Source organism: Melozone crissalis, unplaced genomic scaffold (assembly GCF_028551555.1).
Source record: "Melozone crissalis strain CALT ecotype California unplaced genomic scaffold, PUWL_Pcris_2 ptg000042l_1, whole genome shotgun sequence".
Taxonomy (NCBI): Eukaryota; Metazoa; Chordata; class Aves; order Passeriformes; family Passerellidae; genus Melozone; species Melozone crissalis.
The window spans coordinates 54,534,610-54,586,624 of NW_026535820.1; the positions used below are offsets into that span (position 1 = coordinate 54,534,610).

The 52,015-nt window shown below is 42.1% G+C and overlaps 1 protein-coding gene across 1 annotated transcript; it reads right to left on the minus strand.

The window, feature by feature from the left end:
* Positions 1-540: 540 nt before the first annotated feature.
* Positions 541-43,716, minus strand: DUSP22 (dual specificity phosphatase 22). Its single transcript, XM_054284709.1, has 8 exons — positions 43,440-43,716; positions 37,460-37,493; positions 29,824-29,906; positions 14,240-14,289; positions 8,925-8,999; positions 7,235-7,406; positions 1,283-4,379; positions 541-1,251 (listed from the first exon to the last, which is right to left on the minus strand). The coding sequence occupies exons 1-7, from the start codon at positions 43,458-43,460 to the stop codon at positions 4,194-4,196; spliced, it is 621 nt and encodes a 206-aa protein (XP_054140684.1). The 5' UTR covers positions 43,461-43,716; the 3' UTR covers positions 541-1,251; positions 1,283-4,193.
* Positions 43,717-52,015: the final 8,299 nt, after the last annotated feature.

Genomic DNA, 52,015 nt, shown 5'->3' on the forward strand with positions numbered 1-52,015 from the left:
CAGAGGTAGCGTCAAACCAGAAATTCAGTGAGTTATCTGTGTGAATTTGAAAAATGCATTTCCTCCCTTACACTCTAAGTTTTTTAATGTTTTCCCCTGAGAATCATCTGCCACTTACATCAACTTCCTCTGACAGACAGCTACTGAGAGCCTTGAACACTGGCAGCCTGAAAACTAGGTAAGTTTTACAGCTGGTTAAGCCCTAAATCAGTGTGCTATGGAAAAGAAGGTATTTTGAAATAATAAAAAACATAGGATTCACCACATACCCTGTTCAATTATGGGCCAGCAACAATCAGCAAGACATGCAAGACCCTCCTGGGAGACTATCAAGAGGTGCTTGTGCTGAAGATTCTTGAACTCACCTGGAAGTAGTCGGTGAAAAGAGGGGTAGTTTCAAGAAGTCTGTGTGCAGGAGAAAAAAGTAATCGAAACAGAAAAATGAGTTAGTCTTGTACTCCTAATGTACCTGCAAGGATACAAACAGAGAGTAGAAACCTTCTGGACACTACCATTGATTTCAAGAAATACAAAAGCAGATCAGGTGTTAACATTTAATTTTATTTATAAAAAATTTGTAGAACATATTAAATACAAACATTTGGAAAAAGCAATCAAGGCTTCGCTAAGATGCCCAGGAAGAGGAAGACAGAGAATCAAGAAGCTTACCAGATTCAGAATTTTTAAACTAGTGGAATAATTGCTATAATTTTTCACTGACATCTTTATAGGTGGTGGCCATTATAGCAACCAAAGTCATTATCCCTTTTAAAAAACAGATATGATTTGCCATATCTTCCCACTCAACCACAAAATGTAAGGAAGCAACTTTTTCCAGGTTAAAAAACTTAGTAATAAATACTATTAATGCATTTACCCATTACCTACATTCTAAAACACTAGACATTTGCTTATAATCACACATGGATATCAAGTTTAGCCCCAAAAAAATCGATTATACATTTCAAATCTGAATATCCAATAAGGTGTTATAAACTTTATACATTTTCCAGTGAACATCAAAATGAGGACAGTGTTTTGAAGTACAGAAATAAAATAACTGAATGCATCATCTACACTACAAAGGCCAACTACTAAGAGGTGAATTGGGTCTAGTCATGTTCCAGACAGCTGGAAAGTCCTACAAATTGCCACTGAAAGGCTGGTTGGAAGACAAATCATGTCACATTCTCAGCCTGCATTAGCTCCTCTCCCTCTCCAAAAGGCTAAAGGTGAGAACTGTAGCTCTCTCTTCTGCACTTGTGGTAATTAGAGAGCAAACCATCATTCTGCTCTCTATGTGGACAAACCAGATTCAAGTTTCCTTAGACTGCTGTTGCTCTTATACTGCTCTTACCTGCAGTATGCAGTACACAAAAACCACTGCACAAGATGTTGAAGGTGGAGACTGCAGAAAATATCCCTTTCCCTTTCAAAAAGAGAGAAGCACTTCCACTCACTGACAATATGGCATTCCCTCCATCTTCCCAGCTTACCCTGTATCTGCTTTGGAGCTGCAGCATAACACACACTGATGTTGGCTATGTGGCCTTAAAGCCAAACTCAGTTCCAAAAAAAATCCTGTTCAAGGGACTGACTCTTTGGAGATAACCAAACTATTAAAAAAAACAGTGCAGATAATCTATAACACATGAAAATTAACAGATATCTCCCATTCTGCCTTCTATGTGTCAGAACAATAAAAGAACTGCCAACTTACAGAACCCACAGCGTTACTGCTGAAAGGACAAGAGTGCCAGGAGTGTTATAGGATACACAACATTGGCAGCCAGCTACAGGAAGGACTGGCTGGATACCTGCAAGACCATAGGCAGAACATTTCTGACAAAGCTGCCCTTTGGGGATGGGCTGACGCTGCCCTCTGTATCCTACCATGAATAGAGGGTTGAACATGGACCCGCATCCTGAACGTGTGTCAGACCCTGTTACCGAGGAAAACATTTTCCAATTTTTATATCTAACCTCAGAGCACACAATGGACTGCCAATGTGGACACTGCTGGGCTGGAACTGTTAACCAGACTATTATTTGCAGATCAACATCTTCAGAACAGCTAAATACCCCTCTTACCAGGCAATCACAGAGCAACTGCTGGATATACCAAACAGTCAGTGGTTCATTTAGCTGCAAACTTGAAAACAAGGTCAGTTCCAGCACTTTTCCCAAATCCAGCAACATCCTGCTGCAACAAAGATATGATTATCCTGCTCTCATTGTGCTCAGTACACTTCAAGCACTTAGGGCAATGAGAACCCTGATGCAGGCTTGGCCTCAGATGAAATGGACAGGTCAGTTCCACCCCATTCCCTTTTTTCCTTTTAGGTAATTATTGATATGCACGACCTGTATTTCACAAGCCATAACATATTTTTTTCATGATACTTAACAAAGGATATTTAACAGCCAGAGTTTACTTGACCCAAAAGCCTTGCTCCCATCCAAAGAATTCACTGCCACCTGCAAGCAGGAAATCACATGTAGAGGAATCTTGTGAAGGAATGGGAGGCCAGAGTACCAAAGAAATTGAAAGAGACATAATTTGGATACTATTTAGTATGCTGATTGCTTCTCACTCAATGCTCAGCTTTTAGCATGATACACACCACACTTGAACAAATGAAGGGTTTGATTTTAGTTTTTTATCTTGGCTGTTTTGGTGGTACTTTTTATTTTCTAGAATCTAGAAAAAAGAATCTAGAATCTAGAAGAAAAGCAGGCCTTTCATCCTCCAAGTCAAAGACAAGAAATCCTGATCTTGGCATCAGGGCCACCCTGAATTACACCATCAGAAATCAATACATTGCCCAGCATCCCTAGTGACATGTTTGAAATGACACTCTTACAAGCTGCTTCAGTCAGGCAATGGCTCCATTCCAGAAAAACACAGCGTTACCAAGAGCGGAGTATGGCCGCTAGTTTCAACCTAGTTTAAAATATATTGTACAAATGCATTCCCATAAATCTGATCACAGCAAAATATATAGTGGTGCTTAAATGGCAGGAAAGTTGAATTCCAAGAACTCAATCTTTAAACCAGTGAGAAATATGGGCAATTTTAAAAGAAAACAATAAACTTCTCAAATACAGACATTTTGAAATATACGTGCACACGCACTCTCGCACACACACGCACCCACTTACTTCACTCAGTGATAGATTAAGATTACACAAGGCAATTTTCAAGGTTGCATTTACAACCACAATGACAAGAACAGCATTTTTGAGGTAGCTGAAGTCAAAGAGCAAACCACAGCACAAGCAAAGAAACAGGTGCTGGCACTCACACCGAGCCCACTCTTTGGAGACGCGCTATCGCGTGCGCAGGGGCGTGTGCTGAGGAGGCACGTGTTCCGTGGGGAATGAAGGTCAGTGGCTCTGGACACATGAGAAACTGTTCTCCAGAAAAGCTTATGCTGGGAGACCAGATGCACAGTCAAGGGAGCACGGCTTAAATCACTGCACATCAGCTGAGCTGTGGTAACAGCCTGGGTGCTCTTGGTCTGTGGCAGCTCTGCCGACAGCTCAGTCTCACGGGCACTGAAGCAAAGACAACTGTGGCGGTTGAAGGTGTTATTACTCAGAGCTGTCTGTCCCACTTCTCTCCTAGATGCCACTGCTGGGGGAAAGCTACTTGGGCCCCTGTCTCATCTGCTCCAGCTTTCAGCCTGCACTCAAGTTCACACCCACCTCCACACTATTACTTGCCAATGGACTGTGAGCAGGAACAGCAGAGACCCAGACTCGAGTTCCCTTCTTCAGGTGCAGTAACACCTTGGCCACACTAAGAGTGCAGAGATGCCGAACTGCCACAGCTTGAATCACCAGACTTCATCTCTCCAAGCCCTTTGCTAGCCTACAACAGGAGGAGTTGAGCTAACCTCACAGCAAATGCCAGGCAATGTGGGCAGAAGGGGACATAGGTGTGGCTGGCAGACAGACTGCCTCAGCCACAGTCACTGGATCCTGTGTCTGGGCACAAACAGAGCTTGATCCTGCCCGAATTACCAAACTGTGTGAAACACACTCATACACACACACACATAATGTCATCAAGAAGCTTTCTATAAATCAACAGTTTGCATGGCTTACTGCTGAAAGTCTTGAAGGTGGGATGGAAAACATGGCAAGATGTTTTGCAAAAGTAGAAAGAAAAAAAAATCGGCCTCTTGCAACTAGGTCTCTGTTGTGTAGTTGCTGTATGAGAGTGATGGCACAGATGAGAAGTTGTTATTCCACTGCCTTCCTCCAGTAGTCTGATGCAACTCTGCCTGCTCTTTGTATTTGCTCAGAAGATTTTTGGCTTCTTGCAGATCCTGAGAAGAGTTTTCCCCATATTCTTCTTTCAGCCACTGCCTGAACTGGAGAAATTGAAAAGACATATACAAAATTATGAAACAGTAACATGAAATGGATGGAGAAGTAATTCTTCTTCCTGTCCTACAGAATTTAAGTAACCTTTAGGATCATATATAGTTTAAAGAAAAGCACTGCAAATATTGCATGACCTTCAACAGCAGCACGGAATGCACAGCACAGGAACACATATTTGAAATCACTGAGACCCCTTACATGTCCTGAAATGACACATCTGTGTAACAGCTTGGCTGACTGGACTAATACAGAGTAAGGAAAACCTGCTGGGAAAGGACATCCTGGACTTGAAATCTCCCAGTTCCTGCTGCATACACAAACAATAAGAGGAATTAGCATGGAAACCAATATGATCAGCCAACTTGCCCAAGTCACAACAGGCTGCAAGAAGGTTCAAGATCAAAAAGTGAACCACTCTTACAGGTTTTTTATTATGAGCCCACAAACACCAGTAGTAAAAAGTGTAGTGTGTATATCCTGATAGGTGTCTTCTAGAAAGAAATAGTCTATGAGTTTTACAAGCTATAGAATAGGACCCATATGCTACTGATATGAATGACTGAATTTGGTACATGGTAACATATGTACCAGGCCCAGCTGATGGTCAGTTCATCTGTATCCTGCTTTGAGAGTAACCAGATATAACTGATGAGGAAAGAATCAAGCAACAGCAGGGCAATAATGCTGGGACCTTTTCCCTGGCCATTTCCTCAGCTTCCAGCAATTTTCAGCTCAGGTGCTCTCAGAGGTTGAGGCAGTATCTTTGTGTCTGATAAAACAAATTCATTCTTTTGTCATGATATCTCATTTTAAACCTCCATTTTTTTTACCACAAGATACCTGTATTCCAACAAGCTCCATAAGTGCATATTGTACAAATGCCCCACTCTTTTTTCTTGATTTGGACCTGCCAACAGATAACTCTGTCTCATAGGAAAGAGAGGAAATTTCACATGTTCGCTTTTCCTATCCATTCAGCTCTGACACTTCTTTGCCTGCTGGAGAATTTGAGTCCAGCTGAGGACAATTCCAGCTGAGGAACTGTCCAATTCCTGACAATTTTGTTGAGCTCACCTGCAGAAGCAGCTAGTAAACACAGACTCCAACTGTTGTGTCCCAGTGAGGATAATAATATTTTCCAAACCTTAACCTTCATAGCTTTGTTGTGTTTGGGGCTCATGAAATAGCTTGATCCATAAAGGTAATTTACTAGGATACTGGGAGACAAGACCTCAACATAGATACTTCCTCCCATTCCTTAAAGAGGTCCTCAGGCAAATCTGAAGCCTCAGGCTACCATTTGGAAGTTTGGAACCGGTGCAAACTATGTCATGACCTTAGTGACTAAACCTCATTCTTTAGGACCTTTAAGATCTAGAGGACAACATTCCAGAGAGGACACAGGATACCACCACCCTTTAGTGGAACAGCAAAACACCAAATGCTGCTGAAATCTGAAAAAAGTTCACGCCCTTGGCAGATGGCATCATTCCACCGAAATCAGGTGTGTAAACAGACACCTGCTGAGGATGTGGTTGCTCTTAAGAGACTAAGAAACTACAGCCCAGCCAGTGAATACAGGTGGATACTTCTTTTTGCAACCTACTGCCTCCCCCTCAGTGAATAAAGACAGAATGCACAGTCCATGGTGGATGAAAAAAGAGAGACGTTACTGTCTTTATCAGGCTATTTGCATACAGCCTTAATTGTCATTGCTGTTAGACCAAACCAATTAGAGTAGAAATGACTGTAAGGGAGGAAGGAGACAAGTCTGGAAAGTCCCTCTCTGACTTTTGTCTCTTAAAAATCAGTTATTCTACCATTTACACCAGTTCCAAATGATCCAGGAAACATTCAGTTACATATTAAAAAAACACAAATATTTACAGTTGCTAGCTGCATCACGCAAAACAAATGGTAATTTCTAAACTCTGAGCTTTCTGCAGCAGAATGACAGGGATGGAATAAAAAAACCAACATCCTTTGTCTTGTGTATTTTTCTTTCTGACTTTGGTTCACCTCTGTTGTTATTTTTAATAAGCACAACAGGCACAAAAGCCCACACAACAACAACAACATGCTGAGCAATGGAAAATGGAAGGGACGGCCACAGCAGGTTGGTAACGTAAGTGGAAGACACCAATCACCCACAAGGAGCAGGTCTTTTGTGTAGGATGGGGTTTTTTTGGAGTAAGAAACTAATTTTTGTTTTTTGAAACCTTTTTAGCTATCCTACCCTTTCACTGATTCTCCTAGTTCTACAAAACCTTCAAAAGGCTCGTAAGAAAAAAAAGGTTCAGATCTGAGGCTGCCCTAAACATCAGAAAATTTATCAAGTCTTAGCCACAGAAGGTGGGAGGGGGGTCACAACACACAAATGATAATGAGGACTTAGTTAGACTCTTGGACATGAAAGATTTGTGATGATGATTTCTTTCCTGCTATTCCAAATGAATGTGTTCGGAGGAAACTCACTACTTTTATATAACTGGTAGTTATAGGTTGGCCTTTTACCTATGTTCTGAGAACTCACCCTTTACCTTTTACCCCTCTAAAGGTGTTAATCTTCAACTGTGTCTTAGCTCACATGAAACAATCACCAGACAGCACAGTTGGGCAGGAGGTGTTTAGACGCTGTGCTTGATCCCTTCTCCCACCCAGCATTCCCTGATACCTTCAGATCTATCTGTATCTCCTTAGTAGAACTGGCTGGGCTAATAAGCCATTCCCTCAAAGCAAAAACAGGGAGTCAGATAAGCCACACAGACCACAAAATAGTGAGAAGTAGCTCATGATCTGACTTGGAGTTGTGTTTCCCAGTTCTTTGTTGTAGTTCATTTACCTGATCAACATCATGCTTTTCGAATTCCTGCAGCTGTCTCTGGAAGCCCATGTTTGGATTGGCACAGGACCTCGCCGCGCGGACAACTGACAGCGCATCTTCCCAGCCAAAGTCTGTGATGGTCATGATGTAGGCAACCACCAGTGTGACACTCCTGGAGACACCTGCAAGGCTGCATGGAAAAGGGGGTACAATACACTGAAGCAGTGCTGTACTTCACTGTCACAGCTAAAAGCAACACTTCTCAACATCACAGACTGCTGTGTTGCTTGCCATGAGGAAGAAATAATATCATATTTTAGTTAAATGGTCTTGGTGCTACTTTTATAAATGCAGTAGAAAAAATCTACACAATGAAGAAAGTGGGTTTTGAGTGGTAATTCATATGAGGCTGAAAAGGAAAAAATAAGCATGAAGTAGTCACAAAAGCAGGGGACAGTGCACACATTCTAAGTTAAATTCGGGTTTTAAAAAGGCAGAAGTAAGTCACCCACTTTCTTCTGTTTATAAAGATGAGAGCAGTAAAATAAGACTGTTTCCTCTCCACCATGAATAAAGGCTGCAATTTCATGGGGCCAAAATGAACTTTAACTGAACCAATAAGAGATACATATGTCTGGTTGCTTGAGTTCCTCTTTCTGCTATTGACTGCATTGTGCAGCTTAAACTCTCAGGACTCCAGTTTCCCCAGATGAAAAGCTGGGATAGAGTAAGAATCATTCATTATGCCTAGCTGGACAACACTGGACAAACTCAGAACCATTTCTATTAACAGTATAAAGAATATGTTAGAGTTATATTTACCACAGTAAAAATATAGAGTTACCAGACTCTTTCACCATTTTATGTTTCTGCATACTTCACAAATTTAAATATATGGTTTTTTCAAAATCTATTAGTATTCAGACCACTTATTACTGTTTTCCATACATCAAGATTGACCAAATGGCTCCTGCATAGCCCTGTCATGAGTCAATAGGAAAGTGAGGATTTATACTCAGGGCCTGTGTACAAGTCCAGTGTTCAAATCATGAGATGACTCTGATTCCAGATATAGACTCAGATATGCCCTTTGGACATACAGCACAAACACCACAACCAATAGCAGAGAGCAAGAAAAAACCCAGGGTGGGATTTCCTTTTCTATTCTTTACAGTCCCAGGAGCATCTCTCCAATCAGGGTCTTGCTATTAACAAATGCAACATCTGAATGCTTCAGCAGTTTAAAGAAAAGAAAGAGGGAAAAAATCAATTTCTGTTCAGACAGGTTTTTTTAACAATTCTGAAGTCACCAAAACAGCTGTTAGAGAAACTAATCAAATTATTAGGATTATGGAAATCACATTTAGAAATACAGTGACTAAAATGATGGGAAATAAATAGCATGTCTTCAGCCAACACATTCCTAGTCAAATAAATCCTACAAAAATGTTTGATAAGAGAAGGTCAAGAAGAATTTCTTGGGCTACGTTCATCTCCAAGCGGCTGCCTACCCCAGAGACTCCAAAGTCCTAGTAAAAGGCTTTAATAGCATTTGCAAATCTTCTGGGGCTTTTTGAATAAAGGGGTCAATTCAGTCCAAGAGGATGTTGCTGCAGAGGGGAGATGACCACTAATTTATTAAAATTATGAACATCCAAATCAAGGTAGAGAAACCCTTAAAAAGTTTTTTAGTGAGCAGTATACATACCAGTGAACTAAGCAGCCTTCACCTGTGAGCCGGCACTCATGGATAAATTTGATGCTCTCTCTGAAATGCCTTGCTCTGAAAACAAAAGCAGAAGGAGGATAAAGAAAGTGCTGCCTTTAGTAAAATCACTACTTAGAAAGAAAGAAATATATCCGAAAGCTCACCTCACACCATTTCTAGAATTTAGAACTGAATATAGGTCTTACAAAGTAAAAGTTATTGTCTGCCAAGGAAACATAGAACTCACTGGCATAAGTTATTTGCCACTCTATCCAAGTAAGAAACTGGTATTTTAGGCACTACAGTGTGATAAACTCTATTCTGGTGATTGTCAAGTCCGTATTTCGGTTTGTGTTTGATTCTTCTTAAAAGCAGTGACTTGACCTCACATGTCCTCAGATGTCAGGTGGAACTCAGCACAACTGCACGAGCAGCTCTCCAGACATAATGTCTCACAAAGAGACACGACCTGTTACCCAAACTCATGCTTAACTCTACCTGCTCCTTCAAGCCATGTGCTAGGGCATGTCTAAGCATTAAGACTTTCTGCTCGGCTATGTGAAATCACTTCCTTTTGTCTCTGCTATGAAAAAATTCTCAATTCAAACTCTGTCTTCTCTATTTCTTTCCAGTCTTCTCCTTTCAGACAGCAGTATCCCTTCTGCCCGTATTCAAGGTGTCAGCCTACAGCCCGCCTGTTTTAAAGCAGTAGAGGAGAAAACCTAGAGAAGATTCCATCTGCAAACTTTAGGGTTTATAATCTCACTATCCTTTACACAAGCCCCTTCCATTTTAAGTGGGGCACAGTGAAGGACAGCAAGCAGGCAGCTGTCATCATGCGGGTGAAGATGCAGCACTGCCTCTTTGCATCCCAGTTCCAAGTTGCTCACCCTGCCTTTCCACCTGCAAAGCCTTTGGCGCTGCCTGCAGTTTACCCCAGGTGCAAGCAGCACCTCTTAGCAGAGCTGGATTTCACAGTGGCCTTTGAGTGCTCTTGCAATTCAAGCTCACAAGCAGTAGCAGTGGAGGCAACACAGGCAGAGGAAGGAGGCTCTTAGGGGGCAGCCACTGCCAGGCCTGCTGGCAAGGTCAAACCTGAAAGCACACTGCGCTCAACACCCATGAAACACAACGTCCTGTATTCAAGATGTTTCCCCTTTCTGGGTGAATATTACACCACAAGGGTAAAAGAAAAAAAACCTCAGCCCAGCACCAGCAGCCACACAAAAATCAGGAATACCCACATAAAAGGAAGCTTCCCTTCCTGCCTAACAGTGCAGCTGCTGATACTGTAAACACTCCTGTCCTGAAGGACAACACTGATGCAACAGTGTCACTGCCTGCAGAACTTGCAAAGCATGGATATCTAACTGGAATAAACAAAAAGAAGATCCCAAGCATGGGACTCCCTCTCCAATGCAATTCCTGCATCACTGGATACAACATGGAAACCATAGCTAGAGAAGACCTGAGCAGCTTATTTGGAAAATCTCAAAGCACAATGCACTCCCAAGCCTTAGGACAGCAGATCAACTCAGGCTTTTATGCTTCTCAAGGAACTGATGAAGCATGTGGGTAAATGAAGACAAAGCTTTACAAATGCATGTGTGCTCAGACTGCCACGCCAAGCCACTGTTGCTGGCTGAGTTCTAACAAATCATGGCGCTCAGGTCTGCCAGGGGAGCACAAGAAGTTTCACATAAACAAACTTAAGAGGACAAATGAGATCTCTGGCTATGTGTGCAAGAGGCTTTGCTATTGCACAATGAAGAGCTTAGCTGAGATTGAAAGCACTCACTCAGATGGAGCTTGGTTAGGTCTGTATTATTAGACTTGATCTTCTCATCTTTTCTTTTTCTCTCTAGAAAATCTGGCCAGGAGGGCAGCTTCATACACCAGTGAATTTGTTTCAATGGTGTCACACAAGTTTTGGTAAGACACTTTCAAGACTCTGGTTTGAAAAATATCTGTGACTGAGCATGTAACACCTTTGCATTGTGAACTCCATTCACCCATTTTCTTCACCCTTCCTCACTGCTGATGCTCAGTCTGATGATGTGCTTTCAAGTGCGTTTACAAGCACTCATGAAAATGAGAAGAGAAATACTCACATCTAGAATTAGTGCTGCTCTATAGCACGCTGGCCCCTCCTCACCTTGAGCCAGAGAAAAGGAGATTATGTACTCCTCCACAGCACTACGGCATCAGGGTCTCTTCCGGAGCAGCAGACACAGTTGCCCAAACTAATTTTCAAGGTTATGGTAACACCATATTGAGATGAAAACTAACATTGAGGACCAGTTAGCTGTGTGACAAGTGCCAGACACAAAGAAGAATGGCAAGTCTTACACTAACCACAGAGCAGTTGACTATCATCTCTAACAGGAAAGCACTTGACAAATGTGTTGATTTGCAGCCCATTTGTTGGACTTCAGGACAATTTATTACATGATATCTGGCTCTTGCATCTCCCAGCTGAAAGCTGGGTCCTGAACTGCATCATCTTCACAGTGGGAAAACACCAGAGGAAGAAGCACCAGTACAACACCCCTACCAGGATGCTGTAGAAGTTATCTGCACTTACGCATTAGCACGCAGCATAATTCAAAACTAGACCAGAGCAGAGTTATGATACCAGAGTTATATTTTTATTTGTTGCTAGTTAGACTTCTGCAAAGATTTACAAAGGTTAAGAAGACATCCAAATCAGATAGGATGAAGCATCTCGATGTTTCTTTCCTTTGATGATGTAAAAGAAAAAAAATCTACCAAAATTTTCTCCTCTTAATAGGTCATCTGGCTTCTGCATTATCACCACTAACCACCTGACTGTTGGAGGTTAATTCCTTAGAAACAGGCAGCCAAAGACAATTAACTGGAACAAGGCAGGAAGGGAAGATTTTATTTCTATAGAAATAACTTTTTAGTGATGACTTCTATAGAGGATGACATTTCTGGAGCAGTTACTGGCCCCAAGTAAAATTCTCACAGACCAGGGAAAACGTTGATTTAACATCTACGAAGTACCTTGAGTCTGAAAAGCAATTGCTTTCTCCCTATGCTTGCTAGAGGCAGAAGAGGGGAGTAAAATAATGTTTTTGAGACACTTTAGTGAACACCCACATGCTAACAGGGGAATCCCTGCTGTATTTCCCTGGCAAGTCATCCCTCTGAGGAAAAGAACTCCACTAAACAAGTTTTCTAGGACTAAATGTGCATTATACACACAAGAAACCAGAGGTTTCCTTCAGAAAAACTGAGCTGAAGTGCATTAAGAGCTCACAGTCCCAAAATTCAGTGAGTAAAAGTCTTCCAGTTGGTCCTTGCTGTTGGGAAACAGACAAGAGAGCAGAGTGCACCACATCAGCTGTGCCTGACAGGGCTCATTGCTAAGAGAACACAAGGACCTGCAATACAGGATGCTGCTTGGTTGGTTGTTTTTTTCTCCCTAGAAAGAAACAAAATCCCTCTTTAAGAAGAAGAGGGTTGACATGCAAAGATGTTGCAGAGGGACCAATTCCCTTCCTGTTCCCTAGCTATCCCTCCCTCCACAGTGGGCACAGGCAGTATGGTTAACCACTCCTAGATAAAACTGCATCCAGTCCTCACAGGCTGAACAAAAACAACTTCCTCTTTCTTTCAGAAGACTGCATGTGCAAAGCAAGCGATGGGGCTATTTCTGAGCATCATGATTTGATTTTACTTGAAGGCCTGGACTGTATAAAAGAAGAAAAATCAGTTACTCATCAAGTTTTATTTTAAGTGATTGAATGTATCAGTATTAGAAGTAATGACGTTTGCTTGCAACCACCTGATACCAAAGCAAGTATTTTAGATGCCTGCAGTGTAACAGAAACAATACTCATGCAAATATTCTATCTTCTTACTGAAGCCTTAAGAGCCTTGGTACTGTGCCAGACAGCTCGAGCACAGGAGCTGGTTTTACAGTGTAAGTCCTTGATATTTAACAGTGAGGGAACTGTACATTGATTAATGTTCATCATAAATGCCACCATTTCTCTTTCCATTCCCAATTCATCTCTATTAACAAAGGAAGTAGATTTAGAAAATGTTGTCAAAAATGCTACACATTTCAAAATGCCAATGAACAATTAATGACATGTGAATATTCTCCTCTAACCTCATATTAGCTTTCCTTTCCAAAATGATACTTCTTTAAATGTATTTTTTTTAATTCTAAATATTAAGGCCATGGAAGTTGTCCATGACAAGGGCATTAGCTCTCTGCCTTCTCATTACAGACCTGAAATTTAGGGGATTAGGTTGTTTTTTATTGCGGGTGGGGTGTGGTGCTTTTTTTTTTCCCTTCCCCTAAAATCATTACAGAAATGCAGAATGAAAAGGCAAATCATCACACATCAAGTGCCACACTGGAATCTTTCTAGAGTATGAGAAACACATGTTCTAAAAATATCCCCCAAAAGCATGAGCCAGAAAATTGCTGTGATACAAGAGAAAAGCAGTGCTGCACTTCCTTCCGTACCTAGCAGGCCTCTTTCTACTACTTGTTTCTCTACCAAAAATTGGTAGCAGGATGTGGCTGAAACCCCCCTCACCTCTCCCCAACATAAACAGTGAGCTCTAGAAGAGCTGATCACCATCCAAGTTCTTTTGTTTTGATTTCTCTTTGGACTCAAGACTTGCCATGCTCAATTAAAACCAGGGGTAAATCAATTAGCATTACATGAACTTTAGCAGAGATGAGAAAGAGCAATGACACCCTAGCTGCAGTATCTATGTCCTCAAGGTGAGAGTCACTGCAGGGCAGAAAACTCCCTGCCACGCCAGCTTATACTAAGAGCAGCAGGGACTTCTCAGGCAGGTTCAAGAAGTCCCCAGCAGATTATCACAGGGGTAGTTTGCATACAGGGATTTTGTTCTGAAGGCCCACTGTGAGGAATTCATTTCAACCCTTGAGGCACCAGGCTTCAAACTTCTTTCAAATATTTTGTTTTGTTAATGGCTGCAGTTGGCACTAAAAAAAAAAAAAGAGGAGCCAAACACAAAGATTTACAAAAACAGTGGCTAGAATAAACTGTGACTGAATTAGGCCCAGACTCACTAAGGAATTCCTGAAGTTTAAGGCCACAAATCAAGAGTGTTTACATACTGAGACTCCTACAAACACACACAAAAAGCAGGGTGAAATGAAGTGTTACTGTGTTTTCTTAACAGATTAGACCCCACATTTGTGTAATACTCATCAGAGATCAGAATCAGAGCTTTCAGCAAATTTTAAAGTAGGCATCATGGGATTTCTGAGGTTTTGTGATTTACTTTCAAAAAATACTTACAAATTCTGTGAGGGTGAGTCAGCAGCAGGAATACACAGATACTTCATTCCCTGTGTAAAGAAGCAAAAAGGTCTTAGAAGAAAAGATTCAAGTTAAACACAGTCATCCATCACAGCAAAAGTACTGCTCTAGACTGGTGGAATATTAATGATTTTGAGGAAGCAACACCATCATTCAGACAGAGATCATCTCTATACAGTCAGATTTAAAAAGACTTGCTTTCACATTGCTATGGCACCGGCATATAGCTTAGTCATGCTTCTCCCAAGGCTCAATAGTGAGCTTCTAAAAAAAGGAGCATCTTTACTAAAAAGATCTAAACTTCTTTCTAAAAACACAATTGTTCTTACATTTCTAGGAAAATGAAGCTGCATCTTCTCCTGCCCTTCCCTTTCTCTGAACAGCCTCAAATTGTGATATGCAGTTTCTTTTAAACTCACACAATCATTTTTCTTTACCCAGCTGATAAACCAAACAAAATTTATTTCAAAAAAGAAACATGTTTGTGGTGTAGATGTTGTTTTTTCATTTTTGGAAACCTTCAAGAAGGACAACCATAAAACTCATACTTTTCATCCACAAAATTAGCCTCTCTTTCTTAGTCAGCTATCATAATAAGTTACCAGATCAAGTAGGGAAGTTAGATAACCATTTCTGATGCATTAAAAATGTTCCTGGATATATTTAAAACCACACATCTACAATCCTACACTACTGCTTTGCATTGTCAACGTTAATTTCAACTGTCATTTTATTTGCAGAAATTTTTTTGCTCCTATGACTGTTATGAAATGGAATAATTCTCAAAGCACATTTAGGTGACTTCTCAAATAGGACTTCCAGAATACAATCGGCAGCTCAGACACAAAAAAAACTACATTATTCATGGGAACTCTATTGAATTATCTCAGATGCTGAGTTATGAATTCTTCACATGCACTTGTAAAAACAACAACTCAAGCAAAAGGGCCATTACAAAATACACCTAAATTTATCCTTTTTTAATGATGCATACTCCTGTATTACTCCGGTAATAATCCCACATGTTCAACACCACACATAGAAAGTTGGATATTTATGTACAAGAAATCCTTTGCCAACAAGGTGGAACACAATCTGCACCTACCAGGCATTTTATTTGCCAGCTGGGGAAAGAAGAGCAATTTTCATTGCTTAAGTGTGTGGCTACCTGAGGCAGCATCATCTACAACCCCTTTGCTTCACTGGCTCAGAAACCTCTCCATATTTCCCCTATATATACTTTGTTCCTTCACTTGCCATTGCACAAAGAACCCTTTTACAAGAGATCCAGACCCCAGCACCATGACACGCCTCTGCAAGGTGCACAAACTTCACCAGTATGTCAGAGAGATTGTGGGAAACAATCAGAAACAGTCAGAAACATTGTGGGAAACCTGGAGAGCACCACAGCCAAAAGCTGATCCAAAACAACTTGTACAGACACATTCATTTAGAAAGAAAGTGTAGCAGCAATACTTATATTGATAGGCTGCTGAGCCAAGGATAATTAATTATATTGACAGATTAATTACGATAATAAGCATTTGTATGACACATCTGAGAGCTTTATGTTGGACACTAGTATTACTTTAAGTGAGTCACTCCAGTAAAATGAGGGCTTGAGACCCGAAAGTAAATTTACACACTATTCTTTCCCCATCACCTCCAGCAACTCCATACCATTGAAAATTTGAAAATTGAGGGCAAGAGATGGGTTAGCTCTGGAGTGTAGTACATGCCAGAAGGTTTTCTCCTCCAGCACGCACTGACGCAAGTTGTTCCGCAGATTTCAGAGGCCATGGCACATGCTGAGTGCTTTTCACAGGCTGAGTGCAGAGGGGCTTTCAGATTGTGCTCACTCTAAAAGCAGAAGTAGCACCCAACACAAATTTAAGACCCGCAATGTTCCTTTTTTTGTCATGGCTGATTAGTTCCAACTACTGCAAGCAAGCATGAAACCAGCCGATGAGAGACCACACATGGTCCCAATGGCTCATCCAAAGCCCGATCCTGGGCATCTTCTGCACTTACAACCTCCATTGAAGCACACTTTTCATTATTGGGCTTGCAAATGCTCAGCATCAGCCTGTTAGCTTTATTAATACATCTTCTCAGAAAGGAGATGGTTTAATTTACTGGAATTTGGTATTTTGACTGATGTATATCACCTGTGTTTTTGGAAGGCTGTGGTGATGGACTCCTCCCTGTGAGGAAATAATCACACACTCAACTCAAAAATAGTTAGAGGTGGGATTTCAAAAGTACTGTGCAGTGACCTAACCCATCTCCCACAAAAATCAACATTGAAACTCTCAGCAACTTCGAGCCAAACACTGTTTGGCCAGAGTTGGTAACTCCTGAGGATCCCACCCTACCATCTAGTTTTGCTTCTCTTGGTTGAAATAATAATTATAATAATAGGATCAAATACTATTCATCATAATTGGATACTTGAAATACAACATCACCACAAGATTGTATGAGGCAGGTATTCATACATGAGACTCGGGATTTTTTGTGTAGATATTCTTATGTTGATTGCTGGAATTAAGATTTTCCTCACACATACTGTACAGACTTTCTTTTTTTTAAACATATCAGCAATAGGAAGACACAATTGCTGAACCCTGCTGTTTGTGACTCTTTTTGGGATAAAAACTACCCAGGGTCATAATATTTGTGTATCTGTGCCCCAAGACACTAACGTCTTTCCTGTGCACATAACCTGCAGGTACTGTCAAAGAAGGTCCCCAAAGGGACCTTTCAAGCAGAACAGTTTATGCCAAGCAAACAAACAGCTAACTACAACATTTAATACAGGGTACTAGCATGCAAGAAAGACAGAAACACCATTATTTTCTCACCTAGCAGTTTGTTTGCCGTTCTCAAACTGCAAAGCATAAAATGTTAGATGGCAACAATCATTGGAAGAGTGACTACAACAGAGTAGCTAAATCAAAGACTGTTAAAACCAACTTCTTGTGAAAATTTCAACAGGCTCCAAATTAGTCTCTAGTCAGCAGTTTCATTAAATAAACCTCAATCCAGTTGCAGAAGCAATATCCTAGTTGAACCAAAATGACATACTAATAAAGACGGAAAGACAAATACAAATTTTACACCAACCATATGGAAGTCTTTATTTACCTCTTTTTAAATTAAGAACACTTTGTTCCCTAAGAATTACAATTCTGTAAAATTATTCAGTGAAGGAAGGACAGAACAACTCAAAACAGGCATTGTGCCAACTTCACCTACATACACTAAATTAGGAGCTACAGAGCAGCTCATTTAAAAACATGGTTTTTATTCAAAACAAAGGAAAAAGCTTGCAAAGCCTAAAAACTGATGAAAAGAGAAACATCATTTAAAATCCTACACAAAGTAATACATCCCCTTTATTTATTGCATATTCTTGCATATATATTGTTATTCAAAAATTTCTTCAGCTGACAACTATGTCAGTCATGTTTTATTTCTCCAAACACGCTTTTCCTCAGAGTACCCAATTAAAATCTATTGCTCCAGCCTTTATAATTACACAGAATCTCTGTATATTATTAGGTAATATAACATCCCAAACATATGGAATGGGTACAGACCCAAGCTCCTAGGGCAATGAGATGCTGAACACAGCATTTTTCGGTTCATCTCAATTCACTACTACTTTCCACTTCTTACTTTGAAATCACTGCAGACTTTCCTTTCTTCATCAATCACCTTTACCACCAAACACCGCTACCTTCCAACACACACACACACCCCCCAGACTTTTTGCTTATTACTTACATGGCGATCCTAACTGATGCCCCCATCAAATAAAAGCAGTGCTTCCATTTCTTTTGGTTATTTAATCAGTTATTATTGTCCCAAAAAAACCCAGTAAAATAAAATATAATTTACTTTTCTGTTTTCTGTTTCAGCAGAGTAACCACCAAAACTAGATTTCTCTTGCAGGCCCTGAAACTGAGTGCTGCAGTTAAACCGATACAGTGAGAGCTAACAAAACTATGGCAAGTATTCAGATTTCAAGATTGTCAAAGCTGAAACAAGGGAGAGTAAAGTAAAATTTCTAAAATTCACTGTTGTTTGAGAAACAACAACACTTTCATCACTGATTCTGGAATTAATAAGCCAGTTCTGCTGCAGTGAAGATCAAGGGATTAAACCAGATTTCAGGTGCATACATATATATGCAGAAGCTTTACACTGCAGTCAATAACATATTAATGGAGTTCTGTCAATATTCAAACTTCTAATTATTTTAGAGGTTGATTTACTAAGGTTGGAAACTGAACAGTTCTGTCACATTTGGAAAAGTCAGTAAGACTAAAGAACAAGACTCTCCCAATATCATTAGCTTTTTAAAAGGATAATTACATCTTTGCTATTTAAACCAGTATTTCATTCAGTGCTCAGGAACACAACAGTCTAGTATAGGGAAAACTCTATTCTACTTAAACAGAATCTCATTTTTAAAACTCCAACTTCATTTTAACAAAACTTGTAAAAACTGGCATTTGGGGTTTTCTGGAAGAACTTGTAGAATTTTGCAGTAGCAGAATGACATATCTCTAAGTGCCAAGTGCCAGCTAATGGATCAATGACTGAAAACAGGACCTTTGCAGAGCACACACAAATTCAATTGTACAATATCAAGAATGATTTCGGCTCTGAACAGGATAAAGTGCAAAAAGTACTGCAAGACAAATGCAGCACCGATGGAGAAGGCTGCTCCTTTGCAAAGCTCGAGGATATTCTGAAGTCATTGAGAATAAAAATCAGTTTGATTACATCTTAACTATACTAATATATGTTTTATATGTGAAAGGAAACTGTCCAGTGATTCTTATATAAAATGAACACTCACAAAACAGCTTGCACCAGGATAAGAAGGACTAAAAATGCTACTCATTATTTCATGTTCAGTGGGTTTTCCAGTAATGTTTTTACAGACGTTTTTCAGAATATCATCCTTGCCGCTACTGTACATACATTTCTGAGCTTCTAGTTAGCATTGGAAGCCTGAATCTAGACTGTCAGATATTAAAAGTTGAGGAGAGGGGGAAAGAATCTCAAATTACAAAATTTCTGCTCTCCAAGGGCAAAGAGCAGGGGGAAGGGTCCGTAAAAAAAAAGTTTAAAAAGAGCAGAATTGTATTTTTGGCATTAAACTCCTCTATTTAAATTTATGTAAAGATACCATCAACGATTTCCAAGAATTTTTTTTTTAAACATAAAACCCTAAACTTATATTTGTGAACCAAGATGCAAATAGAAAACCTCCAGCACCTGGCAAGTTCTTTCAGGTTAGTCAAAAACCATGTGTTAATTTGAGTCGTCACATCAACAGATGAGGACAGGAGGACTTATTTTTGTTTAGGGGCATTTCAGCAAAAAAGCTAAAGTGGGAAACAGCCAGCACAAAGCTTCCTCAAGCCAAACCAATGAGAGTTTATAAAGGGTTTAGTCCAGTAATGTACCAAACTGAACCTGCTAAACTGAAAACCGTTCAACCGTTTGTTTGTCCTTTCAGTTGCTTTCTGTAGCAATCACCATTAGTGCTGATTTTATTAATGACTCATAGAAAATGCATTTGTGTTTCAGCCTGGGACAACCATTAATTGACTTGAGCAAACAACACACTCAGGTTTGGCTTTGAAATATATTATAAACAAAATTGCGATTACATGAACAATGTGAACAGCAGCAAATGGGACGCCTCTGCAATAGAATTCATAAGTTTCATTCTTGCTATCAGGAATAATACAATGTCAGAGTTTTTTACAATGCTGGTTCATAGTTTTCTAAGGAAGTAGGCTCAGTGACACTTCTGAAAAGCTCCTTAAGGCTGGAATGTGCCAATCACAAGTAGAAAGTGTCCTGTTAAAACTCTCCTTCCCCATCTCTCCTCTCTAAAATTAAGAGTCAAATGTTGAAAACTTAAGGATTTTTTTAATTGCACAGAGCTGTGGTTATTATTTCTAATTCTAACCCTGAATTCTCGTTCTGACCTGTCTCATGAAAGAATGCAGAGTGGGAGAAAACACTAATGACTTTGTATTAAATTGTGATTTACCTCCTTCAGGACACACCAAGAGTATTTACAGGACTTCAGCTGAGAGGAAGGACTTTTGTTAGTCTGCCTAGACTATATGATTTATTCAAGCTCCCAGGCATGTCAGGGCATATCTGAGCACTACCAATCACACTTATCCCTGAACCCTCAAGGGGGTCCCTGTGTGCTAAAATAAAACAATATATCACAACTACTTCTTTCTTTAAGGGAATGCTAGAACATGATCACTACACCTCCGGAATAAGCTCACTTTACTTTTTACAAGGGCATACAGTGACAGAACAAAGGGCAATGGGCTCAATCTGAGAGACAGGAGGTTTAGATTAGATACTAGAATAAATTCTTTACTGTGATGGTGATGAGACACTAGAGCAGGTTACCCAGAGAAGCTGTGGATTCACCATCCCTGGAAATGTTTAAGGCCAGATTGGATGGTCTAGTGGAAAGTGTTCCTGCCCATCCGTGGCAGGGGAGTTGGAACTAGATGATATTTAAAGTCCCTTTCAACCCAAACCATTCTATGATTCTGTGATTAGAAGTGTGAGTTAACACATTCCACATCGTGTCCTCTGCAGAGGCAGGTCAGAGCACTTGTCCTGTTCTGGACAACACTATAACCAGGCAATCAGAAACACCAGACATCTACAGGTCTCAACATCCCTCATGCAAAGAGCTCACCACTGAAAGCTCCAAGCAGTCTTCATCCTCTCCTCCCTGCCACCTGTCTTGACAGGAACATGCTTCCCTCGACACATCATGTGTGATGCGCAAGTCAAACTATTAACTAATTTAGCTCATCACCAGAGCAGCCTCTGCCAGGGGGACCCCATCATGAAGGCCTGGTCTGACACGCTTTAAAAGCTGCTTTGTGCAAGTCTGCTGGTGGCTTCTTAGTGGGCTACTGGGGTAATATTTGAAAAATTAGTCAGAGCTGCCAACTTCACAAGCAGAATCAATGCCCCAGACAGGGCATTACTTCAAACCAGAATCCCCTGGTGCTGCTACACCTGAAAGAAAAATGGTAGCTGTTTTGCTCAGCATGGTCTTCTGAAACATCTCATGAGGGGAAACCTTTACCATGAAAAGACAGTGAAACATCACAGAGGAAAGCTAAGGGGTTTTGTTAGAAGAAGTGCTTGTACACTTTCTCTGGAAGTTAACACAAGGGCTGAAAACCAACAGCTTCTAACACTGGTGATATATGAGTGCTACAGATGGAAATGCAACAGTCCAACTTGACAAAATTATTAATTTGTAGAGCTGGTCTTTATACAACAGCCATAACCTTGCTATATGATATTAGCACCTCTGATTTTGAAGGCTGTCTTGCCACTCCCTCTTTAACAGTTCCTGTAAGTGTTTGGGTTGGATCTCAATGACAACAGAGCCTATACATGTTGCCCAGTGATACCCAGCAGGGCCTTCAATTGTCATGTCATCAAGATGCAATTTTCATATATGAAAGGCCTTTTACAGTTCAAGACTTCTGCATGCTATCCAATATTGCAATACAGTTTTAACAGATTGGCTGTTTTCACGTCCTGAGCAGTATCTCTCCAGAATAAACATATGTTGATGTTTTGTGTTTTGTTTAAAAAAAATAAAATTACAGCTGATTGGTTTCCCAGTATTTCCCTTTTTAGTTACTTCATGTTAAGCAGTGATATGTCTTTGAGTCCAGACAAATGCTTTCTGGACTAGAATCTGTGTGAGGACAGGCCTCAGAGACTGAAGGATGAACAGATCAAGGGCAGCCCTGCCTAGAAAGACTTGGGGATGCTGGTGGATGAGAAGCTCAACACAGCCCAGCACATGGACCTGCTGGACAGAGTCCACAGGAGGGATACTGAGATGTTTAAAGGGATGGAGCACCCCTCCTAGAAGAAAAGGCTAAGAGAATTGAGATTGTTCAGCCTGGTAAAGATAAAGCTTCGGGGTATCCTAATTATGGCCTTCTAGTCCATGAAGGGAGCCTATAAGAAAAATGGAGAGGGACTTCTTACAAGAGCATGTAGTGATAGGACAAGGGAAAATTACTTCAAACTGAAAGACAATAGGTTTAGATTAGATTATAGGAAGAAATTCTTTACTGTGAGGGTAAGACACTGGAACAGGTTGATCAGGGAAGCTGTGGGTTCCCCATCCCTGGAAGTGTTCATGGCCAGGCTGGATGGGGCTCTGAGCAATCTGGTGTAGTGGAAGGTGTCCCTGTCCAAAGCAGGCGGTTGGAATGAGATGGTCTCTAAATTCCCTTTTAATCCAAGCCGTTCTCTGAATCTATGACTACAAAACAAATCACTAAAGCAGCTTTCAGCACTTCCAAAGTTATCAGCTGGGGAAACTAGGGGCATAACACAGGATTCTTTTTCCTTTTTTTCAAGGGTAATTCCTTTTATACATACACATAAAAATATTAACTCAATCTAGAAAGTGCAGCTATGAGAGAAAGAAGTTTCCCCAAACTTTTAATAGAATGAAAGAATTAGAAAACTTAAGGGAGATAAGGCCAAATTTATCATATTACGTGCTTACTGTAGATATTATAGGCTTCTACAGTCAGAACCTAAATAGTTGCAAAAATGCAATCCACAAACTGTGCTAAACAGATTACCTGCACTGTGCCAGAGCTGCCAGTTCAGTTCTTCTAAAACAGCTGACTTTGCTTTCTTAAAAAAACACACATGTATAGTCTAAAGATCATGGGTAAACATGCAAGATTATCAAGCTCAGCTAAAACTGCATTAAGACTTACAACATTCAGCCAGGCTTGAAAAATATGAAGCAAGATTCCATATCTTAATGCAAGCTGGTATGAATCCATTATCTATACCAGGTCTTCAGGCTATGACCATTGATCTTATAAACATTTCTCAGTTTTTCATAGGTGCTCATTTAGCTCCTCATTATCTTCCAAAGGTCTGAATTTAGCAGCCAGTTGTACACTTTATTTTTAATTCATAATCTTGATTCAGCACTTCCTCTTGTGATTTCCCCAGTTGCAAGCTTCTCATCCTTAATACCTTATGAAACAGGTATATCATAGCATTCAGCAGTGATTAAACTGGTGCAGAGAAGTTATACATCTTCTCCACATCATCCTTATTTTTCCACAACTTCTATTCCTCACACTTACTGGTTCTGTTCCAGTTACAGCATCTTTTCATTGCCTGTATTCTATTAATGCATTTAACTGTTTACTCACGGAGTATGGAAGATTTTTCTAAAAGATCATCACAGAGCTTTTTAACTGTTGTGCCCTTTCAGTTCCCTTTCAGACTAAGTTTTTGAAACCCTATTTCTATTAGAATAAAAATTTTAGAATTTGAAAGGAAAAAAGTATTTAAAATTCTTTATAAGACAACCTGTCTGAGAAGTTCTTTATTTCCAAAGACACATTTCATTTAAGTTGTGCAGGCTGCATAAACTGATAGACTGGACAAAAGAGATTTAAAAATCATAGATTGTGCCAAGTTGGAAGAGACCAATCAGGATCATTCAGTTCACCTCCCTGCACAAGACACCCCAAGAATTACACCATGGTCCCTGAGAGTGTTGTCCAAACAATTCTTGAACTCTGACAGGTTTGCTACTGCGCCCACTTCCCTGGGGATCCTGTTCCAGTGCCCAACTACCCTGGATGAAAAACTTTTTTCCTGAAAACCAACCTAAACCTACCCTGACCCAGCTTCATGCTGTTTCCTTAAGTCCTGGTCATGAGAGTGAAGAGATCAGTACTTATCCCTCCACTTCCCCTCCTGAGGATGCTGAAGACCACAATGAGGTCTCCCCTGAGTCTCCTCTTCTCCAGGCTGAACAAAACAAGTGACCTCAGCTGTTCCTGATAAGGCTTTCCCTCAAGGCCCTTCACCATCCTCATGGCCCTTCTTTGGACACTCTCCAATAGCTCAATGTCTTTTCTATATTGTGCTGCTCAAAACCCCACATAGTAGTTCAGCCAGCAACCAGCTTTTCTCTGCCTTCCCCATCCCTCCACCCACCCACCCACCCTATCAACACTTATTTAGGTAGTCAAATTCAGGAAAAAAGAGGGGAAAACCACTGCTGTGGAGACAGCACGTACCAGATTAAGACAATATTGTTAATGGCATCAGAATACAAAGGAAAAACAGATAATTGTCCACTTAGGGTGCTCTGGATAACTGCAGAATGAGGGGGAAAAGATCAACTACTGAAAATAAAAACCAAACAAATATTCTGAAGCCACAGAAAACAAAGAAAGAAAACTGACCTGCATACAGAGGCAGCACACATGCAAAAAGCTAATCTTAATGCAGTTCCTCATTAACTGAGGGAACAACTGAGAGCTTCTGTGGCAGGGGACAGTACAGGCATGCCCACATGAACTCTTGTGGATTTAAAATATACATTACTGTGATCATTATGATGTCTACCAGATAAGTGCAGCATTAAAGCTTCCTGTGACACAGCAGGAGTCAATCTGACAATGATAATGTTATAAATAAATTAATGCCAAAGGACTCCACAATCACAGGTGACTGGTAATGGGATTCATACATTTACTAGATCAAACCCCTGGTGCAGGTCAAGAGCAGCAGCAAGATTACTGGCAACTGACAAATGTGTGGTGGACTGTGAGAAAGAAGCTGCTGGTTTCAGTCCATTTCCTGACTGATGGACAGGTGTCTGCAATGCTCACAACAGTCACCACAACTGGCACCTCAAAATGTCTCAGGCAGACGGAGCACTGTGAAATGCTCCGGCTCTAAAATGCAAAGCGTAAAGACTGCTACAACCCAGCCTCACCTGAATCCACTTCCACACAAAAATGGAGCATATGAGAGAACCCACCTTTACCTCTGGAAATATATTCCAGCAATAACCCGCACACTCAGTCTTGCTTCCTTCCAGTCTGAATCTGAGACACATTATTTGCCAGCCACAATGACATACAGTCCTGATACGGACTTTCCACACAGAAATGGGACCCACAGAATGCCTATCCATCCCTGCCTCTCTTTGGGGATGACACTTCCCTGGGACAGGGTCTGAGCCTCTGTTTGACAGGAACAACTCAGTACTCCTCCTTCTCCCAGGCCTCACACTGTCCTCCTTCCTGCTTTGCACACAGCAGCCACTGCCCAATGCAGCATAGGAAGCATTCTTCCTTCTACCAGCATTTAAACTCGTGGTTGTGGGGAGGAATGATAAGAGAATGAGTAAGAATGCTTGTAAATTCAGCTTCTTGGACATGACTGTCCACCACAGCCTACATTTTCCAGAATGAGATGCAGCTGTTTTCAAGCTGCTGCACAATCCACATGAACAGTCTATTTAGTTTGGGCCCATATTCATCGCCATACAAACCCCAGAAGAGAGTTAAACAGCTGGAAAATCCAGAGACAAACACCTCAGTGGACTGCAACCATATTCTTCTGTTAAGATTAACAAGATTTACCTTTACATACCTTAATTTGAGCAACTGGAACAAAAATTTTTGTCATTTGCAAATGTGCTGAGGGTGCACTCGATCCCTCTATGTCATTGATGAAGATATTAAACAGCAGTGGTTTCAATACAGACCCCTGAGGGGCACCACTCATGACTGGTTTCCATCTGGACATTGAGCTATTGACCCTCTGGATGTGACCATAAAAGCAATTCCTCATCCACCAGACAGTCCAGCCATCACATTCACCTCTCCAATTTTGAGAAGGATGTTGCAGGGTACTATATCAAATGCCTTACAGAAGTCTAGACACGAGACAACCTGTTGGATGGATCCTACAGGCCACTGCCAGACATGCTATTATCTAAAGCAGACTTGGAGACATATTTCCCCATCTACCTTTCAGTGTCTCATATTCTGAATAGAAATTTTAAAACCTAAACTAATGGATAAATAGAATAGAAAAAGCAGGTGGCAAGAAAACTAATTATTCTCCTCTGTTCATGGCTCTTATGTGGATTTATAAAACATCTGTGAGTGTCCCATGGGCAGTCATCCAAAGTGCTCTGAGGGGAGCACACATGGTGCTGCTGGACACTGCTCTCACTCACTACATCTGAAATAACAAACCTGGTTCTATATGGCATGCACACCTTTCTCTTGGACATGCTACCTGCTACCCATAGGGTTTTCCATGAGATAGATATTTGTATCACAGGAGATATAAACATGCATCTTTAAACTACAAAATTCTCACCAAATTGCCTAAGATCCTGTGTAATAATGGCACACTTTGTTGGAAAAGTAGCCTTAGAATGCTCTCTGAATATATTTCAAAGTCAGTTTTATTAGAGGAAAAACTTCTTTGAAACATTTTATGCGAAAGAACTAAAGAATATGGATTATGGCAAGATAGTTCAGGCCAGATTTTGGCAAATTTTTTCCATTGTAAATCACTTGAAGTCTTACAAACAATTCTGTATCTTCACTTAATGCAAGCTAGCCATGACTAAAGGTGTAAGAAGTCTTAGAATTCAACTACTTTTATACCTACTTTTTCCTGTTATTCCAGTTTGAAAGTACTCATGACTTCCTAAACTTTGATTATGAGCCACCATGAATCAGACATCCATAAGGGTTTGTAAACGGTGATTGAGATAATGTCCAAAAGCAAATTTCTATAAGAAAACTTTTTTTAAGTATATCTCAGTAGGCACATGTAACCTAACTAATATAATACGTTGTTGTGAAACTCTTCAATCATTTTCTAATAGCTTACGAACTTAGAAGGAACTGAAGCAACGTATACCCAAAACCTAAGTCACACAGGAAAGCAACTTTTTAAAAGGTACTGTGAGCATTTCAAACAACCAGGTAAAAAGAGTCTGTAACATCACAGAGAGGGACAATGCCTCGAGTTACTGCAGCAGAAAACAGTTTTACAATCCATAGCAAGTTTGTGTTCATCGCATAGACTGATGTTGGTTTCCATTTCTTGAGTATTGCATTTTTGACTATGAATGACAGAGAGATTAGGCATTCTCATTATCTACCCACAAGACCCACTGTGTATAGAATCAGTACTTCTGATAAACCACTTTAAGCGCTCCACTCAGATGTATTATTGCATCAAAACAGTGATGAAACTTCAAAATCTGACAAGCAAGATGTGGTTAACTTGTGACTTCTGACAGCTAAAGTATGCATCCATATTCTTTGTTCCATACAGGGGCAGAAAAGACAAAATTCTCTTTGATAGCATGCTACTAGTATAGTACTGGCTTTTCAATGTCTAAAAACACTTACCTTCCTTAGCATGCACAGAAAGCTTTGTCTAATGAATTATTTGTAGAATTTCCTACAGGTTCCTACATCTCCTACAGGACTAGGGAATTCTCGAGATAAAATATTCTTAGCTAAAGACAAAGGCAACTACTGCAGAAGCAAAGGCAGCTTTTTACAGGTGATCAGCATTCACATAAATGCATACACATGAAACAGGGAATCTCAAGGAAAAGGTATTTCCTTATCACTGCAACTGCATGTTTAGAAGTCTGAATAACATGAGATGATTTCTGAACAAAAAGTAATCACCTTCCACAAGTGAAATTTGGGGAGAAAGCTGGTGAGGGATACAAATAGGGAAAACATTTCTCTTTGATTTCAGTGGACATGAGAACAATCCCCAAGCACAATGTGGACACAAAAGCTGTAAACAAACCCACCTAAAACCTGGCACAGATGTAAATAACAAAGGAAGTAACCAAACCTAGCAAATGTTTTCTAGGCTCTTGTTCCTAAACAGAAGCATTCAGTCACAAACAATCACCGCAGTAAGACCATGACTGATAAAGTAATCAAAATTAGCTCAGCTCCCAAAGAAATGGAATTTGAAATCCTTAAACTATTTTAGGAACTGGGGAGGAGTTTTAAAGGAACTATACTGTATGCAGAGAAAATCGAAGGCACAGTTGGAAGCAGGGGTGATTAAAGCAAGTCCATCCTCAACCAGTTATATTGTTCATGTGTTTTTTCATGTGCCACTGTTACTTTTGAGACACTGCTGTGAACCAGATTGGGAACAGAGCTAGGTAAACATAATCCTTCATGACTTTTGTGGTGGTAACTAGAGGAAGAAATGGTGCCCTGGTTATATTTAAACCACAAAAGCTCCCAGTTCTATTTACCATGCAGCCCCACAAACAGATGCATCACCACAAGCAAGGAGGGGGTGTGTGGGCTGCCAAAACTACCACCACCACCACCAGAAGCACTGGCCTGAGGCTGCAGCTCATCTGTACCATGCAGCTGATCTGTCTTCCTAGTTTTCTAATCATGATAAAACAAAACAAAATTCCATTCATTTTAAAGACCAGCACCCTAGAGGCAACATGGCATCTCCTTTACTCAGCACAAAAGTTTATCTCTTCAACTGAAAGCACTCTTGAAATTCAGTCTGTTTCAGACTTAACAAGCATCAGGCACAACACCAGTCAAATGGACAGTGTAACAAAGCCAACAGCTAGAGCACATTTTATTTTATGAAGCACATTTATAAATCTGCTTCAGCACATTTATAAATTCAAGGTCAACCCAGAGTTCACCATTACCTTGATACTGAGGTTGACTGTGACTGCTGGGGACACCTCTCATTTGGCTTACGTATTGACTTGCCTGGGAGAAGTGGAAATTCTGTAGTTTAAGAACTGAAATCACTGGAGACATTTTGCATGAAGAAAAAGAAAAGTAGAGATTCCCAGCAGCATATGAGGGCTAACACCAACTATTGCCTTACCCATGATTTTGCCACATTTCACGAGAAGTGGAATGCAGGGAAGGAATGAACAAATTTTAGAGGATAATAGTTCCTGACATAAATCAACCAGATTTTAAGATGTAGCAAAGCCCAGGCAGACTCTCCTCCAAGGTAAGCTGGTATAAAGAAGAAATCATAGCATTCCAACAAAAGAGACCTGTATCCTGTTCCCAGCTCCTTCCCTGCTCAAGATAACACAGTAAGTGCAGGTCTTCAAATGAGTTTCCCTTCAGTAAAATGGGAATAATACTTTATGTAAAGTTTTGGAGACTACAGATGCCCTGCTATTTTAGATCTATTATGTGAGGATCACTGGTTCCTCCTACACTCCAAGCCTAAATAAGGCAATTTCACATAGAAAAGGACTGCAAACCCATCTGCCATAAAGACTCAAGGAAAGGGCCCAAGTACACAGAAGGGTTAGTACTGGGGAAGGAATGTTGTTTATGTGATGCTTAAACTCCACACAGAAGGAAACTTACCTTTACTATTAAATTAATAACATAATCCCATTATTGTGTTATACAGATTGACAGCGTAGTTCTCTTCCCTTGTCAGTTACATTTCTTGTTGTTATAACAGCAGCAGCAACAAAACCTGTGGCTGGATCTCAAAAGTACAGCTTTCAAGAAAATCAGTCTCAAAACATCAATTGCACAGAAAAAAAAATTAATCCAAAGATGACCATGACAGTCAACTGCAAAGGAATGATTTACTGTGGAGTCCCCCACAACTCTTACCTCAAGCATAGGGCGGGCACTGTCATGGATTGAAAGAATGTGCGTAATGTTATTCTTACTCAATTGCTCTACATCTCGGGCATCTGTGATAGAGGGGAAAAAAGGAAGATAATTTTTTTAATCTCTTGAAATAGCATTTCCATTGTGCATGTTGAAAAGTTACTTATTGTTGATACATTTCCTTTTGAAGCAGCATAAAGTCAGGCAAAACCTCAAATGCAGCTGTTCTAGAACATAATCATCAGAGTGGGTAACGGGAAGACACACTTCTAACTCCAAAACAAATTATATACTATATAAAGACCAAGCTTAAGTGACTCAGGAATGTGTTCTCAAGTCAGAAGTTTCATGTATTTTGCATCTGAAATATGAGTCTGTGCATGCCTGTGTGCAGGTGATGGCCATCTGAACGTGCACTCAGAGCTGTACAAGAAATATCTGACCTCCTCTCTACCCACAAATCCCCCTTCAGGGAATACATTTTCACTTGGGAAACAGACCCTGTGATATCCAGGTCTGAGAAGGGAAGCCAACCATACCACTTGAATTGAGGTCTCTGCAGACAAGCCATGACCATAACAAGATTCTTACTTTCTGTGAACCAGCAGAAAAAAATGTGCATTCAGCCAATACAAATGATAATTTTAAGTCTAAAGAGAGACAGGTGATAAATAAATCAAATGTATAAAAAAGCAAAATGCTACAGCAAGGAAATGCAGTTGTGAAAAGGTGGTTCCTAGACCTGTAACCAAGGGGTTTCAGACATTCAAAACTGGAAAGAAAACTGAGGTGACTGAAAATTTGACGCTAGATACGGCAACACCATGGGCTTGATTCTATGAGAAAAAAGGGTAAAATAGACTATCTGTCATCAGTGAGCAACTTTCCCTATATCAAACTATCAGCAAGTCAAAAAACAACCTGAAAGAACCACCAATACAGGTAAAAGTTAGCTTGTGCCCATCTACTTTTGACCTTTTTGCTAGAGAATGGCACAGCACACCATGGTAAGTACAGCAGTGGTTTTGTGATGGGAACACCTGCCTTCGAAACCTGCCCATACAATCTTTTCACATTAGCCTGGCTGCACACAAAAAGAGAGCACTGACCACAAAGGTTTCGAACCGGCTCTCTCTAGGTACAAAAATAATAGCATCACCTGTACGTTCTTTATGTACAGGCAAGAGTTCAATTAGCATCTCCTGGGTCGTCTTATCCACCTACTATAAAGTTTCAATGCCTTCTCTACATCAAAAAGAAGAGCTGGACATTTAATTATACTGCCCCATAGACAAGATCCAAGTGAGCATAGTAACAAGCAATGAAATTTAAACCTAATCCAATTATGAAAGCTTCTCTACAGCTAATAAAATGAAGAAAAGAGTTAAAACTGCAAGGATTTTATTCACTACTGCTCAAGCCTGCATGATCAACACAGATGCCTAATCCTTCAGGAGAGAATTAACACAAATTCTATCTGAAACAGAATTAAAGCCTAGCTTCACAGAACAAATAAAATTTCTTAAAAATCTCAGAGTAAACATTTCAAAGAAGAAATGCTAATGCTCACCAGGCGACATCCTCTAACCCACCTGACCTTCAGATTTTTTTAACAGTTTGTAGGACAGTCTCAATTCCTTAGGGAATGCCTAAGCAGGCAAGGATTTGGAAACCCAGAAACCAGTGTAAGTGCCCCTAAAACTCAGTTTTCTGCCTTACAAAGACTAAGGGCAGACTTCAGAGCCTGCTGGCTGGAATTCATGGTGTTAAGGTACACCTAGCACAATGAGATCCCAATCTCTAATTATCAGTATGACCTATGTGGTAAGAAATGTCTTGCCACACAAGGCAAACTGCTTTAAAAGAAGATATGATCCAAATTAAATGCTGACTGCTTTGAATCAGTTTGAAAGGCCTAATGGACATAGTACAACTCAAAAATACTGAAATACCTCTGTTCTTCAGTTAACAGAGACTCGGGCTAAAGGAATCTCAGCAAATCAAAACTACACCCTGAGATTTCAGATATTCCTAGAAACAAGCTGGAAACAGCCATCCCAGACATACATCACCAGGTAGCCAACAAGTCCTTAATATATTTGGGAAATAAGCATTGAATTCACTAAAGTAGAGGAGAAAAAGCTTCCCAGCTACTTCTGGATCTAAACTTCAAACAGTTTACAAAGGGGAAATTCCCCCGGTTCCCCAGCACCTGCCTTAAGTCTCTACAGATACTACAGATAAGGCTATTTAAACAGCAGTACAAATAAAATATCCTGTCACTCACAGTCTCATACCATAAATAACAAAAAAAAAAAATTTAGAAGTTATGTAAAGAACCACCAAAAACCAAAAGAACCACCACCACCACAGCAATTCTAACTTCTTTGCTGTAGCACAATGCTGTACAAGCACATGCAAACTCACATTTTGAAATCACAGTGTGAAACACCCCATTTTCAAATGTTATGATTAATCCTACCTACCAGAGCCCCCTCCTGTGCATCCTCTAAAGGGTGCCTCAAATGCAGTATTATTCCTTAACAACAGCTTACCTAACATTCTGTGTCATACAGCAAACTGCTTCTCAGCTAATGCAGATGTGGACTTTTGAGCTAAGCCTTTGGGAAATTCTCTCTTCACACAAAATGACACAATTCACACTGGGGAACTCTTCCTCTCTCCCTCCCACATTTAGCCTTTTTCCCTCAGTTTCATACTGTGACTCCAAGCTTGACCTCTATTCATGCAGAGAGCTACAAACACTTATATACAAAACCAATCCCAAAGTCAGCAAAATGGGACTGGGGCCTCAGAATTTGTCTCCCTGCAGCTCTGGGAAGCCTTACTGTGTGCTGGGAAGAAAATCACCTAGTGCAGTGTGCTTCCATCCCAGTCAGCAAAAGAGACACAGCTCCAACCACTGCAGTTAAGGCACATAAATGACTGAACAACTCCAGTACTACAGTGGTGAAGTCTCAAATGTACCTACAACCATCCTCCCTTTCTTCAGTATTTTAGTGCCTCCACAGAAGTGCAAGGTGAGGGATAAGGACTTCCTCTTAGACAAGGCAAGTCAGCCCAGCATGTACAGCAGTATTAAGTCTCAATCTGCAGATGTGTAGAGACAATTTCATCATCATCACATCTTTTTGTTTTTATTATATAAAGCAAAATTTTGTCTACACTTTCTCTTCTGCTTTGGAGAGAGCTAGATAGAGAGACAGCCACCTAAAGAAGAACATCCTCTGCAGTGGTTCAGAGCACTAAGAGCTATTACTGAGAATGGTTTCCCATCAGGAGAGCTTTGTTCCTGAATCCAGTTATGTGCAGTTACAGACACACACACAAACTGTGTACATGAACAAAACCTCAACCTCTCCTGTCTCCACTTCACACTTTGTTCTAAAATATCTTTTGTCCCATCCTCTTAGAAGGACCTTTTTGGGGAACAAGAAAGGTGGGGAAATAGGTGAGTACTCTGTTTCATGGAGTACCAATAGTCTTCCTTCAAAAGGTGAAGCTGAAAAAGTAAATGGTACCTCCATCCTCTCCTGTTTTCAGTATCCAGTATAAAGCCTTAGGAAATGGAACTTAAAAAAATAGTAAGCAGATGAGAACAGGAATTAACTGACTTTAGAAACACAGCAGAACTACTTGGTGGGCATTGCCTTTTTATACACTTAGTAATGGGAAGGGCAGAAACTTCCCCAAGACTCTCCAGACCATCTACAGCAACACTGGACTCTTTGGGGAAATTAAACCTCATATTGTGGCATTCCCCTTCAAATTAAAAACCCCCCAAATATTCCATGGAAAAAACCTTGAATGATTACAAACAAGGAAGGACACAAGCTCTTTAATATTCAAGGTAGAAACACTCTTGATTCTCTGGTTTCTGCTACTGCCACACCTCTTGGTTTGGAAGCAAACTGAACATCCACTAAGAATCTCTGATCAGAAGAAACAGATTTTGTTTTCCATTTGTGCAGATAACCAGGCTGTCCTGTCAATCCCTTAAGGAACAAAGCAACCATTTTTGTTGTGAGCACAGGTGACTTTCAAGGGCCATCGGGTTTCCAGTGCAGAAGACAAGTGGACATGCAGTCCCACAATAAATTCTTTGTCTTTTGAGAGGATCACATTTCATCTGTAAGGTACAAATGAAACAAAACAAATCTTCTCCAAAACCAGAGGCAGAAAGAGGAGTTAATTTCCTCTTTCTTTTCCCTCATTTTTCTCTCTTAGCCTGCTACTCTGGCATTTGCAAAGAAATAACTACTCCTTCACTTTCAAAGGAAAATCTCAAGTGCCGTTTCCTTCTGGGCTTTCAGACCAGACTCAGTCTTGTATTTTATATGGACATCTATGGTTCTTCTTGAATTTTTCTGCCCTCTAGCTGTGCAATATCAAATATAAGCTCTCAGGAGCATACCACACTTTTCATGTGCTCCTGATGAGCTGAATCATGCTTATAGAGCCTGTGAGATAAAAAGCACTTGAACACACGCCAAGATCTGTGCTTATTCAGGAAAGGTTTTCAGAGACATACTCAAGCTCTGTCAGCTTAGGAGGATTTCAGGAGATACTTCAGTGCTTTTCATAATCAGCACTACACGTAACTTTCTACACTAAAGATCCTTAAGGTAATTATTAAAGCCCTTCTCAAGTCTATGTGTTTAGAGGTTTGTGAAACACCAAACAAAGCAGAAGCAGCAAGCTCAGCTCCCATTTCTGCCACAGGTTCATTTCACAAGCTGTTTCTGGGCCTCAGTTTATCTCCCAGTCAAATGCAGAATTTGCACTGCTCTGTCATAGACTGTATTTAAATTTACTAGGCCTAAAAGCAGAAATATAGCTGAATGGTGAATAATAATTCCCCAATCAGAGCAATTCCTGAATGCCTTCTCCAGACAACAGCCCTCCAGAATTAGTGTTTAACATCTCAAACATCCTACTTTCACTCAGCAGAGAGGCACCCATCTAGAAGAACTGTGCCTTTTCCCAGCCTGCCAGGGTTCCCTGCAGCAGCAAGACAGGAGTGTGAGTAGGATGGTACTTTGATTGAGCTCTGGAAACCGTGCACGCCCAGGCTCCCTGAGGAGCCACTGGGGAAAGACTATCCTCCAGAGGGCAGATCAGAGCGATTTACAGACATTCCCCTGACTCAACTTCAGGAGAAGCTGCCTACTCCCCACCCCAGCTCAGGGACTCAGACAGTGCCTCGAATTCTCAGCCCTGTGTCTGGGCGAGATGCACAACACCAGGGATTCAGTGTTTCCTCCTCTTACTGACAAGATGCAACTTTGTTCAATTTCAAGCTATCAATCTTAGGCTCAAAAACGGGAGACTGATGAAAAATGCATTACAGGAAATAACTTTGTAAATCTCTGCCTTTATGAGTAGCTAGTCATTTCAGCTGCCCAAATCAGGATACTCTGACCAGTCCCAACTGCACATGCTGCTGAGTATTTCTCAGTCAGTGATCCCCTTCGTGGCAGCCTCAATGCTCACTAGTCACTTTTTAAAAAGTCTCACAAATCAGAACATGCCCCAGGAACATCAGGATCAAACTCCTCCAGAAAAATACACTGGTAATTAACCAATAACCTGTTCCTAAATGGGATGATTTCACCGCACAGAGAGCTTGCTGCAATTACTCCTATGCAGTGAGGCAAGGGGAAGTTGAGGGACAAGGAATGCAGAAAAGGGTAAGAATTGTAAAAGGACGCTCTCATATTAGTGAAGTACTGCAAGACCTGTCTTTCCCTCTCCAAGTATGGTAGCTTATCTGAGGGGAGAATGTAATGATTTAATGCAATCTGAGCAAAGGTCATAGCAGTAAATAAACTGACATTTTTGTTTGTGTTTTTAATTAATTTTAAAAACAGGCTCCATAAAACAAGCACTAGGGTTAAAGTCAACTCATCTTTCCTCTCTTTTCTGGAGGTAAGCAGAGGCATTACACCTTCTGCTTCTTTTTCAGCGAGGTTCCCAAAGACACTTCCCAGCCACAGCACCTCCACCTGCACACCTCTGCTCTCCACGTGGGTATGACCTGCCCTGCAATTCCAGGGCCACTCCCAAGGCACACGGGGAGAGACAGGGCCACAGGCCTGGCGTGGGCAGAGATGCTGACTCACTCTGCAACCCTGGCCAAGTCCCCTGCCCTGAAAACAGAGCTGCACCAGCAAACAGATGCTCCTGCTGAGTTTCACTCCCCTGCGCAAGGGCTTCCCAGCGGGATGGCCATGGTGAGCGGGACTGATTGGGAGCCACGTTACCAGGGCCCTGCCCACCCTACCTGAAACCTGAAGGACTCCACAGTCCAACATCTTCCCAATTCCACCCCTTGCCTGAATTACTTCAGGAAGAGAAAAGAAAACAAAAAGAGGAAGCAACATGGCTGCGACCAAGTTAGTTAATTTTGTCATCAGACCATGCAGTGGTCCATCCAAAGGGCTTTCAAAACTATCCTCTTGGCCTTATTTTCATTTTTTTTCCTATAATTTTCTTTTTTCTCCTTTCATTATCAGCATGAAATCACCTCTATCTTCTCATTTTCCATGGCATGATTAACTCCCTCACACAGTAGCAATTGTACTTGTGTTCATGGTGTGGCAAAAGGCAGCTTTTAACCTCATGTGTACCTCCGGGCTGCCTTCTAAACTTATCAGCTCCATGTCCCTAGGGGCAGCAAGCACTGGATCCACAGTATGGGTCAGCAGATCCAGAAGCAGGTAAATCAGGCAAAACCCACTGAACTCACAGGTTTTCAGATGGGGAGGCATGGAAGGAAGAGTGGGTACGAGGCAGAGAGAAGGTGGAGCACCATCTAAATCCAGTGTAGATGGTGCCAGCCTTAACAGTCTGGGTGTGGTATCAGACAGCCCAGGAAGGACAGGATATCTATTGCAAGAGCCCCTGTGAGCCCTGCTTTGCTGTTTTACCCAAGCATAAGAAATATGGGGTCTACATCTACCAAAAACACTGAACATGCACAACTGGTTTACTTCTGAGTAGGGAGAGTCAGCCAGAACTGCTACTAAGAGAGTGTTTTGAGAACAGGTTATTTATTTGGATGTCTGCATAAAGTTTCCTGTGATTTCTAAATGTGTCTGTTTTTCTGTACACAAAAAATAAACCTCATGCATGAAGGAAAAAAAAATCCATAGAAACTTACATCTGCAACAGAGACAGTGTGAGTATCAGTGGTCAGGCTGCAAGCAGCAGACATATCAGTCTCACAAGCGGTGACAACAGCACTCTTTAGCAGTTGTTATAAATAACCAAAATAATGAAAGCAATGAGCAGGAGGTATAGTAAGCCTTTACTTATAAGGAGGACTTGCAATAAGCCTTACAAAGAGTCTGCCTGGCTTACAGGCTTGCTTGCCAAGCACAGGAATCGTTGCTCCAAGGAGATGGTATTAATTTTACTTTTCTCAAAGTACTTGCAGCACAGCACACAGAGGAGAGAGCAAACGCGCTCTTCTTTAAGGGCCACCAGGTGAATCCAGACATGAAGCAACATGGGGTTAAAAAGCTACAGAGATGTCAGAGAATTCTGAGTGCCTGCAAAACACTTTAGGACCCCTGCTAAGTAATCCTAGAGATAATAATAAAACTAATCTTACCTTTAAAGTTGCCAATGAACAAGCCAGGCAGAATCTGTGAGAAAGAAATATAGTATCAAATATAGATATCTTGTGGTAAGACAATTTGACAAAGTTCAATTTGCATACAGGATGGAACATACTACTTTGGCAGACTATTGTGAAATGCAATCTAAAACATGCTGACAACTTTTGCAACCTTCTCAGACCAGATAGCTCTAGGCATACTGTGCTTTGACAGCATTCCTTGGCAGAAGGGGGTTGTTAATCATGGGGATTCTTTCACTTAATGGAGGCTCTCCAAGGACAGCAAATGTAGTTTACAAATTACGAAGCAGCCTCACAGCACAGCTCTCCCCTGCCCCCCGCAGCAGGGTAACAGCTACCCTCATGGAACTAATGATGAAACTTCACACAGCAAAGGTGATTTGCCTAAAGTTGCTAAGGAAGCTGGACAAAGCCCTGCAAAATGACATCCTTCGAGGCTTTTGAAGTGCAAAGCCATGCAAGTCAGGGCTGCAGCACTGTGGAGCTCTTAGAGGAAATCACTGCAAACAGTGACTTGTGTGCTCACATAGCAAGGGAACTGCCACAAGTCTGTGAAATGCATGTTTCTCTCACAGATCTACCCCTTCACCCCACACCCTCAGATGCCTGCACAGGTGTCAGTTACAGGACATTCTTTAACTGCACTTCAGTCTCCTTCCACAACATGTACCAGGTACTTGGGGAGTATCAAGGTCTGCCCAAGGACCAGCACGTGCTTGAGAGCACGGGCACGCACAGACACAGAGGCAGGTGACACTGTAGTGCTACCCCTGCTACCCTCTCATAACCCTCCCAGACTTGGGAACAGCAGTACACACATCAAAAACCGCCAGGAACACCGAACTGCTGGCCAAGATTTTTGTTCTCTGCCACCTGAAGTCTCCACACCCACATCCTTTGAGGAGATCAGAACTGTGGTGGTGAAACCATACAATCCATTTTTCTTCAGCCCACCTACAGCATACCACCAATACAGATATATCAGCACTGACTTCCTATAGCCTTAGCAACACCCCAACACCCCAGTGTCACCACAACAGCAGCAACAGCCTCTCAGGCACAGCTATTTAAAAGGAAAACTCCACCCATTTAGGAAAGTCATGAAGGACTTTTCATCAGGGATCATTGCCACAGACTTGGTTTCACTGCAACCCTCCTGCTGAAAGGTGACCCAGCTCACCATGCACAGGTTAGCAGGGCCAGCAGAAGAGGCTGTAAAACAGCTTCTGACCTGCCTTAACTTCACAGCTTTCATCTGGTCAAAGCATCACGTTCGCTGTTATTTATCGAGCCTTGCGGGAAACAGAAAGCTGCAGCACTTCTTGCACTCCTTGCAGCTTTGGTTTGCGCAAACATTCCTCCCTTTAGGCTTTGCTGGATGATCACTCTGCCTGCTCTGTCTCTGTGTCACACCAGCTCTAAACACAGGGCTCAATTCCCCCTCTGATACAAAAAGACAGCTTCTCCAGGACCCCTGCTGTACTTGATAGCTTGTAGATCCTCGCTTGAAAATTAAGGGCTGATTGACAGCATTGGTTCATCAAGAAAACAGTTCCTTAGTAGGGGCACCTGTACATTTTGCAAAGAAGCTGAGATAGCTTTCTCCCTTTTCCTTCCCTCTTCATTTGTACAAATTCAACATTCTTACAAAGACAGTAAAAATGCCCAGGCCAGTTTCCAATGCCAGGGTATGGTGTAGGGTAAAGAAGCTTTCCAACATCCTGCTGTCCCCTTCCATGTGCGCAAGATTCATGGTTTCAAGGGACTATTCGGTATTTCAAGCACTCTTGATGACATTGCTAGAAGTGCAGCTCTAATGCTGCATCCCAGGCTAGGAAAAAGAAGCCTGTACCTGTTCCAGATAGGGCAGTACTCAAGAGTCACTGCCAAAGAGACTAAATTCTGCAAACAAAATCATGTTCCAAAGCAAGAGGGACTCAAGTTATGAATGAATTTCACTAACAAGATCACCCCAGTGAGCTCCCTCAATTTCAGTATAAAAAATAAAAAAAAATAAAATTCAAGGCTTTCTGCTATTTTAAAATAGCTGTCTGGTATTCCCTATCTGCAGCACAGATCTTCCATCACACCATTACTACTGTAGACTATAGCATTTTAGACTCTAGAACATTATTTCTGCATCAAATGTGCATTCTCAAGAGAGAATAAAGCCTAATTTCAATTCATAGTCATTAAGCTTTGACATTAGAAATTAAAGATAGTGAGAAACACTGGGAGGTTGCAGAAATGAGGTTTCTCATTGGCAAAGGAGGAAAAATCGAGAAGTCTGCATTTGTACATCAGGAAGCAATGCTGTATGATAGGCAGGTAATTAGGACACCGTGCAACCAAGGACAGATGTTATCCCTGTTGTACTAGTCATTCTAGAAGCAAGAAACATTACTATGGGTGAAAGCTACCTGAAAAGAAGTGAATCTTTATGTCATGCTGACTAATACTTCAGCACTCAACTATGGCTGGGAACTTTCAGCTGTGTCATCTCACACTGCCTTCAGTAACTGCAACTCCGAGCTGTGCAAAATGAAGGCTGATGGCAGCTAGGGGCGTGTGAGAGAGAAGGGGTGGGAGTCAGAAGAGTAGAAAAATAAGGTGGTTGTTTTTGTGAACCTCTCAACCACTGCTATATGAATAAAAACAGTAGCATCTTTATATGATCCGAAACATTGAGAAAATCAGACCACAGAACAAGTAACCGATGTAAAGAATGCGCCAAGGGACAAGGACACCAACGTCTGTCCTAGTTTGTACCTCGCATGAGAGCGGCTCATGTTCTCCACCTTGCACAAAGACTGAGCCCTGGAACAGACAGCAGTTGCTAATGCTTCTGTCAATCCTCTCTGACAACACACCTCTCTGGAAAATGGCTTAAAGGGCTACTTTGCTGCTGTTTCCTCTATCAACAAATGCCTATAATAAAGCATCTAACTCTTGCCTAACACTGCTTCTGGTTGTGTTAGTACTGATGGGCACTCTGGAGAAGTGCACGGGGCTTTCTCAGAGGTGTTGGGGCACTGCAAAAGGAGAAGACAAACCTACCTTTGTCCAGTAGTACACGAGAGTGGCACGCATCAGTGAGGGGAATTTGCTGCTGACATGAACTGGCACAGCTTCTCTCACTTCCATAAAATTAGCTACCTCAGCTGTAACTAGCCACACTGGTTTAAATTTCTTATTAATCCATTCCTACAACAAGCAGGGCTTATCTGCCCTTTTTCATAGAGATAATACTCGAATCTTCTGAAGAGTTTACATGAATAACTGTCAGTTAACTTTAACAGCTCTAAACAACAACTAAACCCCAGGAAGAGCTCTTCACCAAGATCCTGTTCACAGATAGTCAAATCTGGTCACCATCTCAGCCGCTAGACTTCAGCTCCTGGAAAACATTTCTACATTTCAACCACAGACTTCAACTTGAACTTTGAATACAAGTCAAAGTTAGACATTAACCATGAACACAAATCAGACTACTGAGACAATTTCCTAAGTCAGACCCCATTACTCATTCTGTAAAATATACATCTTAAAAATACAAGGAAAAAAGGTGAAGTACTGAAAATTAAACTAGGCAGGTCAATGCACATTCACAGGCTGATTCTCCTTCTCTGAACAGAATAAAAAACGTGTTTATGAACAAATTATTTCAGTTTAATTCAGGAAATGTCAGAAGTCTAGGATGGGCTTTAGAAAAAAAAAAAAAAAACTAGGCCAGGCTAATTTTACAGAGAAAATTAGCAAAGAAAGATAAACCTCACCTAAAAAGAATGCCAGGCCTCCAGCCCTTATCACTCTAATGGCCACATAAAGTCACGTGCAATTGCTATTTGCTATGAAATACATCAGTATAATGGGACAGAATAATTAAGAAGGGACCATGCCACTGAGAACGAATCAGTATTGACAGGCTGTAGCAATCCCTGGAGCTCTTTCTTACCACACCCATTCCAGGCCATCACTAATCCTCTTCCCTTGGCATCCGTACAAAGGGACTCCTTAAATGAAATAATCCATCATCAAATAAGCTGATTATTTTTTCCTACCATCCGTACACAGATCTACCACTAGAAACACACTTCAGCTGGAAACTAAGGCAATTTGTATTGACTGACTACACTGAGTCAAGCAAATCCCACCTACATCTGCACTGATGGCTCCATACTTCCCTTGCCCCTCCAGCTTCGCCGACTCACGAGATCAGGAGGAAGAGATGATCCAGAGACACATTCGGAAGGTGGCAAGTTCCACACCAACATGTGGGACCCCTACAATTATAAACCCTGATGGCCAGTACCCTACATGACTGTAGCCTCCTTAAAGGAGCCAGCCCTTCCCAAAATGCTGAACAGCTCAACCTCTTGGATACAGCTATAAGAAAGGGGAGAAAAATCCAAGTGGTGTTATGCTTGTCCTGAAAGCACCACGTGGTACATGTCAGGGCAACATTTAACAGAATTAAAATGACCAAACTGGCCAGTCACAGATTGCCAATTCCTACCCACATAGTACCACAGTAAAATGCAACGCAGCTTCAAAGGGCTGAGAGTTGTCCTTTTGGTTTTATTTTTTTTTCTCCCCAGACTGCAACTTAAGCATCCCATATTGCATCTCTCTAAACGTTCTGATAATTTCAAGCATTCCAAGAAAATTACTACAAATATACCAGAGGCCCAAAAGGAGTTTCTCTAGCTGTATATCTTCCTAACTGGTCATTTCTAGAAGGCTAATATCAATGAGTGGCTAATATTACAGCATTATTCCCAGACTTTGAAAGTAAAAACTGAGAAGAGGACCAAGGGAGGCTCTACCTTCTACGCACTAACTCGATTCCTCAGCAGCCAGATCTTTTCCCTGCCAAAGGTTTCTATTTCAATGTCTCTACCCATGGGATGGAAAGGCTTCCCCTTCCAGAGAGCACACTGAGCACTCTGGATGTTCATCAATCTGATGACCCTTCCAGGGGCAAGGATGTCAGACTGGGACAAAATGTGAGGAGCTATTTCTAGCTGTTCTCCTCTGCTTTGTCAGAGGCCACACAGCAAAGCTACTCCCAAAGCACTCAAAGCAGGATGTAAGACAGAGGAGATGACTCAACTTCTGTTCCTCATAGTAAGCTATATATAAAAGGCTAGTTACCACCACACTTTCAAACCTGGGTTTTAAACAGAGGTGGAGATACTGAGAAAAATCACAGTGGTCCCTAGGTAACCACCATGACATGCCAGAGGAATCGGTGCGTACAATAAGCCCCCTACTGCCAAAAGGCCAACACCCTCTGCAAAACAGATCCATCTTCCTTCCTCTTCCTCACTGCGATCTCCACTGGGGCCGAGCGCTTTCCTGTCCCACGGGCACCGGGCGGGCCCAGCCCATGTCCAGCGGCTGCTCCTCGGCGCGGGAGCGGAGCGGGCTGTGCCCAGGTGCCCCGGCTCGGCTCAGCGCGGCGCCCGCTGACGGCCCCTGCCGCGCCTCAGGGGCTGCCGGCTCTGCCCCACGGCACCCCCGGGCTGGGGGACACAGAGAGGGCACTGAAGTCCGGCGCCGGGGGCACGGCGGCCCTCGCCGACAGCGGGGAACTCGCTTCGCCCGGCAAGGGGAAGCCCGGGCACATCACCGAAACCAGGGGCCCCCCTCCCGCCCGCCCGCGCTGCGGCTGAGGAGGAGAGGGCGGCGCGCCCCGAGGGAGCGGCGCGGCCGCGGTCTCCGTCCCTCCGCCCTCGCCCCGAGGCGGGGGACCCCCAAAACCCAAGGGAAAAGCCCTCCTGCCCTGGCCTTTGTTCCGGGAGCGGGTGCCCACGGCGCCGGGGCGAGACAAAGGCGAGGGCGCCGCGGCACCCCGCCCGCCCCGAGGCGGGGAGGGATAGCCGCCCCCGGCCCCGCCGCGCTGGCCCGCACACATGCACTCGCGCACGGCGACAACGACGAGCGGGGTTACCTTGTTCATCCCATTCCCCATGGCTTAAGCGACCCGCACGCCAGCACCGCGGGAGAAGCCGTCGGCCGCTGCTGCCAGCGGCGGGTCGGCGTTCATGGGACAGTGTTTGCCGAGGGGGGACTGGGGACGGGCTAATTGCTAATCAAGGGCGGCCGCTGCTCGCCGCTGTCGGACAGGGCGAGGCGCATCCCTCTCGCCCTGGCCGCAGCCGTCGCCCTCCTGGATGCCGGGCGGCTGGGGGCGGGTTTCCGCTCGGCCGCCCCCGGGAGCGGCGAGAGCCGCGGGGCCGCGCTGCCAGGATCCACCTCCCGCCGCCACCGCCCCACGCGCGGTGCGGGCCCCGCGGGCCGCCCTGGGGCTTGTAGTCCGAGCCGCCGCGCCGCGCCGCCGCCGCCTGCCCCAAGGAACTACACATCCCAGCGACCCCCGCGCCGCAGCCCTGCCCCACCTGCCGCGGCCGGCGGCGCCCGGCGGGCGTTCCGGGGAGGATGAATAAGCGCCGACCGCGGTGACTGAGGGGCGGCGGTGGCAGGTTTGGCTCCTGTGGGTCGCTCCTCGGCACGGACCGCCCGCCGCCAGTGCGCCCAGGCAGGGCAGGGCTGCGGCATGCGGTGCGGGAGCGGGCAGGTGCTGCCCGCCCGCCTCTGCCATCCCGAAACCCGTTTGGTTTCGGCTATGGAAGGGCTCTGGCAGGAGGCACCAGGCCTTGGGCACCGGGGGCAGCTGGCGCAGCTGCCCGCTGCCAGCCCGTGCCGCTCCGGTGTGCCGCTGCCCAGCCGTGCCGCTGAGCTGAGCCTCCCCGGTCTGTGCCCCGTCAGGGCACCTCGGTGGCTCCGGCTCTGTCATCCCAACCACGCTGCGGGCAAGCTGGCATCGCAGCTAGACAAAGGACATTCGTGCCCTTAACTCAAACAGACGGACACACAGGGGAGAACAAATAGTTTGACGCAAACATCGCCAGATCACAGTGACTGAGGTGGGAAGACACTTCTGGAGGCTGCCTGGTCCAACCATCTTCCTCAAGCAGGGAAAGATGCTTTTTGCTGAGCCGTGGCAGGCGTGGCTTCAAAGCCATGCTCGCTACTTCCACCCTAATGCACAGTTCAGCGTGACATGATAGGATCACATCCCTCTACCCATGGGGATGTGTTTTTTCGAGGTGTGGTCATGGGGATCTTGTGGTTAGTGAGGGAAATTTTATCCCAAGAGTTAATTTGATGGGGGGTACACAGGATTCAAATATGCAGGGACAGGATACTGCTGCATAAGGTCTCTCCCAATAACCAGTGCAGTAACACTACCTAAAAAATCTGAAATCCTTAGTGGCTCAAATGTAAGACAAAGGAAGATGCTGATGTGTGGCCATCATCAGATTCCCTGTGCATGTATACCTGTGTCAGTGGTAGATGTGTGTAAAAAATGAAGATGTCATTTTTTGGGCTCACCTTGGTAGGAATGGGCAGGTCAGGGGGATCTGCAGTCCAGCACAGTCCAGTGAAAGGGTGAAAGATGGAGAACATGGTAAACCCAATGGGCAGCAAGGCCAGGTATGAAATGATGGACTGATGAACTCTGTAACGGATAGACTAGTGACAGGGGACTCTTACCTAGTGTCAGTGGTTGCCAGTACAAGCAAACTCCAAGGGAACAATTTCACAACCTCCAGTTGCAATCAAACATTGGCATCCTCGTGCTACCCTTGACAGCACCTCTGTTCCCCTTTCCTTAGGCAACCCTTGGCACCTGTCTGACCCAAGACCAAACTAATCCGAGAATGAGCCCTGTAGAAAGCTGAAGAATCACAAACCCACTCCCAGTAGGGTCAGACCAGTGCACACAGAGACAGGGATCAGGACCAGCCCGATCAAGAGCTGATGCTCTTCCCATAGAAGCCAATAGCACACCTGAAAGCCAACAGAAGTTAAGTTTGGGTACATAAAAAGGTGGAAAACCATTCCTGAACTTCTCCCTCCCTGAGGCTCAACAGAGTTTCGAGGCTGTATCATGTCATCATCAGCCTCAAAAACATCAGAGCAGTCTCTCTGTAAAACCAGGAAGAATAGCCATCAGATTTAATGTGCTGCCCCTTCTCATTTCTCCCTTCCTACTGCTGAAAAGCACAGCAGTGAGGAGCTTTATCTTCAATATCAGCTTTAATATTTCATTGGCAAAGCTCTCCAGGATGTAATTTAGTTTATTCTTATGCCACACAAAATATGAATGGGGTCCAAACAGTATGAATCACAGCTTACCATAAAAACTGCTGTACACATTGTATCCCCAAATTGAAAGATGTTAGAGGCTCTGGCAAGAAGGATAAAAAGTAAAAATATCCATAATAACTGCAGGGATCTGTGTTGTGCTAAGAGGTCCAGGATAACTGGGAAGCATTGTGGTCAATTTGCTGGAAGCCTGAGTTTGTCAATTTACTTCCCTGTAACTCAGTTCCTTTATCTGAAAAACAGGAATAACATTATTTCTGACCTTTTTTCAAAGAGCCCTGGAAAAGTACTGGCATGGGGAGTTAATATGAAATTATTACATTAGGCAATACAGATGCAAGTAATGCAAGTATATCTAACTTAGTATCTGGCATTTTTCTGAATAGAAAGCGTTAAACATCCTCATTCTTCTGAATGGGAAGGGTGATCCTCTGTTTTAATTTCAAGTTTTGTGACTCTCTTCAGGATGCCTACTTCAACCTGCACTGTTTTCCCATATTAAACTTTTATTGGATGCATGCAATGTTTTACAGGGAAAGAACAAAAATTAGAGTGGAAGAATATAACATACTAAAATTAAAAAGCAGTGACAGGAAATCCACTTCTCTCTTAAACATTTACCCTTGTGTATAGTATATCCTTTGCCTCTCCACAGATCTACAGGGGCAATCCTGATACTGTTGCCAGACCTGCCTCTCTTACCCAGTTATTCCAAAAAGTGATTGTTTTAGTTCTTCAGCCAATTGTTTAATAAAATACTGAAGAATGCATTTATGGGGGCAGGTCTTCAGTAAGCCTAAATCCTCATAAGGTGTTTATTCATTGTCATTTCTCAAGATTCATTGTTACTTCTCTTATTCCTTGTGCTTTGTATCTGCATGGCTTTTAATATTTTGAAAGTTCATTTTAAAAAGCAAGCTATCCTGACATGACTAGACTGAATAAACGAACTCAGAAAAAAGCAAAAAGCTCTGGCTGAATCTCATAGTCTTCAGTCAGTATCCCTGAAAAGAGATCACTTTAGCATTGCCTGTAATCCCACAAATCCAGGGATTTTCCCACTTCTTTGTGATATGAGGATCATAAATAGATTAATCCCCACTTCTTGACTTGACACACAAATGTGTCTGGCAATGTCAAGTCTTCAACAGCAGTGACCGTCTTCTAGGCAATTGCCTGAAAACTAACAACCAACCAAACTGATAATGAAACTGAATCTTCTTAAAATTCAACAAAACTTCTGCTTTGACAGTATGTTGAGTTTACTATGTTAAAAATAAGTAAGTAGATACTCTGTAGTTCTTATCTTCTGATCTCACTTTCTCTAAACCCTCAGGTCACATGCAGCCATAGGCAGAAGGCATGTCAGCTATCCTGATCTGTCAGGAACTGATAAGACCTGGGCTGGCTTCCTGGGAAGCAGCGTCACGATTTAGTTCTCAGAGGTGGCAAGAAGGGAGATAAAAAGGATGGTTTGTCAGAAATAGCCAGTGAGATGGTTTTCCTCTGAAACAGAGCCATTTTACAGAAAGGGACTGTTTAATTAGAGATAAATAACAAAACTTTAACATGCATAAAGAGCACTGGCTTTGTTTTCTAACTGTGCGGAGAGGGAGATCAGTGGTAGGGAAAGACCTTGAAGGACTCATGCCCTTTCTTTTAATATTTCTGCTTGGTAATAAACATTGCCAAAGCATTTCAAAACCTATTTTCTCTGGATAGAAGAGATACCACCTTGATTTGCTGCCATGTAGCCTCAGACTAAAGCTGGCTTTTACTATATCTCTGTGAATCTGCAATAGCGTCATCAAAATCAATGATTTTGCAGCAAGCTTTAAGTCCTGAAAATGAGGGGAATTACCACTGTGGTTTACTTTGGTGAAAATCAGCTTTCAGGAAGCTGCTCTCAACAGGCAGAATAGCTGGAACACACTACTTGTACTCCTCTTGCTTCCTGTTTCCATTAATGGGTGATAGCAGCAGCTTGTAGAGTGTGCCAGGATGTGAGGTCTGAGCCAGCAGATGAGGCCAATGTGGCACAAAGAAGGACTTTACACAAGGCAGGGCTTAAAAAAAAAAAAAAAAAAAAAGGGAGCCAGCAATTCAGGAACAATGCCAGAGAATGGCTGCGAGAAGCATGTAGGATAATTTAGATGTAGGTTAGCTGCCATGGCAACCATGTACCAAATTACTCCACTTCTGTGTCTCTAAACCTGCCAGCAGCTAATTCTGTTTGTAGGTCCTTCAGGCTTTAAAACAAATTAAACCACCTTAAAACTCATGAGGGATTGCAAATGACATGCAGATACTAGGACTGCTGTGGGATGATTGGTTTAAACATTTAGAAAATAGAGATAGAAAAAAGAATAGCCCTTGAAAATTCTGATTTCAGTAAGTAGCTAAAAAATACATAATTTCTTTAACAGTCATAGCAGGCAGTTTTAACCCTGCATTTGTACTGCTTTGCCTTGACCTGATATTTATCAGGTCAACCTGATACTTTTACCTCAGATGTGTTTATAAGGAAGAAAGTGGTGTAAGCAGCAGCTCTGTTTATTTTTCACTCAGGAAACTGCCATGTTATAAAAAGAAAAAGACATTTTATTTTACTCCAGGATTCTTTGTAAAATCTTAGATCCCTAAGGAATAGAAACCAGGCTATCAAAGAGCATGCTGCAAGGCACATGCATATTATTAGTTACTAAGAATAGTCCATTGCTGAGTGTGAGTGAAAATATCCAAATGCATTCCCCTGATAAGTTAAGCATGTATTCCTCTCTCTGGGCACACGTCAAAGTGTCCTCAAATGGAAAAATAATGTTATAATAGCCTAACCTCTACTTGCAGGCCATGTGCATGTAATCCTAGAGAAACACAACACCTCTATGGAGGAGGCCCACAAACCATTGTAGCCATTGGACTGCTCTTGTGGGGTCCATGGAAACCCTTCAGAGTAGAAAGAGGTCAGTTTTTGTCATCTTCCCACTGAAACTTGATGAACATCATTGAGATGTTCGGCCATTAGTTGAGAGGCATTAGGGCTTGACACCCTAAAATCAGCAGGAATGTTTGAATCAAGTGCAGCAAAAAGCTGTGGTCAATGCCAGGAGATAATTCCCTGTTCCTCCATAATCACATGCTACTCACTGTACAGTGTGGTGTTCAGTAATCAGGGCCTGCCTCCAGGCAGAATGCTGGACAGAGACCTTTATTTTGATGGCATTTTCCCAGTAGCTTCTCCTTAATAGGATTTGTCTAAAGATCTGTGTTTGAAAAATTAAACAGTCTCAATTCTGTTATGTTTTCCTGGCCAAAATTTGAGATAATAGCCCTTAAACACCACATATGAAAAACAAATATAGTTATGTGACTACATTCTCCAAGAACATTCAGTTACCCTGTGAGGCCCTTGCCCTGTTGCTTCTGTGGCTCGCTCTTGATACAAGAGTGTTGTCATGGAGCATTAAGTATTTGATTTTTCATGCAGAGTTTTCACTTGATTTCATTATTTTATCCTGTTGCAGTTATCTGTGTCAGCAGAGTTGCTCCAAAGTTGCTTCCAAGCTACATGGTTACCTAAAAATTCTGGCTCCAATGCATCTGTGATTCAGCTTGTCCAGGACACTTCATTGTGCTGTCTGGGAGTGGTCTGTGGCACAGCTGGGAACAAGAGATGAGTGGGAAGCAGAGCACAGAGCATGTTTACAGCCAAGAAACCTGTCTCTTGGAGTGTGTAGGTGTAAACCCTTAAGATGTTCTCAGGTTAAGCAGCAAACTCAGTGCCCCTTTCCTTCCTGCTTTCTGCGAGTTAAAGTTAAAAATGTGTTTTCTCTCTAAGTATATGGCCACCTGAGACACCCTGGATCAGTATGATTCCAACTACCCTCAGCAATGGTTAAACACCTTTGTGGATGTGAATCATGTCAATCTCAGGATGCAGTAACAATGCCAGGACTTCAGATTCTGCTGTTGGAAAATCCCTGCTCTTCTAACATCATCCCCTGCTGAGCACTGTGTGTCCTGAGGAAAGTATCCACTGCTGACAGACTGTCCCACTGGTGTGACCCAGTTAAGTACAGATGGACACCTGATGCTGACATGTAAACCTGTGCTCCACTGCACATGATATCAGTTCAGGGTCATTAAGAAAAAGATATTTTCAGATATTAAACATCCAATGTGCCTTGTCTGGCATTACAGAGACAGTCATCAGTAAAGCTGTGGCACAGAAGCATTACTAGTCTGGGATGGCTGCTGTTTGCTTTGAGGTTGGCAGTTCATTTGTCTTCTTTTCAACCAGTGCCTCCTTCTGAGGGAAAAACTCCTGGAACTGCTGATATTCTCTTCTCTGCTTACACTCTGCTCTCTAAGCCAATGTCTGTCTCTTTTTGCATCTACTGTACCCTTTGCAGTTGCAGGAGGTATTGGTACATCTGTCTCTGAACTCTTCAGGTGTTACTGTGATGCTTTATTGTGGTATTTTGGACTGTCAGTCAACCCTGGCTAAAGCACCAAAACACTCAGTAATCTTCTAAACTGGCAAGGGTTAATCCAGGGTCTCCTTGTGGTCTCTTCTGAGGTTTTTTGTTTGTTCCGATGTTTTGTTCCTTTGTCTGGAACTTGAGACATTTGTTGTCAGGTTGTGTACCTCTATGGTTTCACTTTCCTTTGCGGCTCCAGGTTAGATCTAGTCTCTTGAACTGCTCCTTTGACATAAGGGTATAAGAGCAGCTGTTCTAGGCCATAGCAAAGATCCACACAGCTCCATCTTCTCTCAGCAGTGGCAAGTAGTGGATACCTATGAGAAACAGTGGCAAGTAGTGGATACCTATGAGAAACAGGGTGAGTACAGAAGGTTCCTTCCTCTTTTATATCTTCCAGTTTCTGGCAACCAGCAGGTCAAGTTTGTGAGCCAAGGGCACACCCAGTCTCTGGACTGAATGTTAAGCTGGTGGTTTTGTGGTGACATTTACAGTGACTGCAAGAGCACCTTCTGGAGTGACAACTGCTTATTCAGAAGCAGTTATTTGGGCTGCATTTATTAGGGCTGTATTTTTTTCATATGCACTCTTTTGTATTTATCAGCGTTGTCTTTTTCTGCCATTTTACTACCCAATCAGTAGATAATGTGAGATCCCTGTGTTACTTTTTCAGGCAGATTTTGGTTTTGACTGTTGGAAACAGCTTTGTATTATTAGGCATTTTGGCTATCCACCATCTTTTTCCAGCCCATTTGTGGATGTGTTGGACAGTGCAGGACCTGTCCTGATCTCCTGTGCTTGCCTTTTTGAAAATTCCTTTAACTGATGATCAATAGCTCCCACCTTTGTTTTTCATCCTCTAACCCATTACTAATTCACAAAAGGATCTTCCTTCAAGCAAAGGCTTTTTAATGAGCCCTCTGAGGTTTGGGGAATCCTCTGAAAAAATTTCTGAAAAATGCTAATATACAAATGCTGGGGGAAATTGGAGTTCTGGAAAGCAAGGAGATATATTTGAGACCAGAAAGGTTTTATTCTTCTTATGTTTGAACTTCCCCTTAACCTGAGAAAATGGTGTAGTCTTCCAGAGCACTACTTGTGAAAAGGCAGCATATTTCCACTGAAACCCATCTGGCAATGCTGATAACGTGGGCTGAATGTTCAGCTTATTAGTAGAATTATGAAGGGGTTTTTTTTCAATTACTAATTTCTTTGAACCCTGTTTTGTAAGCAAAAATACTTTTGTCTCTTCATAGTGAACAATTGTACTCTGTTCAGAAAGAGTCAACTCATTGGGAGGGAATGCAATATTTAAACTCCAGTTAGACATGGGTGGAGTTAATGCAAGTTTATACTGAAGTCCATGAAGGCACAGTCAGGGTTTGCATTTTTACTGCCTAGCAGGAACAGCTTATGCTGCCAGTGAAGTCAGAGTAGCTTAGTCACTGATTTCAGTAGGAAAAGGAACACCATTTGTCATACAAGATACACTTGACCTATCTTTTTGTAAATAATGAAATAAGATGTTGCAGGAAATTTCACACTGTCTTTTTTCATTTGATTATTATTCCACCTGCTTTGATGGTAACTTTATTTGTCATCTGTCAGAAAATGAAACTCAGTTTATACTCTTAATATCCGAATACAGCTATAATGCATGTACATGGGCTTGTATTTAGGAGTGGTGCCAACACTGAGTAATTTTAATATATCATATGGCTGATAATATCTGAAAAAATATTCTACAATAAGTCACTATAGAAATGAAGGTAGGTTTCCTGTGTGGCTTACAATATTATACTAAAATACAAAAGAAACCTGACTGGGTTTCAGTTATGAAATAATAGATACTGAACCATTTTCAGGTTTGCTC

Excerpts from the sequence above, each read along its gene's own strand:
- DUSP22 (XM_054284709.1), bottom strand. The coding sequence starts at position 43,460 with ATGGGGAATGGGATGAACAAG. Across the intron at positions 9,000-14,239 it reads GACTCACCCTCACAGAATTT|AGCAAGGCATTTCAGAGAGA; the intron begins GTAAGTATTTTT and ends TTTTGTTTTCAG. Across the intron at positions 4,380-7,234 it reads AAAAGCATGATGTTGATCAG|TTCAGGCAGTGGCTGAAAGA; the intron begins GTAAATGAACTA and ends CAATTTCTCCAG.